The sequence below is a fragment of the Macrobrachium rosenbergii genome, chromosome 47 (assembly GCF_040412425.1).
Source record: "Macrobrachium rosenbergii isolate ZJJX-2024 chromosome 47, ASM4041242v1, whole genome shotgun sequence".
In the NCBI taxonomy this organism is placed as follows: domain Eukaryota; kingdom Metazoa; phylum Arthropoda; class Malacostraca; order Decapoda; family Palaemonidae; genus Macrobrachium; species Macrobrachium rosenbergii.
In genome coordinates this window covers 13,465,561-13,537,649 of record NC_089787.1, presented here as the reverse complement: position 1 = coordinate 13,537,649, position 72,089 = coordinate 13,465,561, and the positions used below count along the sequence as shown (strand labels likewise).

Here is a 72,089-nt window from a genome sequence, read left to right as displayed (position 1 = left end):
ATACTCATGATTGTTTATTGTGAATAAGAGGTTTTCCCAAGGAGTGGAGAAGAGCAATCATTAATTTCAGAAGCAATCAACTCATGCACTGTATGAGAGACTGTGGTCAGCCTTTAGAGCTTGGTGCTTTTCCAAGAGGATATCCGCAACAGATATCTCTATAATAACCGAATGAAGTTCTTTACTAATCTACGCTACACTAAAGGTTTGTCTGTTCTAGCTATTAAGGGGTGCTGCTTCACAGTAGCATCCTTATCAAGACATTCTGGTGTAGATCTCTCTGCTAACTGGACATTAAGGAAGCCTTCAGTTCCTTAAATCTAGATTCCTTAATCTCCAATTAAACCACTGGGGTAGGACTTAATGTAATGCTGGAGTATTTAAGTATGCCTCATTTAAAACCTCTTAAACTCAACTTTCTTAAAGACTCTTAATGATTAAGACTGTTTTTTACTGTCAGTGAACTCCAAGGTTACTCTTTCAGTGTAGGCTTTACTTCCCAAGGAACAGGCCTTCCTCTTTGCCCTACTTCAGGGCAAAGAATGAATATTAGGTCTCGGGCTGTTTCTCGTTTCCTAAGGGCAAAGGACTAGGGACCTCAGACAGCGTTCTAAATTGGATTGACCTGTGGCAAAAATTGCCATGGCCTCTCTGTTTGAGAACCTGGTCAAGGAAGCATACACTAATCTAGACCCCTCTTTCTTACCACTCCTGAAGGTAAGCTTTGCTAGGAGAGAGCAGTGGCAGATGTCTTCAGTTTCGAACCTTGAGTGTTGTCAGTGCAGCCCAGTGAAGATGTAACTCCATATTTGCCTTGCAGTATTAGAAAGATGTTGAGATTCAGTACAAATCATGCAGAGCACTTGCGCCTTGTACGATGGAAATTCAACTTCCTTTCCAGTTTACTTATTTTTAGGAGATTTTTTGGGTAGTAAGAAGGTGCTATTTTGAGATAGGTAAGACCCTTCATTTATTTACTGTCTTTGCTCTGCTGGCCTAGGCACAAGGCCTTTTGTTCCACTTTCATCAGATTGAGCGTGGTATCCCTTGCAAGGGGTCTCCAACTATTTCAAAGGTCCTTGCAGCCTAATGAGTTAGTCCTCTCCTGACAGCAGTACCAGCCGATGGATTCTGATCATTCCTTCTTGGGCAAACACATTAGCAGATGGATTATAATCATTAGTTAAGAAGCAATTTTATTCCTGGTGGGAATTTTGCATCTTTGGGTGTTTTAATTATTAGCCAATGATAGTGGTAAGTTACAGTAAAAATACTGAGCCAATAGGTTGACTTGTAAATGACAGTTGGATGTATGTAATTACTCCTATTGGTTGTACTGTACTATCTTCTGGAACGGGTAAACAGTTCATGAACCTACATAACTTGCGTCCATGGAATTGAATCCTTGTATGCAAAGTAAAGAACACGGAAAGTAGTATAGTTGCTCAAACAACTGCTGTACACACTAAATTTTTAAATACAATTTTCAAGAAAAGATATTAAAAAAGCTAGTAATTGAATCAAATGTATAAAAAGTAACAGACATTTTATTTAAATATACAGTACTATTTACAGCCGGGTTTTTTAATGACTAGATAGGGAAGCCATGATTCTAAGGCTTGACAACCTTTATTCATTCAAAGTGTTGGCTATGTGGTCACCAAGTGGCAAAATTATAGCCATCTTGAGATAACCCACTATATATAGCCATTTAGTTAACCTTTGTGCAGTACATTTTTAATTGAATTTGCTGTTAAACATCAAGCTCCACTGATGCATATAAAAAGCAATTGGCTCATTGCATAATTAAACATTTCTATGCCTCTAATTAACCGCAGGTGCAGATTGCTGCTATTTTCAGTTTCCTATTCTGTTTGTTGCTTTTTTTTACAGAATTATGGCCAATAAGAAATTACTCTATCTTCCCATGAGAAATTCTTCTTGGTATTTTGAGAAGAACACCCTCAAATGCATGGCCCATTTGCTTCATCTTTCAGCAGATGAACTCTTAGGAACACTGGAAGGAGTGAATTGTTTTGGAATAGTGTAATAACTGTATTTCTGCTCCTGCCTTTCAATTTGTGTATTTACTTGCTTTGGAGGTGTTGATATGATGCACAGGCCAATACTGTGTTTCTCCTATTCAGGTTTCTGAAAAGGGCTGAATGGTCTTGTTGCTGTTTATGTTAAAAGTTGTGGGCACAGTACCCATTATTTTTTTTTATTTATTTATCATTGCCCTTTGTATATAATAGTCATCTGTTCTTTGATTTGGCTTTAATCAAAATTGTTCTCTTGCTTTATGTCTAGATATGGACATATTCTTTGCAAATTTATGATAAGTTAAATGGTCTTGTCTTGTTTTTCATGTGAATGGTTTCCTATTAATAATGATATCAAAAAGTTCAATTGAGTGCACAAGTTCTGTGACAGTTTTGAAATCAATTTTTTTTATTACAGTTTGTTTGAGCAAGGCTGTCACCATCTGTGAAGATCCACGAGGACAAACATGTTCAAGACGAAGGTTTTTTAAAAAGATATCCAGTCAGAAATTAATGGAAACTTAGTTCATTTTCGCACTCTTGAAAGAGTTTCAAATCAGCAAGTTGTGTTTGTCTCATGATTCAGCTTTTCTGGAATCTGACGTGTCTGCACAGATTCTTCAACTCGCAACCAACATTTGTGAAAGAAATTGGGCCAAATCTTCATTTTATATAAGTAACTTCCCAAATAATTACATAGCTAAAGTTTCTACTTCATGCAGCAGCTCAAAATTCGAAATTTGTGGTAGCACTCTTTCTTTTGGGAGTAGGTATACTGCCCCACCCACTATCAGGGAAGAATAGGTACAACGTAGCTAAAAGAGCCCAATTCGTTTCTGCCATCTAATGACTGAACACCAGTTATTAGCAGCTCTCGATGCGTTTTCGCTGGATGGTCGGAGATCGTCTTTGGTGAAGTACTCTTTGCTTTTGGTAGTGCAGCTATTTAGCTTAGCTAGAATTCTGGATTATATCTTCAATTGTGACTTGTCTAATTGGACTTTTGACCTATTATGTGTGACTCTAGTTTGTCTAGCATTAGGTATTGCAGCAAAGGCTGCAAAACTAGACTCACTTCTGCAAAATATGACTCACTCACAGTATGTAGTTCTTGTAGGGAGCAAATTTGCTCTCCTGAGCTTAATTGCGAAGAATGTAAGGACTGGGATAAGGGGAAATGGAAGACTTTACAGACGTACCCAGACAAATTACAGCGTGATCGTTTGAGAAAAGCTACAGCTAGGGCTGAAGTAAAGGCTTCCGCTAGGGCAGGTCATTCCCCAGGAGTTGATATTGATGTGATGCCTATCCCTTCAACACCTGTGACAGCTTTATCTCACATTTCCAGTCCTCCAGCTTTTCCTGTCACTCCATTACCTAGCTCTGATTCTGCTGAGCCCAATGCCATTGCCAGCTTAGAAGCATGGATAGATCAAAAATTTAATTTACTTGTTAATACTGTGTCCCAGATTGGGAATTCTGTTTAGGTCCTAGTAGACCAATTTAATAGTGTAGTGTCGAGTGCAATGTTAGTGGAGGGGGCGGATGTTCGTCCCACTGATGCTCCCAGACCAAGGTCCATGCTAAACTCCCCTTGCTCACCTGGGAGGAAGCAAACTGGCAGTCCAAGGGAGGTTGGTGGGGTTTGCCCATGAGCAGTCGTCGCCTCATCCGAGCCTGTTGTCCGCTAGTCCCAGGCTGCAGATGAACGCCATTGGAAAGGCATTCGTAAGGACGTACATGCCCTATCATCAAGTGATTCGGACTCTCCCGCATCCAAGAAGTGCAGTGGCCGTTTTACAAAAGTTTCTAGGCCATTGAAAAGGCTGGGCGCTTCCTTGGAAACTGATTCACTGTCTTGTAAGCCAGATGAGCGAGAGAGAGAACGTAATCCTCTCCCTTCTTGTAGTTTTTGGGAGTTGCCAGCGAGCTATTCTTGTGCCCATTCAGTTGCGAAAGTGCGTTCCGACCCCAAAAGAGTGTGTGCCAGGCCACCTTATAGTCGCAGCGTCCGAGCGCCCAGTGGCGATGTGGCTGTGTGTGCAAGCGCCAACATGAAGATCGTCGAATGCCTTTTTGTCCGAGTGCCCATCATATATGAGCACACTTTGCCCGGCACGCATATGAGAGTGCAGTTTCTACCTTCCAGTTCGTGGGCTTATTGATTCCGGAATTGGAAGAGCCTGTGTAGACCGCTCAGAGTTTGAAAGTCAAACCACCAAGCTCCCCAGGTGCCGAGCTGCCATCCCTGGGGCACCAAGTGTCCGTGTGAAGAATGCAGCTGTTTCTATGAGTCGGTGTCTGTTCCCGACAGCTAGTGGGCGCTCAACAACCGCGGAGTTCATTCTTCAGGGCGTCAAGTCCACCCTTTCTAACATCTTCGCGACCCCGCAAGCAGAGATTCCAGTACCTGATTCTTCAGGTGAATTTCCATCGTTAAGATCCTTCGTTGGCACCGCTTCAACTCTGGCTTAATAAAGTTCTGAGCCTTCTTCAAGATCACCCATTTCTCCATCGAGGAACCTGCAGTGCGCGATTGTTCATGCCTAATTACTCGGCACTGCTCAGGTATTTCCTGATCTATTACCCATCGTTCTTCTCTCCAGCCGTCCCTTCGTCACTGGTTTGGCCTTCTTGATGAGACAACCACCAGGTACCGCCAGACTTCCACGTATGGTTTTATCTTCGTCTTCGAAGAAAGCTTTCGCCTGCATGGACACCTGGTTAGCAGAAAGGAGAAATGTCGGGAAAGTGGTGTTCTGTTTGCCTCCCTCTCGAATGATAAGGCAGAAGTATCTGTCTTATGCAACTGGAGAAGCTCTATCCTTGGGAGTTTCTGCCTCCTCTCATGGGGACTTCTGCAGTATCATTGATGCTTCTTATCAGCCAGAATTCTCTTCACCACCTCGGAATTGGACTTTGCTTACTGGATTGGATGGTGGGGGCTCTAGCCAAGAAAATAAAACACTGTACAGTAAACCCCTGTATTCGCGAGGGATGCGTACTGCACCCCCCACGAATAGCTAAAATCTGCGAATACCTAAAACCACTTAGAACTGCCTAATTTGATAGTTTAAACACAAGAAAAATCCTCTAAAAATCCTTACACCTGAGTATTTTAATAGTTTTGTCACAAAAAGTGCATTAGTCATGAAAATATGAAAATACAGTACTGTCAATGCTATGATTGGTTTTGGCGGAACTGCTGGTTCTCGCTCGCTCCCTTTGTGGATTGCTGCCTCCTTACCTTCAAGTTTTTTTTTTTTTTGATGTTTCGTAGAGCTGCCGTTTTTCTCTGCCGTCAGTCGCGACAGCCCCGTCCTGAGTATGTTAAAGAACCCGCATAATTGCCCACTGGCCGCTACAATGGCTTAACGTGACAGGATGGCTCTCTGTTTTGGCTGGCAGGGTTGTTAATGCATTGAGGGGAGCATATGTAAAAAAAAAAATAATCTTTTTTTTTTTTTTTTCTTTAGGTGGGAGGTGTCAGCCATGGATGGTTTTATGGAACTGCTGTTCCCCGCTGCTCCCTTTGTGGACGTTGCCTCCTTACCTTCAAGTTTTTTTTTTTTTTTTTTTTTTTTTTTTTTTTTAACCTTAAAATTAATTTATTTACAATTTAGTTATATACATATTTACAGTCGAGTCAGGTTCAAATTAGCTCATATACCAAAAAGTCAATTACCCAAAAAAATACATTACCAAAAACTGTTCTATAGGAAAATTTAACATTATCCAAAATACATCAGGATCAAAATTGAATAGTTACATGCGAAATAAAAGACCGCAGCAAAACACTTATTAAATAAAATGAATCATCATACTTAGTAAAAAATGAGTTTCAAAATACAGTTATTTATAACAATTTAGCAGCAAAATTAAATAAATTAATAAACAGGCTTCACCCATAAAAACAAGCAGCACAAAACAATGCCAAACTGTATATAACTCTGGGTAGCATAACCAGACAAACTCAAGACAGTCAGTCGAAACAGCCCCAAGCTGCTTAACAGGAACGCTGCAGGACAACTCCGCAGAGCCGACACGTAGACAACCATCTCGCCTCAAGCACAGTGCTGACGCCCTCTCCAGTACCGGACGATCGCGACAGAGCCATGGCAAACCATCTCGCCCTCCAATAAACGTGCATTCGGACGCCCTCCATCTACGACTAAGACAGAGCCGACACGGCAACCATCTCGTCCTCCAATAAACGTACCGACGTCCTCCTCCATCTACGATCAAGACAGAGCCACGACGCACCATCTCGTCTCAAGAAACTCTCTGCTGTTTGGCTCTGCTCTGCTGCCAGGACCTGACTCGCAGGCACGGACATCCGCAGCTGCTAAATCCAACTGGCTTGCTGCTACCCCAGCTCCAACTCATTGCTGCTATGAACCTGACTTGTTGCTGCTAGGAACCTGACTGGCTGCTGTTACGAGCCTGACTAGTGTACTTGAGGTATTAAAAGATTACTGCTCAGATTTCAGCAGGTTATAGAACCTGCGTTACAGCCTCAATAACAAGGTTTGTAACAGTACTTGTAATATTTCGTGAAAATACCACGGATGGATTGTAAATTTTCCATGAATACGGGTAGATACGTTCCACAGAAAATCCCGCTAATCATGAGAATGCGAATATGGGGGTTTACTGTACATCTCTTCAAGAGAACATCACATCAGATTGTTAGTTGGAAAAAGTAGCGCAGCTGATAGGCTGTGAGAGATGGAGCACTAGGCTGGTGACCATCTTCAACAGGAGTCCTTAAAAAAAAAGTCGCCAAGATTTGTGGTGCCTGCTCACGCAGAAGGAGTCAAATTTGTCGCAACATTCTCCTCCTCCTCCTCCTCCCCTCCTCCTCCTCCTCCTCCTCCTCCTCTCCTCCTCCTCTCCCTCTCCTCCTCCTCCTCCTCCTCCTCCTCCTCCTCCTCCTCCTCCTCCTCCTCCTCCTCCGACACAAGTAGTCTGTTCCCACAGGACACCCTGGAATGGGTTTCAGTAGAGCTACAGAAGAAATCGACTCGGGACCTCCTCACTTAATCTACCAAAAGGACAAAGTTCCCTGCACAAGTCACTGCTTCTACCACAGCTATGAGAACGTTGCCTTTGTTGCAACAGCCCTTTCGAAGTTCTAGAGGTCGTTTCCAGCCCCAACCTAGAGCCAACTTCTGACCTTCTAGACCAAGAAACCCGTTAACAGGCCAGCACCTTGTAAGTGAGTCATCCGTCCTCCGTGTTCCAGTGGGAGCAAGACTTTCCCATTTCTGGACAGAATGGAAAAAGGAGAATGTAGAGCTGTGGGTGTTGAAGGTATTGAAAGAGGGCTATGCAATCCCTTTTAGCTATAATAGGCTACTGGCTTGTCTAGAGAGGTTTTCGGCCCTATCTCGGGAAGTGTCAGCCCTACTAGCAAAGAAAGCTGTGGAAGTAGTCGAGGATGTAAACATGGAGGGGTTTTACAACCGCCTCTTCGTGGTTCCCAAGTCATCGGGAGGATGGAGACCTGTCCTGGACGTCAGTGCCCTGAACCTCTTCGTTCAAACAACGAAGTTCAAAATGGAGATGAGTCAGCTGGTTTTGTCGGCTGACTCATCAGGAGACTGGATGGTTACGATTGACATGCAAGATGCTTACTTCCACGTTCCGGTTCACCCGGATTCCAGGAAGTATCTGAGATTCGTGTTCCAGGACAGTCTTCCCAGTTTCAGGCACTTTGCTTCAGACTCTCCACGGCCCCTCAAGTTTTTACCCGGGTACTCGCTCCCCTAGCAAAATGGCTACATCTCATGGGGATAAACATCTTGTACCTGGATGATTGGCTCCCGGAGGACCTGCAGAAAACTCTTCGTCTCGCTCAAGATTTAGGCCTTTTAATAAACTTCAAGAAGTTGCAGCTAGTCCCGACTCAGTCTATTCTATATTTGGGGATAGTGATAGACTCTGAGTTTTTGGGCTTTTCCATCCCAACAAAGGATCCTAAATTGTCGCAGAAAAGTCCAAGACTTTGTAACTCGCCCCTCCTGCTCAGCCAATGCATGGATGAGTCTTCTGGGAACCCTCTCTTCCATAGAGAAGTTTGTTCCGTTAGGCAGGCTACACAGATTTGCAGCAGGAAAGTCTCTAGCTCCAACGAACCGCGACCTGACGTTATACTCAGACGCTTTGGATCTGGGTTGGGGAGCCCTTTCAACGATATGGAGTTTTCGTGGAACTTGGTTCCTAATTTCAAAGAAACCTCAACATCAATGTAAAGGAATTTAAAGTGATTCATCTGTACCTCATTTTTCAATGTAAACTTTCAACAAGACAGTGCTTATATCAAGAATCAAGAGGACTCATTCTTTATTCTCTATGAAGTGTCAAAGGATTTTCTTCAGGCAAGATAACCATAACCAATTAGTGACCCGCCTATTCAGAGGTGATGAACGTCCTTGCGGACGAATTGAGTCGTGGCAAACAGGTTCTACCGACGGAATGGACACTCAATCCACAGGTGTGCACAGACCTGTAGCTGTGGGGAAAACCATCGATAGACATGCTCGGCAACGTCAAGAAATCATCATCTTCTCCGCATGTTCTCGGTTCTGAATCCGCAAACATGGGCGATGGTTACAATGCAGACTGGTCGAAATTAACCTTTACGCTCTTCCCTCCCCTTCAACATGGTGAGGGGAAGTATGAAAAAGTACAGCACACACAACAATGCATCAGTGACCTTAGTTGCTCCCTTTGGCCATGGCGGAATGTTTCCTCAGCTGTTAGGCCTTTTGACGGACTTCCCAAACAGCCGCACTTTCTCCGATTCCATCAAGGGCTATGCACTCTGCTCACAGCCCCAGACTGTCAGGAGCTTGTCAAAGAGTGGAAGGATTTTCAAGGAAGGGCAGAGGCTGCTAAGTGTAGGCGATAGTCTTAGACCTTTTGACGGACTTCCCAAGGCTACTGCAGAGGAGAAATCTTCAAACAGCCACTTTCTCCGATCCATCAAGGGTTATCCACTCTCACCTTGACAGGCTTCAGACTGTCAGGGAGCTTGTCAAAGTGAAAGGATTTTCAAGGAAGGCTGCAGAGGTTATTGCAAAGTGTAGGCGACAATCTTCTTGTGTTGTCTACCAAGCCAAGTGGGCAGTTTTTCGGAAGTGGTGCCGGGAGCGAAATATCTCTTCTCAAATGTCTGTAGCCCAAATTGCAGATTTTCTATTACATGTTAGAAATCCATAAAAGGACTTCCAATATCTACCATCATAGCTACAGAGCAGAAAGGAGTTCAGTATTTAAACATAGAGGAATAGACCTGTCTTCAAACCAAACATCAGCAATTTAATAAAACATTTTAATACTAGTATAAGCAAAACCTTGGGAATCACTTGGAACTGGGACGTGCTCCTTAAGTTTGAATCTTTGGATTTATCGTCACTTTGGAATCTGACGAAGAAGACCTTATTTTTGGTGGTACTGGCTACAGCCAAGAGAGCCAATGAGCTTCTTGCCATCGATAAAAGTGTAGGTTTTCACAAGGCAATGCCACATCATCGAATTGGATTTAGGCCAAGAACGAGGACCCAACTAACCCTTGGCCTTGCTCCTTTTCAATCAAGAGCCTGTCCGAAGTACTTGGTCCATCCAATCAGGAGAAAGTCCTCTGTCCTGTAAGAGCCTTGAGAGTATACCTTGAAAGAACCGAAAACCTTAGAGGTTTGGCCTAGAATCTGTGGTGTTCTGTGAAAAGACCCCAGTCAGTCCTTTTTGTCCAAGAATGCATCATTCTTTAAGATCCGTGATTTCAGAAGCTCATCAGGAAGTTCAAGATGATTTACTGCCCTTATGTAAAGTAAAGGCTCATGAAATAAGAGCCGTGGCGACGTCTTTGGGTTTCAAACATAGTCTCTCCGTTCAATTTTGCAAACAACATTTTGGAGGTGGCAATGTATGCGATGATTTACTTACGGATACAAACATTATGAAAAACACAGTACTGTAGGTCCGTTCCCTGCAGGTATGGTATTGGGGATGAAGGATAAGAGGAACGCCTTCTTTTCTCTATTTACTCCTTGAATAAGGATAGTTGCACTTCTTGGGAAGTCTGGTGAACCAGTCATGAGTGTCACCAATCTGTATTTGGTTTTTGCTAAAAATTTGGTGGTGGTGTAGGTTGGATTTTATTCGAACTTTGTCACATATTATTTATGTGGACTCCTTGGATTGTGTTTTGGCAACTCATGATTAACCTCCTACCTTGAAAAGCACCCATTCAGGTAGATGACTCTGCTCTACCGCCACACCGCTACAGGTCGAGAGGAGCTACGACCGACGCAGTACCTGTCTGCCGTTGCTCCTCACCAGGTTACACCAAGCATTTCAAGATGCTAGCCAATCCGTTCCAAATCTTCTCCATATCAGTTTTTGTGGATTCAGCTATGTAATTGTTTGGCAAGTTACTTATAAAATGAAATTTAGAGTAAAATAAAGCTTTGAGAGTATACTACCAAATAATTACATGATCAGAGCCCTCCTCCTCCTCTCATGACATAGAGAATAAACCACTGAGCTCTTTAGCTGTCAGAGTACCTATTCTTCCCCGAGCAAGTGGCTAGGGCAGTATACCTACACCCAAAACAAAAGATGCCACCGCAATTTCGAATTTTGAGCTGCCGTGCAAAGGAGACTATAGCTATGTGTAATTATTTGTTGAGTATACATAAACTTTATTTTCATTATAAAAATGCCATGTTTTCAATAATCCTATAATAAAATTTTGAATGAATTGTAGCATGTTAAGTGAGATCTTATATGACAATGAAAACCAACATGTGCAAACTGTATGAGTTAATGTCACCTCAGTGGATTGGTTAAACTATTTATTAATAATTACTAAACATTGAAGCCATTGCTTTAGTTCTGTTAGTCTAGAAGTTGAAGATGTTGTGTCTCCATGTTTTATTATACTGAATATGGTGAATTTAGTTTAATTATAATAAGTCAGTTTTTTTATTGATTTAGAAACTAATAATATTGAATGAATCTATATGCTGTATATGCTAAGCATTGCCATATATCCTGAACTTTATTCAGTAATTGTGGGTATTTTATCAGGTGCAAGTTTCATTATGTTGATATTTTGATCATTTCTTTTCTTAATATATTACATTTGTGGTTTCTTCAACCTCACTGTTTGTAAAAAGGTAGTGTGGATCTTGGCTAACATTTAATTTTTTACATTTTGAAGTTTGCTCACTCATCATATTTATTTTACTAATTTTGGCCTCCCTTCATTTCTGGTGATCAGAAGTAGCCATTTGCTTAGTATACTATAAACTTTGTATTTACCCAGTATTTACTCGTCTTTTCTACTGGCAGTGTTGTCTTGAGTAATAACTCAACGGTTGTGTGTTTTCTGGTTCCACAGAATTGCGTTAAAATAGAGTAATAATTGTTGTCTATGCAGCTGCTTGAGTAAGGAAGTTTGTTCTTGTGGAAGATAAATCAAGAGCCTTCAACTTTACCATGCTTTGTGTGTGTTGGGGTTGTAAGCCTTTTTCCACTAATTTCACTCTGGGTTACCAGTAGATAGCTAATCATTGCAATTGCGTGATCTGCTTTTTCTTGTTTTCTCTCCATGGTGGAGATCTCGTCAGAGTTATCAGGGTTTAGTTTCTTGGAGGCTCAGTCTGCCATCCATCAGGTCTTATTTGGTGGTTAAGGTTTTTTTATCAAGTAGCTCTGTTATGTCATAACTTCTATGATGCCTTTAGTTTCTTGGAGTGTTGTTGCTGATCTTTAATCTGAAACAACTTGATAGCTTGAATGCTGTTTTCAAAAGTTTTAGCCTCCTAGTCTGATACAATTTTCCCTCTTGCTTGCAGAGATGCTGCATATGTAGGTTAGGTCTAGCCTAGTTTACTGGTTCCTGCAGGTTGCCTGTGGAAATCAGTGTTTGAGAGAAAGCCTGGACTAACGTATAAACTTAGATGGCCAATTCCACACTATAAATTCCAAGGTGGCTTAGGATGCGTTTGAGGTGATACCTGCATGCAAGTTAATCATCTGGATTCCATCGAGATATATGATGACTAAAACTAGTCCTGAACATCCAAAACAAAGCCCAAGACAGACTTTTTATGGATATTATCCTTCATCAAGTTAACAAACATTTAGTTAATCACATCGCAAGTGACTGCTGTACCTGGCTGTGGAAGTAAGGAACCTACTTATACACAGTCCCATTTTGGAAAAAATGTATCCTGTAGCAATAGATGAAGACCCTTTTTACCATTTTTTACTACTTGTTGTTATGCAAGTCAACTACCACAAGACAGTTGCCCTCTTGTGCAGTTTCATATGGAGTGTAAGCCCCTTTTTGCTCACGATCTTATTCGTGTGAACAGCCCTTGTATGTGCCTTTAATGTTTTGTAATTTAATATATTCTTAAACTTGCTTCTTTCAGTACTTTGTCAAAGATTTTTGCCTTTAGGCTATATATGTGATTTCGGCTCTGGCTAGTTTTAATTCTGCTCGTTTTTCTCATTTGCTTCAATGGTCTGGTTAAACTCTGTTTATATTGAAAATAACAATTCACAAAGTTCCTTTAGTTGTGGTTTTCAAATCCCTTTTGAGGGTTGTTCATTCTGTAGTTACTTTGTTTTCTGCAATGGTAACTTTTTTTTAGCATTCATTTTCATTTAGACCCACATCCAATGAATGCTTTATAGCATTCATTTGTCCGTGTTTGTCTGTCCACAGATGACTAGTGTTTCCTGGGGATTTTACTCATGCTATTGTGTTTGATGTTTGTTGCTTTGCTTTTAAGATGGATGCATTTTGACGTTGGAAACAGTCATTATGCCAGTTTAGGTATCGTGTTTTAGCTTTTTGTTCTTCATACATATATATATTTTTTGCTTAGATGCTACATATACAAGGTAATATAAAACTTATTTTACTCCTTGACATTTCATCACAATTGAAACTTAAAAAGCTGCAGTAAGAATACAGTGCTTGCCAAGTCACCAATTTTTCTTGGAGAAATTTTGGTTTGTTGAAATTTACTTTCCCCTGTTGTCAGGTTTCTTATTCTTTCCTGTTGCATAGTTTTACTTTGGCGTTGAATGGCCTTCAAAAATGATATTGTTAAGTGGATGCCTTATGCAGTCTATAAAGGTTAGGCTAGTTGCTCTATGGCAGTTTCTTTGGTCCTAGCTGTTGCTTTGGTTTTTGCCTACATCCAAGTCATTTGGTCTCTTCCTAACTAGCCATCTTAGTTTCTTTAACTATTTTACCTCGTTTAAGAACAAAATTTACTCCATTGAAGAGGTAAACTCTACGGATATATGCTACATTAAAGAAGAAAATGTGGGAGTTTTTGCTGAGAAGCAAAAATTCGTAAGTTTTGTTATTTAATGAGATCCAGTAACACTTCAACACAATGTTCCCCAACTTAGCGGTCTCCTGGACGTATCAGCTTCGTTTTTATGATTATTTTTTGCTGTGCTCCCATTTTAGGTACTACATTTTTAGATAAATCTCTTGAATTGAATGTTCAGTGTGAAGTACAGATTAGTTTAGGTTAGGAAAGATATGGGATTGCTGTTAACTGTAAGATACCTAGAAAGTGTTGAAGTGCGGGCTATATAATATATGGTCTTTTAGCAGACGTTATTACTTATTAGAAAGCCCAACCCCCAAAGCAATGTTTGTAGATTTTACTCCTGCAATTAAACAGAATTCAAGTTTTGTTCTTCAGTAATGTAAAAACAGGGGGGGAGGGGATTTTTATGCTACAGTGAAGTAAATATCATGTTTTGTTTTCAATGAGGTAAAATGGTTGAAGAAACTAAGACGTTTTCTTCTAAAAATATTCGGTTGGTATGAGTGTCCAGAAGTGTAACTCAAACAATTAACAACGGGCAACACGTGTGGTTCTCATTTGATGTCCTGTTCCACCTTTTGTTTCCGAGTCCCCTTTTGGTTTGGCTAGGTCAGGCCATGGGTGTCATATCCCAGTACCCTTTTAAAATCCACAAACCATAAAGACTTCACACTGAACTTGTGGTAGAAAATTGCAAAAATCATAGCATGCGTATGCAATCCTTCTACTACTGATGCTTGTTACTCATGATTTATGTGGTTTCAGAAGTTTGATAACTTTAAACTCTGACAGTTTCCTTGTTCTGAGAATAATCCATGAGAAGCCATAACATGCACAAATACCCTTATTTCTTCTGTAAATGTTGAGAAGAAATTGCTCAAAAGACAGTATTATGAAGAATCTCACTTTTAACTGCAGTGTCGCCCCCCCCCCCTCTCTCTCTCTCTCATTAAAATCAGCTTCATTAGCACAAATATTAACATCCTTGAGCTTAATGTACTATGAAATTATAGTACTGAATTTGTTGTTAGCTCATTTGTGCAAAATTTAAATTGCTGTCTTCAATTAAATTGTCATTTAGCTGATGATGTTATTAAGTAGTACTTAAATTTTCTCAAGATCAAAGTTAACTGCGAAAAAATAAGTGCATTTTGTTTAAGAAAACTTATAACCACCCACTTGAAGGTTCTTTATTAGAATCTCAGTACAGTACTTCAATTGCCATAACTACTTTCAGTGCATTGCTGTCAGTTAATTTCATGTGAAAAACCAACATTATCTTCGCAGTAATTTGCTTCCTTTGTAGATAAACTTCAAGTTTTACTTTGCACAACAAATTGTACTTGTTTCAAATCTCATGATTTTTCTGATCTGAAAACCTTTTAAACAAGACTCCAAAGGCATTGTGGTTCACAAAGTGTTCAGGTTTTTATCTTAAGTTTGTGGCAAGCTGAATCTGAAAGACATTGCCTTAGTCTGTCAGAAATTTACAAAGAATAGCTTTTGAAAAATTATCAGACCAACATTGTTGCACACTTGGAAAGATTTTTAGTTCTCTCAACTGCATAGCATTTTGGCACAAATATTAACAGATGCTTAAGTGGGAAGTTGTGTATTATATGTAGAAGTAGACTAGAGAATTGAGGCATTGAAGTACCACAGAGAACAATTTCCCGGTCAGATCTCATGGAGAAGCTGGTGGAGACAATGCTTGCTTAAAACTAACTACTTTAAATTAGCACCATATTGTAAAAACGAAATAGCATTTTCCTCTCGAAACATTAGTAATTTCAGTAAAGCCTCAGCCAGTGAGGAATACACATACTGTTACTGTAGAGGCGGACAAAAAAGTTCTCGTTTTAACCAACACTTTGACTAGAATGGTATATTATCTAGACAAGAGTAATTTTGCTGGAATTTTTATTTTATTTAGACAAACAGTTTTGCTAAGATACTTGAGAGTTTGAAAAAGTTTTAGAGTTGGTTGGTTGTTCTCTAGAGAGAGAGCAGTTGTGACAAGTTTTCTGAACAAAATTTTCTTGTATGCCTTGTTGGATTAAAGTTATGTAAAATTTGTTCAATTTCAGGTAATTTTGAAATTTTTACATATGGATAAAAGAACTGGTTGTTGCTATTTGAGTTATTATATAGATATTTTAAATAATTTAGTGCCCAGGTTCAGAAGATGCTAGTATTCTGTCATTCAACTTTTGTTGTTGTCACAAGATTGTCCTTTGTAACTGAAAAAAGTCAATTTGGGGATTATAGCTTAAATCACACTTTCAGAGACATGAAGTCTTTCCCTCTGTGTATACAAGAAATTATTTACACTGAAGGGAAAAATGTTTTGGAACTGTCATTAATGTTACAATCCCCAAATTTGGTTTTAATGTCCAAATTATACAGTTTTATACATTACAGCATCATATTTTACAATGTACACATGCAGGATGTGCATATTATGTAGACTATATACCAGAGAGAACCATAGAGAGGTCCGACTTCCTATGTGCAGCGTAATTTGGCCGCCATTTTGATTGTGTGTATCTGGAGCTGCAGTGACAGCAACGTTTTGTAAATAAACATGCACTGAGTGCACTGCAACCCACTGTAGGGCCAGCAGTTTGTCTTTGACAGCTTTTATGATTGTTCATTTTATGGACGTATATCAGAAAATAAGGGGGTACAAATAGGCCTATATAAGTATGTAACAGTAAGTCACAGCTAAATGTGACTAGATCAGCAGAACAGACTTTGCTCCAAATAATACCTATTTAGTTAATTCCTTAGTGGGATAAAAATTTTATTCTTCTCAGATATTCTTACAGACATGTATGCGGTATATATTTAGTGTATAAACAAAAATAACCATAAATGTTTAAACAGTTTTATTCAAATGTAAAAAATTTAAACAATTTTATTCAAAGTTATGTAAAATAAAATACATTTTCAAACATTTAGGCTATGTAAAATTACCTGTGAAAGGACTGCATCTGGAAAAGTAATGATTGTACTTCAGTGTCATTAAATGATGGCAGATATAATAGGCCCCAGGAGAAGAACATGCTAGCAAAATGTCAAGCCTTCACAAATACCAGGCCTTAGCAAGATATGTACAAAATGCTATTATGCCTGTGCACACAACCTATTGGAAATAAGTATAGTATTTAATTATATTAATCACGTACCGCTACCAAAGGCATCAACACATACACAAAGCACACACACTGTTTAGCATTAAAATCACCACCAGTCCACCACCAAAAAGCATTAACACACACCAAGCTTAATCGAGTTAAACAGGGCTATATTTATCTGTCAGTGTGAAGACCTGTTAACAAAATACTTCATTTATGGGAAATTTTCAACAGTTTTCTGTTTTTACGTAATTTCTTTTCTTTGGATGCTTTATTCTTGATTTTCAATTGATATTTTAGTCTCATTGTAACATACAATTGCTTCATAAACTGTACACTTTGAGAACATGAAGGTGTACACAAAGATCACAGTTGACATTGGAAGCTGCTGCCGTTAGCTTTTGCAAAACATTGGCACCAGAGACAACATTGGGATACATTTCTCTGAATACACACTCCAACTCTGTGGAGATAAGCAGTTTGCTGCTTGGTGGAAACAGTAATGGTGTAATTCTTGCACCTGAAGAATGTGTACTTCTCTGCCAGTTGAATTCTCTCTTCGTCGGTGGCTGACCACATAGCACGGCAAGTATCACGGGTATTTCTTGACAGCCCTGCAACAGAGGTAGCCTGCTAGGTATACTGCTATTTGCCTCTATAACATCCAACTGTGGCTCATTCAGCATCGCTGCACGTTTCTTTTGGGGAAATAAGCACTGGCTTGATGGGCCTAGGCTTTCATCTGCCTGAAAGTCCAGAAATATACAAAATCAGACTACTATAATATTGAAAAGTTTGTCACTTTATACTGGCTTAGGTATTAAAGTACATAATATCTGACTTGTGCATACCTGAACTGCAGAGAGTCCATGGGAGTTTCCGATTCTCCTGGGCTCTGATCACCACTACTAAATGAGCTAGCTGTTGAAGACTTCCGCAAAATAGAGTAAAGCATACAGGTCTATATGGTACCATTTAACTAAACCTTCGCAAAATTTAGTCTGTGGTTAATGTCCTCTAGATTTTTAAGGCAGTCTGTTTATAAAAGAAAAAAACATAACAGTACTTATACTGCTAGAAATTTTACCTTCTTCCATCGTTTGAATGATTTGAATGCTGGCTAACAGGCTGGGCAGTGTATTCGCAGCTAACAGGCTGGGCTGGCTCCCATAATGATGATCACACAAACCAGCAATGACTGGCACCTGGCTGACTTGCAGAGTTGACACCTGGCTGGCTCCACCTAGGACACCTGGCTGACTTGCAGAGCTGACACCTGGCTGGCTCCACTTATTAGAGGCACCTGGCTGACTTGTAGAGCTGACATCTGGCTGGCTCCACTTATGACAGGTACCTGGCTGACTTGCGGAGTTGACACCTGGCTGGCTCCACCTATGACAGGCACCTGGTTGGCTCACACCTGGCTGGCTCCACCTATGACAGGCACCCTGGCTGGCTGTGGCTCCACTAGGCTCCACTGGCACCTGGTTGACTTGCAGAGCTGACACCTGGCTGGCTCCACCTAGGACTGGCACCTGGCTGACTTGCAGAGCTGACACCTGGCTAGCTCCACCTGGGAACCTGGACAGGCACCTGACACCTGACTTGCTCCACCTAGGACTGGCACCTGGTTGACTTGCAGAGCTGACACCTGGCTGGCTCCACCTACCTGGTTGACTTCAGGCACCCTTGACAGGCACCCTGACTTGCAGAGCTGACACCTGGCTGGCTCCACCTATGACAGGCACCTGGATGACTTGCAGAGCTGACACCTGGCTGGCTCCACCTGACAGGCACCTGGCTGAGCTTGCTGGACACCTGACTGACCTGTGGATCTGCTGGCTTCATCTATGACAGAAGACAGCATGGGGTTTCTGGCACCTGGCAGTCTGCTCCTGTTGAAGCAGGATGTGGGTTTCTGTTGGTTTGGTGTTAGTGTTGGCCCCTACTGCCATAACACAATCGAGACACTCCCTGCCTGTAATCACCACGAAAGTTACAGGCATTTGGGTTGTCACGATGCCCCCTTTACTATGGATCACAGTGAAGAAATGCTCTAAGGTGACGTGTGTAGACAGGCTTTCTGCTCCCATGCCTAAAATTTTACAATTATAAGTTCTTAATACAACAGATTTGCAAAGGTAACACTGGGTCACTATTAATTATTTACCTGTTAATATTCAGGGATGTACAGATTAATTATGATATACAATATTGTGCAACTAAAGGGTAACCTACTCTTCAGATCTTCCCAAAGCAGCTGGATGGCTGTCAGATTGTGTTTCCAACCACTAAGACTATGGAGACTTCCACTTTTGTTGGCACAAACTATGGTGTCAAGCCATTCCCGACACTCCTGTAGCAACGACATTTGGGAATGTTGTAGATGTCTGTATGAACCACTGTTAAAGCAGTCAAACATCATGTTGAAAGTTTCAACAAGCTGTGCAGTGACTCGGGCTCCCTCACCGAATCTGCTGAGGTCCACCAGGGTCATCAAAGCAGCAGCCACAGAATGGCTCAAAACCTGCAAAGATCAAACAATATACATTCATGGTAAAGTGTGAGGATATGTAATGTTATAAAGTGATTTTGTAATTATAACCTTATGTAATTTTTAATAATTACCTGTGTTGCAAGCGATACTTTCATGGTGGAGAAAGGCGTGAGAAATATGTGGTCTCTAGTGAGCCGTGGGCACATCCTTATTGGCCTACTGAGTCGTGCTTGTACAGCTCAGCTATATGTGACCAGTCAGCCAATTTGTCTCCAATAAGAAACCCATGGTTCCGTAAATTGTTTCGCACACTTTTGATCAGGTGAGGTGTGTCATACAGATAGTACACTTTGTTGTTGTTTACTTCAAAGTATGGGTGTGTGGAAGTAACACCAAGTTGTTTCACTGCTGCAGAATTGTTTGTGCCTTGGTCTGTGACACAGCGAACTGGGATCAGTGCTGTGTTCATGACATGTTTCACACACAGCTTCAAGAACTCTTGTCTTCAGTACTTAAGATTTCACAGATCCTGCACTAAGGAAATATTCAATGGGTTGCTTCCATTTGCCAGTTATGCTCCTCAGCATGAAGACCCCTGCATGATTGGCTGTCAAACCATCACAGCCTAGGCTTCTACTGACTGAATCTGATGACGCATTGTAACACACTTCTTTTCTTGAAGAGCCATTTTCATCAAAGGATATGGCCACCAGTTTGTCAGTAAGATTTTTCAATCCTCCAGCTTTGTGCTGCAACATGTACAGAACAGAATCATGCCAGCCTTCTTCAATGCTGATCTTATTAAGTAAATCAACCAGCGTGCTTTTGGATGGTAGCGTGAACACTTTACTAAGGATTCTGTAAGCCTTTGGGCTGGCATTCTTCAATTGCAGGGCAACACTCTTCGCGCAGTCACTCCATCGGATGCCATTCTTGTGTCTTCCACTGACCTGCAGTTGTTCAATGACAAATTTGGCAGCCAGTGGTGGCAGACATTGTCTAATTATGGCATACACTTGTGTCATGGCTGTCTTTGGGACCTTCTTCTTTTGCAGTCTTGACAAACTTGTTCTCAGTGCCTGCACTTTCCTCTTTAAACCACACTGCTGTGTCGACACCTCTGCTTCAGCTTGAGCAGTTTCTGTAATTAAATTAGAAAAATTTGAGTTTATGCTTCATAGCACACATCTCAACACACACCATGAGTACTATCTTTGATCCTTAATCATCACACTGAGGCTATACTGATTTTAGGTGCAAGGATTCCATATGCTAGATAACTATCACAGTTAAAATTTATTACCATTCATGGAACTGCTGTCATGGTCTTCTACTGCAGCAGACCATCCCCGATCATGTGGCTGCTTTCTCCTCACATCACCACTCTTTGGGGTTTAGGGCAGTCAATCAACCATAGTATGCTATTTGGCAGCAACCCAGATTTCCTGTAATTTAAAATATATAATCTATACATTCTTCCAGGTTCTTACTTTTGCAGAAAAGACTAGATCAACACAGTGTGACCAAAGTGATCATTTACAATCCATGGTTTGTTATTGATAAGTTGGTGAGCCATGGTGGCAAAATACAGTATTGGCCTGTAGTCAACAACAACAAAATGTGGGTATTCCCCTGTAATTACCTGTCATTGGGGTTTTTGAATTGGGATGTGGCAAAATGATCACTGCAAACTCTGTGCCACTTCATCTGATCTGGACTTTTGCCTAGCAGGTCCTCTCTCCGAAGGTTTCTAATCCATTCTGCACACCTGAAATAAATTCAGTAGTTCCAGGTTATGGTAGATCTAAGCTGGCTGTCTGCAGTGAGCTAGGCTATGGCAGTTGACATTTTTCTTTAGAACTTCGTCTGCTGAACAAGAATTTAAAGTAATATTTTGTCGCTCGGCTGTAATTAAGCTGTAAATTATCTTAGAACTGGTGTGGTAAAACCCTGAGAATAGCTAACAGTAAGGGGGACCCACTGGGAATTCAGAGTTTTTGGTGGGGTAAATAACTTGGGAAAAGGTTTGGGTACCTTATTGTTGTATTTCCTGTTATATATGTCATTTGGATTTGGAACATGAAAAACAAGCATAAAAGAAGGGCGAATAAATGGATAGTGGGAGCTGTTCCAAGGCACTTTTCATTCATTACTAGTACTACTGATTCTAAGCCTTAACACGCATGCGCTAGCTTCCAGTTCACCAATCAGCAGCTGCCGGTTTTCTGCGCTTAATGAGAGCTGCGAGAGACTGGCAATTGACGTTTTCTGTGTTATTTTACTTGAACAAGAATTTAAAGTAATTACCTCTTGCCAGAACATACGAGCTTGCAGGAATCTTTAAAAATGCAGATAAGGCGCGCAGCGCCGTTCTTCCACGGCGACCTATAGAGGCCACCAAAGTTGAAAGTGGAAATGGTAATGTTTTGTTTCCTGTTTACGAAAACTTCGAATAGTGTGCAGTGGAGCTACACTATGGCAATTGACGTTTTTCGATGTTATTTTACTTGCTTTTCAAGAGTTTAAGGTAATATTTTGCCGGTCGGCTGCTGCTAAACTGGAATTTACCCTCGAGCTGTGTGCGACCCACTGGTACAGACGTGCAGTTTTCAAGGGTCAGTTACATTTTAGTTACAGCCTACCGCCAAAATATTATTTTAAATTATTGTTCAGCAGGTAAAATAACATAGGAAAACGTCAACTGCCATAGGCTAGCTGACCGCGGACAGCAGGCTTAGAATTACCCAGGTTATTTTTCATACGTGATGATATAAAGAGACTGATCTATGATATTACATTGTATATACTGTAGGTACAGCAGCAAGCTTACAAACAACTACAGTGTATAGGAGCTTGCATAATGGGACTGACTGTGACTTTAGAATTTTGCATCAGCTTTTATAGTTGCTTTGGGGTAGTTTTATGGATAAACATTCTATCCCACACATCCTACATGGCCTATCTGTCTGTTTACAAGAGTAATCATTATGAAAGTGAGGTGTAATGAACAATAATGAATAGTATATAGCAGTAAACAAGCTGCTTACAAGCAGATGGGCTGACAAACTAATTGCTCACCTCGTGTTGTCCTTTGGAAAAGAGTAGAAGGCCACTTCTTTGTTTTTGTATTCTTTGTAATTATGGCAGAACACACTCTTCCTTTTGATCCAGAGGTTTTCTTGGTGTGGCTTGTGTAGTAGTGTAAATGATCAAGGAGAGATAATTTGGTGTAGAGTCGGCTGCAGTGACAGAATGATTTGTCTTTCAACCTCCAGTTACACACAATCAAAATGGCCGCCGGTGCTCAGCCAATTACAATCATAGGAAGTCGGCCCTCTCTATGGTTCCCTCTGCTATATACTATGCTATCAGCTTGTATTATGCTAAAGATAAAAAGGCCCATAAAAACACACTATAGTCACCTTGCAAGTATTTCGGACACCAGTACTTCTGTAATCCTGATCACGGGTGAAATTCACCAGTTATCAGGAATACAAAAGTATTGGTATTTGAAATGTAGGTGTTTTTATGAGTTTTTAGCTTCATAGTGCATGTTAGATTACAGTGAGACATTCATGTATCATGATATATATACTGTATGCATTTTGACATGTGATGTAATCATGAATTGTGACGTGTTGTATAGTCAATTCAGTGAATTAGTATGTGCTGTAATCATGAATTTGACATATGCTGCTATCATGTATTTCGACAGATGAAATTTACAAAATAGTACTCTGCAAGGAAATAAATTCTAATTACAGTACTTAAACAACATGCTTTCATTTTCCTGAAAACCAAAGTATATGAAAATATTATTACAAAGTAATTCTTTTCTACCAATACTTGAGTGTCCCCCCGAAATAGGTACAAAAAAGCCTTTAAACAAGGGCCCCTACAAACCAGAGGACTTGTATAGAAGTCAAACAGTCCCAGTGTAAGTCATGATGAGTGTGTTTTGTGTCGTTTCTCTAAATGGGAACTGAATAAAGTATTTGGCAACACAGTAACCCAGTCACCAAAACTTCTTCCAGCTGGTTAGCATTCACTTAATCTGAAAAGGTTCCTAACAATCTAGACAAACGAAACTTGAGACAGGAACATTGACATTTTTCCTAAATGAAATTCAGAGAGGTTTTAAATTACAGAACCAGAAATAGTCTTGGATATGGGATACAGGAGGACTTGAGAAAATTCTGCTGTCACTCTTGTTACTTGTCTTTTTTTTTCAAGTTCCACTTAACTAACTTGACAGCATATTTGCCTCGTAAAAGACTACCTGAAGTAACTAATGGAATAAAGACTTGAAATTCATTCAGTGAGCTAAGCCCATTTTTGGTAATGCAGTTTCATAATGTCTTCGAAGAACAGACACTCGAAATGCCTCCCACTTATCATTATGACGTAGAGAATGCTATGCATGATAAGTATATTAAACACAAGACCAGTTCTTGGGTATCAATAACACGAAGCTGACTGGTGTCTTCTTCATAAAATGATTTACAGAAGGCCAATTAGTTTTGCTACATATCCTGACTTCCATAATGCAATGCATAGCCTCAAATCTAAGCCAAGTTCATGAAGATGGAATATTCAGATACCGGGAACAGTAGCCATAGCTCCTTCACGCTTCTTTGAGAGTGACGACACTTGGATAAGCAGAAGAACGTTCGAACTCCACAAATGCCAAATCCACCAAAGTAAGAATGGATCTCAAAAACGACTTCAATTGTCGGCTAAACGTTTCCCTGAGGTTATGATCAAACATTTGATTATAAGGAAAGTAATTCATTATTTTTGAAGAAGATATATGTCTAATTTGCCCTTAATACGAACTGGTTTTACGTGTTCACTCAATAAAACACAGAATTAGGTTAAACTGTATTAATTTGTGTGGTTCACGCAGTAATGAACTGATAGTCTACTTATATCACTGCATCAGTAGAAACACTGGAAGCCGACACAGTGAGTACAATACCACATCCAGGTAACGATATTTTTGTGAACGTTGCAACTTGTTTAATGTGAAGTATTAAAATGAATATTTCTTACGTTACCTTAGCTGTTATATATCTTACGTAACCTTAGTTTAAATAATGACATCAAAAGCAGTAACTTATGAATGTAATTTATTCAGTACAAATTAAATAACACTTAAATGAATGTGAATGAAATATCATTAATGTTCAGTCATTTTTAGTATTTTTTAGCACATTTTATTATATCAGGCCAGCAGAAGCTCCCCAGAAAGCAGTAAGACCAAACAGACGTCCAAGAGTTTCAATTCACGCGATGCTTCTCGTATGAGCAAGAGAGTTCGGAAAAGGGGATGCCATCGATGAAGGATACTACCCTGACACCCCTGCAGCCTCACCCCAGCCAATAAGGTGTCAGATCGGACTGCTGTCACATTCCCCTTACATTGATGAGTTAGCACAGGCAGTGCCCGCACCAAGGGAAGGCTCTGAAGGACGTACCGTTGGTATGAATGTAACCCTAGACATCAAGAAGTAGCATTCAGATACCCTCCTTGAAGGACAACTACCTGACCTTTACATTAAATTAAAATGGCTGTGTGTAGCAAAGCTGTTTCCTACATGTTCTGTAAATCAAAAGGCATAAAAATATTGGTCCGGTAATGTGCTCTTTATGCAAACAATACAGTGTCCAGCCTAAAATATCTCTCGAATGGAATTGCTTGAAAGCAACACCTGCATGAAGTATGAAAGAGTTCCAACCATTAAACGAAAAGTTAAAAACTAAAAGAAAAGCAAAGTAGATCAAAAGCTTTTCTTCAAGGCTTCACTTCATTCAACAAGGAAGACTACTGCTGTGTATAATGGACCTATTTTGTACAAGAAGGCCCCAAGCAACAAGCATTTTAGCAGCCTTATAGGCTGTGATGGTAACCGTAAGTAAATCACTGGAAAAGGGCAAGAGAGAGCTTACCAACCACGAACTGTATCGACTAATTCAAAACATGGAAACCTCCAACAAAACAGACAGATATCCTTCTTGACTGTAGAGCATCACAGTTATTCTTCTAAAATCCTCATCCACACACAAAGACCTCCATGACTGTTAAAACACCTGCTTCCCGAAGTAATCAATTATTCTGTCTTCCCAGAAACACAACGAGACGTTTATTCTAGAAGTATAGAGCAGCACAAGTAGTAGTTATCAACAGCACATTAATAACCAATACCTAATAAAAAGATGGATCAGAACATTGCTGAAGGAGTCTCAATTCAAGATTTATTTTTATTTTGCAAGAAACTGGGTGATTTTGGGCAGTTCTCTCAACCTAAAATGGTCCTAATATAGATCACCAGAGCAATATAGGAACCAGGGAGGTACAACTGTCTCAGAAACCATATGAAAAGACGGGTTGAAATGAACAGCATTTTCGGGGCACAGACAATGAACACCAAAACACTGAGTGCCAACATGAACTATATTCGAAGGCAGGCCTATCTAGGAATTCAGGGGAGGGAAGGACCTGACCTCAATTAGCATAAAAATCAATCCTCTACTTCGTCACTTCCAAGGAAGCAGAGAGCACAATGTGGTAGTGGCTACTACAATTTTTAAGGCTTCCCGATCAGTATATAAGCCTGAAATCTTTAGCTACACCCCACTGATAACAACATTCCCTGTGAGCTTGTAGACTTATCAATGGGCTCCACAAAATCTGGAACTACAAAGCCATCAAGGAGCCTCCATTTGCAAGGCAAAAATCGTAGAAGCATACCATCCTATTTCAGTTACTAAATGGTGACCCAAATATACTATACTACCAAAATCAAGAGCAATAACAACAACAACAAAAGACATCCATTCACCAATGGCATCTTTTGCAAACAAGTTTTAATAACGTAGGTATCGAGCTTGATTAGGCAATGGACAAGCAACAAGGAAAATTAACAGCGCTGTTGTGCTCTGATTTAAGGGAAGATGCAAAACCTCGTGATATGTACAGAAAGCAACATATAAGTCAAACCGGATAAGATGGAAACTACGGAAATTATAGAAAATAAGGAGGGGCATCGACTATAAAGGGAGGATTACAGAGTATCTGTTGCTTAAATTACAATTTAATGAGAGCATATTAAAAGCAAGATCTTCCCTCTAGTAAAAATGCGATTTTGTGCTTTGGGAAATATGCCAAGAAGCAAAGATATGCCAAACTGAAACAAAATGAGAGAGAGAGAGAGAGAGAGAGAGAGAGAGAGAGAGAGAGAGAGAGAGAGAGAGAGAGAGAGAGAGAGAGAGAGAGAGAGAGAGAATTGAGGTCTTTAGCAAAGCACACGAAGATTTCTAAGAGATTAAAGATAAAAAAAATATAAAAGAAAAACTGAAAAACTGAACCAGTATATATTTGTTTAAAGTAGAATGAAACCAATACTGGGCAACTGTCTTTACTTGTAAACAAGATTGACACCTCCTTATCAGCATTACAAGTAAGTATACTCTTATTTATAAAGAGATTGTGACAAAATAACCCTCTCGAACATGGAAAAGCTACATCTGTAAAAAACGAGCAGGAAAGCAAATTTCTGCATAAAAAGGCTACAATGACAGACTGACCATATCAGCTGATGCCTGAATCACAACTTATGTTCAGCCTCTTGACCTACCAGCAACGTCCAAAGAAACACTTCAGAAAGGGCAGACTTTGGCGACTTTTAAACTGGATTTAACTACGCTGGGACTTTCAGGTTGTTTACAAAACACAGGATGAAATCCATAGTGGATTTAGATAAGAGCAAGTACTTAATGAATCCTTTAGAACGGAGAAAGCAATATAAATTGTTCATGCCAGGGAAGGTAAATCTAGACAGGATTTAGAATCATAAACACAAAATAAATCCTTTAGACGAGAGAAAGAAACCTAAAACAGCCCTGTTAAATCCCTCAGAGCGAAGTAAATCTAGGAAATATATATGTGCACAATACTGAATAAATCCACCATTATGGAGGGGGAGAAATTCAAAATGGATTTAAAACACAAAACATCTCCTTCTGACCACAATGATATAGAGTGTGAAGTTCATAATAAATCCTACATAATGGAAACCAGTTTTAAAACAGACTGAGAAGATCACCTCAAAGGGAATTAAATCCCGCGTGAATTCAGTACTGGAGGACGCACTAAACACTTTTTTATAATAGTGAGCGGATTTAGGAATGCATCATAAGAAAGCAAGAAATCTTTACACCCACAGTTGGAGGAAGTGTGAACTCTGCTACGATAGTGTTGTAAATTATGAAACTGATGTTCCTGTGGATATGAAGGGGGTATATTACTTCATAATCTTTGGATTCCAGGAGGCAACAGAGCTACTGACAGAAGTAGTGAACAGCATAATTGCTGAACAAGAAATTCAAGAAAAATTTAGTGTCAGGAGATGAAGAGTAAATATTGTGTCACTATAATCTTTAATAAATTTATTGCGACCTCTTTTCTCATCATTAAGACCAACCAAAATCACCAGCACAACACAAAAAAGGCTCCATATAAGAAAAACAAACTGAGCATGACCATTCAAAACTTTCCAACTAATATAACATGCAGGAAATTACATAATTATTGCTTTAGTGATTCAATAGTCCTGTGTGCTCTCAATATGTCCCGGATTTCAACCAAAACAATGACTATACAGTGTTTTTGGTTCCTTTAGCACTAGGTTAGAGGCAATAAATCATAAGACTTCAATCATGGATGAAAGTGTGGTAATTCCTTTCATTCCATATTGCAAAATCTCTTAAGACCTGACAGGTTCTTAGAGGGTACAGCTGAATGAATGAGTTCAGCAACATACCACCTCAAAGATATCCACTCAACTGTGAAGAGCGTTAATACTAATGCCTTCTTTAAAATGGTTGGTCTACTTATCCACATGAAATTCACTGACAAAGACTTGAGGTCAGCTCTTTAAATCCTAATAAATTCCAAACATGATAAAAACCATCATTATCCATTTTTATGTCAGTTTTATCCTCTTTGGGACCAGATTTAGAATGAATTCTTTCAATCTCTTCTGTGCTTTATACTTTTAGGCTAAAGTCTAATTTTACTCCATGCCTTTCTAGACCTACTAAGAAATCTAAGATTTTTCTGGCTCTGGTCCCATGTCACCTAGTAGTTCAAGGTCTCTAGCTTTACCAGTTTTATTCTCAAAATTTGTATACAAACAAATCCTTTGGTTTAGTCCATGCATCAATACTGTATGACTACGTGGTCATTTTGAATGACTTTAGAATTATAATAATAAAAAAATGAACATCTGTGATAACATGTATAATTTGGTAGTCTTCCCTGGTTGACATTCAACTTACTTCATAAAATCTGGAGCTCTAAGAACCTGAAGATCATGTCTGATATAATATTCATGAAAATCTTTTCATTATCAACGTCTTATGATTTAAAACTAGATGAAATTCATTAAGAACTACAAAGGCCCCCACTATAACAGTAATAGTGCCTACAGGATTCCACAGCACACTTTATCTTTTGACAGAACCAAGCAACAACTCAGTTTTAACTCAGTTTATAAGAGCATCAGGCTTTCACCTACACATCTGTCCGTCTGCCAGTCTCAAACTGGGAGTAGCAAACTGCATGAAAGGCAAGCCTTACAAGTCCAAGCTCCAAAGAGAGTTTCGCTTAACACAAATGCTGTAGTTCACCAAAGTTAACTGTCAATATGATGAGGAAATGGAATACTGAAGACAAACGATGAAGACAAGAGAAATCTGAGACCACAACACTTGGCTACAATTAGAACTTCCAAGAGACAGACATTCCCCCTGACACATTTTCATAAAGAAGAACGACTCAGCTTTTGAAAAGTTCACCAGTACACATCACTGCAGGACAAAATCTATTCCCTGTCTTTGGAAATAGCTCAATACACACTTGAGACAACAGTAGATAAAACCTTGGTAACATTTATGAATTCACGACTGTAATTTCTATTCAGAGCAAACTTACTCCAGCCAAAGCAGTGAATGGTACCTGCTTGAGTAGTGTAACCACACAAATCTACTCTCAGAATTATTGTAGCCATTTTACTCAACCCTTTTGATACAGATTAGCAGGAAGCAACAATACATGCACAGACAAGTTTAACAAAATGAAAGGTTGCTGCACCAGTTCTGAGTGAAATGATGCAACCATTTGCATGTTGCACTTTTCTTTAGTCAATTGCACAATAAGACTCGCAGCATGCAAAAAGCTTGAATGTGTATAAGATGATTCTGATCCCCTTTCTAGAAAGTTTTTGATAGCCTAAATATAAGAAATTATTCCTGAAACTCATCCGTGAATGGTAGCCTAAATATAAGAAATTATTCCTGAAACTCATCCTGACCCTTCACGGGACAATGGTACAGTCATAAATTAAAAAGGCCCTAGAATTAATGACACTTACATTCACGTTGTTTGTGCTTTTATGTTTACACATATGCAGTACTATAAATAGATATCAATTCGTTTAGTTATGATACAGAGGAAGATTTTAGAGAAGGTCGTATTTGAAATACATTCACATTTTGGCAAGTTCAGCATCTTAACAGCAGAACGTATTCAGTTTATCCAAATATTTTTCCTCAAAGCTGTGTGGAAGACCCACGCCTGATTCTTTTGCTCTCTGAAAATTCCATCTTCATAAGAACTATAATCACCATCTTGTTTATGCATTCATCATAGAAATCAGGCTACTCAACAAAAACTAATTATACATCTGAAAAACAGCTTATAAAAAGGAAACCTTCCACTTGCATGGTAAAGTTCCTTAACAATTAACAGTACTCATGCTTTAAAACAATACTTTTCAGGTACAGAATCTTATATATGTCATAATTTAAGTATGGAACCAACATGAGCGGCAGAAGTTCTTCAAAGGGAATACGGACAGCATTGCCAAAGATGGTCTTAGATTACTGAGTCTTAAAAATCTTAATCTACATGTTTTCTAATCCGCCATCATTTGGAAAGGTAACTTTGCTCCAAGTTACCTAAACAAAACTTGAAAATTACAAGTGGGTAAGTTACAAGTTAGACTCAAATTTTTCTTAAGTCTTCCTGTGACCAAGAATATCTTTGGTTCTTTGACAAAACACCTCTAAAAATTCCAAGTTTAAGTAAAAAAATAAATTCTATCAGTAAGTAAAAATGTCAACATCACAGTCTTAGGCTACAGCTATTCCTTTTATGAAGCTGATTTCAGACACCTATTCCAATAAATAATGAACACCTGGAGGATGTCCAAGTGACAAAATGATTCCAGTTACCACACAGCTGTCAAACAAAACATTTCCATTTAGAGAAGAATGACACAAACCAAAATTGTCATGAGAGTTGTTCTGTGCTGTTTGACTTCTAAAAGGCCTCTGGTAGCAGGACACCTGCCAGGAAGACTAATTTGCACAAGCATAGTCCTACAAGGTCGGCCCCTTGGGTTGTGGGCACAAGCCTTTATTTATTTAACATTTCCAGTTCATCTAAAATACATCGGGAAGAGAACTGCAACTTTACATTACAATTAAAACTTCCTTTTGATACTCGTATAAGCATGGGGCCACATTTAACCTTGGAGCAAGTTTCTGTTGAATAATATTCACTAAGAGCCTGGTAAACAAATTACAATATACAGTACTCTGAAATGATTTTATGCTTTCATCTTTCTAACCCTGTGATGTATGTCATCAAATGATATATAAACTTCCTTTACCTTAAAATTGCCTAAAAGCAACCTATATCTCAATGCTCTTGATAAACTGCTTCAAGCTCCAGTACATTAATTATTCAAGTAAATGATGTCATTTTTCCAGAATCCAAGATTTGACATTACGTATCAAACAGCTTTCTACCTATCTTGTCCTATATTTTTCTTACAATTCCTCTCTACTCCCACTAATAAACGTTAATCATTATTATTATCATTACTGGCCATCATTATCATCTTCACAAACCTTCCTATGCCAGAAATTTCAGCCTCACAATGTAGTAAAAGCCTAATCTATCATTGTTTTCCAAGATACCCTGGCCTTTCCTACAGGTCTTTTAGGTCATACTGTTTTTATATCCCGTTCTCATCACGTCCAAACTATCTCAGTCTTCGATATCTCAGTCTGTTCAAAGCCGCTGGACACAAAGTATTTCCAACATTTCCTCGTCTGTCTCCAACACACACTGGCTATAAATCTTAATATCCAATAGTCCATTTTCTTTGATATAAAATTTCTTTCAATTTCTTTGTTATTACGAGTTGACAAAACTAAAATTACATTGATGAACTCATAATACACAGTCTCAGGGCTTGTTACTCAGTTATAATATTGTAAAGCACACCACATGGCACCTACAATGACTATAATTCAAAACCTTACGGCCAACTTGTCCCATTAATTTAAAGTTCAGTTATCTCTAGTTACTGTACCTATAGCACCCATAAAAATTGTGTATTTAAAATATTTTTGCAAATACTTTGAAATTGAAATATGGATACTGTGCTGTAACACTACCTTCATAATCTGTACCTCATACAGCACTACTGGCTCATTTTGTGTCCACAAATTCTAGCGAAACTAAATAAAATACCTGCATATTACAATCCATAACTAACAGTACTACTGCAAAGCTTTACGGTAAGCCTTCCTTGCTAATTTGTAAACTGCTGAACCATAAGTCTTGCTCTAGAGTTAAATACGGAAGTTCATTCTTATATCAAAAGAAATTTCTGATGACAGAGCACAGCTAACATACGACTCTTAAGACTTATGAAAAGTTCTCTCTGACAATGACCACATCACAGCCAGGAAACCTTTTATAATGTACAATACAAGAGGAAGTGTGATAGAAAGAGAAGGAGAGGAAGAAAGAGAAAGGGACCCAGCATCGGACACAGAAGGCAGATTACCTGATCAACATATAATCACGGATAACAGCCACTCCCAGATTCAAGTAACGATTAGGCCCAGAAGGTCCCAACGCCTCCAGGCCAGATTTCGTCACCAACCTATTAGGACCACCCAAAACACTGCTGAATAACTGACTTGACAACTGTATACCCCTGCTTGCTATATATACCCTTGTAACCTGCATGGCATTCATTCACTCTTTGAAGATAAATGCCACAGAGCGTTTGAAACGTCAGAGGAAATAAAACAAAGAGAACAGAAATCTTTGTATGTCCCTGGGAAACTTGATATACCAGCTACAGGCTGAGGAAAAAAAGATAAGAAGAAGAACAGAGAAGACTATGTATAAATTGAATGCCGTGGAAACAGCAATAATAATAATAATAATAATAATAATAATAGTCAGGGGTCAGCAGGGGGGAGGCCTCTTGCTGAATTTTGATTGGCCGGGGTGGGGTCTGGTCTCCCATTGATAGGTAAAAGTTTTCTTCAAGCCAACTACTACAAAGCGAGAATGCACCCGCGATATCGAGAAGATGAGGATATCGTGAGGAAAATCATCACAGAAAACATATTCCCCACTGGAGCTGACACCAAGCTGGACCTCATCGTCTACTATCTAAATCGGTGCACAAGAGATTTAATCATGAAAAATAACCCAACCCCACTGACAAGAGATCCTCTGAAACAAACTAATGTGGTCTACCAGTTTAAATGTCCTGTCCATGGATGTCCTGGCTCATACATTGGTATGACCACTATGAAACTGTCGAAGAGGATTTCATGTTACTCACAAGAAGGAGTGATAAAATCCATACAAAAAACTCACACCAGGATGTCATCTCCCATAACAAAATTATCAAAAACACCATGATAATTGGGAGAGCCCCAGACTCGCAACGTCTATGTCTACTAGAGGCACTCCTCTCCAGCAAGAGAAGCCCTCTCTGAATACGACACAGGATGTGCTCTTCCTTCCCACAAATTTAAGAAGGACAATAATACCAAGGCCTGCGACAGACACCAGAACAAGCGACACCCCCTGCCTAGAAACACCAGATCAGATGAACAATCATGCCACCAATGGGAAAAGACGTAGGAGAACACCAGGCCGTGATGTCGCGCAATGTCAAGCACCACCCAGTGATGCCACGCCCCTACCCTGCTGGTCAGCGAGACTACAGCAGCGTGACTTTCATGCCTGAAAAGTTAGCTTGAAGAAAACTTTCACCAGCCAATGGGAGACCAGCACCCCACCCCAGCCAATCAAAATTCAGCAAGAGGCCTACCCCTTGCTGATTCCCGACTATGTATTGAGTAGATCTGTCCATCAATAACACAGTCTCGGCTGAGCGTTCTCACCAACGACATGTCCTCCAAGCCAGAGAGAGCATTCCTGAGAAGGTTCTTTTGGGCGCCAGTAGAAGACTCCAATGACAGAGCCACCACCTTCGTCCTTAGAAGCCCTTACTCGCCATCCCCTCTCACTGTGAGAGACCCAGTACCGTCAAGCCCTCCTGTTGCCGAGTCCGAGACCAACACTGAAGAACTGACAACAGTGACAGAGACATCCTCTATCCCGGGATCACCAGTAGAAAACCCTGTGCTATCGTGCCCTCCTGCTGCCGAGTTGGGGACCAATGAAGAAGAATGGAAGACAGTGCACGAACAGGAAAGAAAGCCAAGAGGAGGATGCAGAACCGTAAGGAAGAGGGTCCCCTCCCAAGTCCTTTTCATGCAGTCAATTTCTTGCTACCCCTCCTGAAATACCGAGCGACCGCTCAAGGAGAAATGACTGCTTATGCAGTAGTAGCAGAACTGGAAAAAAGCACCCACAGCTGAATATCTCATTGAAACTTAACCAAAACAAAAGAAACTGCAGATTTTCTATGAGCCAACACTGACTTCCAGCTGCTGGATCCGTCTGAGAGTTAGGTCCCATTCTACAGCCATAGAGGTACATCAGGAAATCAGGGAATCCCATGAGAAAAGTCGTCGCCACCTTCAAAGGAGATATTCCAACACAAGTTTCCCTTGGAGCATGGGGATCCTTCCCCACAGAGACCTTTACACATGAGCCACTTTGATGCTTCAAGTGCCAGAAATTTTGACACCCTAGCAGCTGCTGTACAGTAGAGGAAAGGTGTGGAATATGCAGCAACCCACACCCTACGAAGCAGTGCCTCGATGCCTACAAGAGGGAAGAAGCAGTAGCAAGCGTCCTAATGTGGCGGAATTCAAAACACAAAAACAACACACAACACAGATACATAGAACACTCACCCTGATCCTCGGTTGCTGGGAGATGGATTAAGGGTCCATGGTCGCCAACACAGCACACAAAACCACACAAACAAAACTAAAACGGACTCTCAACCAAAAAACGGTATTAAACAGGGAAACACACGACTCACGAACATACAATAACAAAAGGAAGATGAGACACATGCACCGATAACAACAGCATCAGAAACTCAGACGAACTGAACTGATTACTTTCAAAGTTGAACCTCAACTCAAGACTGAACTACCGACAGACAGACAGACAGCGCTGTAAACAAACTCCAACTAACGACCCTTATCCCTCCTCCAACAACCGAAACACTCACTAACGACAATTACACTTGCTCTCTCTCTCTCTCTCTCTCTCTCTCTCTCTCTCTCTCTCTCTCTCTCTCTCTCTCACACACACAAAACGTTGGGAAATGCTAAATAAAAATTCATTCATCCCTCTATAATTCTCCCCCCTTTTAGCATTTCCCAACCAACACTTTTCACACTGCATTCAAATTGCCTTACGCAACACCCACGGATGCTCACTAGTAGGTCCTTTAGAACGCGTTCGCGGGCACGCAATCATTCTCTCAGACTCGCTCTCTCTTCCAGCAACATTCAGATTTACATTTTCTCCTCCATTCTCTCTCAGATTCACGCTATCTTCTTCACTATTACCACTCTCAATTTCATCCACAATCTCATCTATACCCTTAACTCGTTCTCAAATACCTCCCCCAACTCTTCAACTAACCCATCCCATTCGCTCATTGACCTTTCCAATTCTTGCAACGATTCATTCATGCTTTCAATCACTCGTATATTACTGTTATGCTCTCTTACTCTTACACTTTCGCTCACCTCCAACCGTTCACTCACCCCCACACATTCAGTCAACTCAGTTATATCAAACCCACATATGCTATACGTTCTATTCATACCATCCCATTCATCCGTATTACACGCTTTATCACTCATTTTCACTTTGGCACTCACACCCCTATCACACAACTTATGATCATTCCGTTCACTCACGTTCTTCCCTTTCTTACGTTTCCTACCATACTGTATCAAAACAAATTGCTGATCCTCCATACACAAGCTCTCATGCATACTTGGTTCACCCACATTCGATTTCAACCATTTATACACCCCATTCTCTCTCACATATTCCGGTACATCCTTCCATCTACGCAATTGGTTATGATGCCCTCGTATTTCTCTCACACTACCATCTACACATACTTCCCCTACAACATAACTAAGCCCACTGGGACCAACTTCCAACACTTCATACGGACCCTCAAATTTTTCATGCACTTTATTCACATTCAACCGCCCTTTCTCGATTACTTCTTTCAACACTTTCTCGCCCACCTTGTAACTTTCAAACCTCTCATGCGCCTTCTTCCACACCTCCCTATCATTCTCAGATATACCCAATATCGGTCTTACTATCTTTTCAAAATTTAACACATTTACACGGAGACATACCAATACCCTTATGCACGGTGGCGTTGTATACCCACAACGCTCGCCCAACATTTACATCCCAATCATTATCACATTCACTCATCATACGTAATATCTCCGTCAACGTTCTCACCGTTCGTTCCGCCAATCCATTCGCACTGGACATATACGGCGTAGAGTACACATGCTCTATGCCCCAATCATGCAACATTTGCTCAAACTCCCATCCAACAAATTCAGGCCCATTGTCACTCAACATTCGCGTCGGCTTGCACACACATTGGCAATATCACTTGACCCACCATTCTCGCTACAGTCTCACTCTTTTTGTTCCGAATCGCTACTGCATATGCAAACTTACTCAAATGATCTACCATTAAAACCATTCCCACATGTCCTCTAGCAGTCACAGGCAACGACACACAATCAATCACAACCATCTCAAATAACTCTTTCATCTGCAATTGTAACACAGGTGGATTCGCATGCACACTTTGATACTTCGCTTATACACTTCTAACTCAGACGGCCAACTTCCTACTCTTACACCCCCTAACACACACTCTCTTAACATACTTATTCTCATGCACTGATTTTGCATCTGCTTAATTTCCTCTTCACTCAACAAATCATTTTCACTCCTTGCAATATCTACCATATCTACCATACCTACAAAACTAGTTTTAGACACATCCCCTCCTTTAACCTTCGTTATTTCCCTGCCCCCCTTTCCTAAAATTCCCCTCCCGACATCCACACTTATATCATGCATTCTCATAAAATCAATTCCTAATAAAAAACATGTTGGCATATCATTCTCATCCATGACTACAAAATTATGTATTATTTCAAATCCCCCCTAACTGAATTTTTAATTGTACCTCCTCCCATACTAACACACTCCCTTGTCCCAAACCATGTATCCTTACACTCGTTGATTTTCTTTTTACATCCCAATCGCACCTTTCCAATTCACTCACTACTGTACTACTCACTAACGAAACTTGTGCTCCCGTATCTACCAAACTACAATATTCACTCTGATTCACCACTACACTCGTTACTAATTTACCTTTCGCTTCATGCATACACGCTCTCACGGCTACATTCACCTGCTTAGCTTCCTCACAACCATCTTCATCGCATTCATCTTCAACGATATCCTCAACCGTACCCCTTATTCCCTCATTTTCCTCACAATCACCTTTCTTAACCAGCCAGCTACAATTATCCTTTCCACATTGAACATTTAAAATTACATTCGTACCATTTTCATTCAGCCCTCCTTTATACTCCACCGGCCTATTCCATCCAAAGAACAATCGTACTGTAATTTTAAATATTTCAGCCACTACCAACAACACTTTCACTAACTTTTCCTCCTCATCTAATTCCCTTCCTTCCTCGCGCACTCCTCCTTCCTGCATTTCATTCATCACCTTTTCACGTAACTCATTCATGCTTGCAGGTACTCCGTCAATCAACCCATTTGTTTCCAAATTACTCAACCCCCCAAACAGACATTCCCACACTCGATTCTCCCCTACATACTGTTGTTTTACCACAAATCCTACAGGTACTCGGTCCGGGTCCCAGTCGCTCCTAACCCTATCATCTCGTTCAGTCCACATACGCGACATAGCATCTGCAACAACATTCTGTCTACCTTGTACATACTCTACCTTAAAACTAAACTCATTCAAATCCTCTATCGTTCTCGCAATTCTAGCATTCACACTCTCCTTTTTAACCACATATACTAGCAGTCGATGGTCCGTCCGTATTACAAAATCTACCCCATACAAAAATACTTTCAACGCTTTCACACAAAACCTTATAGCAGCCAATTCCTTTTCAATCACCGAATATTTCAACTCTGCCCTTCCAAACGCCTTGCTCACATACGCAATTACTCTCAATTGTTCTTCCCCATTCGCCTTCTGCATTTGTACCAGGCATCCTCCCATACTATATTTACTTGCATCCGTATACAGTTCTAGTTTACTCGCATTCTCACTATAGTCCGGGAAAGCCAACGTCACGTCTCTTGCAGCCTCCTCTTTCAATCTCTTGAACGCTTCGATCATTCGCTCATCCCATTTCAATCTTGCACAATTTCTCTTCCCCGTCCATTCAGTCAGTGGTTTCCCGATCCCCAAACAATCTCTTATAAATTCCTTCCAGACTCAATTAAACCTAAAAATCCTTTCAACTCACGCACGGTCCGGGGACATGGAAATTCCCTTACCTTGTTCACGAACTTATCACTCTTCCTTACACCTCTTCCACTCACCATATGCCCTAGGAATTCCACCTCCCCACCCAACCAAGCACACTTTCCAAGTTTTACTTTTATTCCTACTTCTTCCAACCTTTCTAACACTCGTTCAAGCAGTTCCATATTCTCTTCTACAGTCTCACTCGCAATCAAAATGTCATCTATAAAAACAGTTACCTTCTTTGATCAAACCCAGCCAGAACCACATTCATTGCCCTTTGAAGGCAGCAGGTGCATTAGCCAGTCCGAAACTTAATCTTCGGAACTGGTAGTGGCAGGAACCACTAGAAAAGGCCATAATATGCCTGCTCTCTTCCTCCAGAGGCATCTGGTAATAGCCCCTTACCAGATCTAGTTTTGTAAACACTTTCATTCCATTCATCTTGTGCACACAATCAGACACCACATTCATCGGGAATCGCTCTTTCACAGTTACTTCATTCACCTTCCGATAATCCACACACATTCGCAAACTTCCATCTGGCTTACGTACCGGTACAATGGGGCTATTCCAGGCGCTCGTACTCTTTTCAATCACTCCCACCCTCTCAAGCTCCTCACACTGCTCCTCTATCTCACGATTGATAGACGGAGAAAAATGTCGGGGACGCTGATATATGGGGGTGTCGTCTTCCAGAACTATTTTAAATTCTGGAAGCTTCGATCCCCCAAAATCCTCGTCTCCACGACTCAACGCCCCCTGCCTATCCCACAACATTCTCCTCAGTCGTTCTCTTACGTTATCACTTACATTTTCATCTACCTTTACTCTTTCTTTCAACTCCTCATACGTCCAATCATTAACTCCTTTCAAATCACCTGTCATCACCTGCCGTGCCTTCATGTACCTCTCATCATCCACATTCACCAATGTACGTAATATACCCACGCAATCTCCCTCACATATTCCTCGTACTCGCTTCTTCCTGACACTCGGCAATGACATTATATATACCCACGGATCTCCCATGTTCAAAACCCCATCATATATACACACATTTGCCCTGACTAATTTATTTACGTCTATTCCCTCAACTACATACTCACAACTATCACTGTTGGCTATCCCGAGGCTATCCGGCCATACCACTTTCACACTCACAACTTCTCCAATCTCATGTGGCACTTTTACCCTCTCTGTCGCAATTACAGGCACTCTCTTCCACAATTTTTGCTCAACCCTACCATTCTTCCCCAAATACAAATCCCCAAGCACATCCCCTTTCATACGTAATTCAATTACATTCATACTAGGACGGACCACCATCCCGCATTTTTTCAAAAACTTACATCCCAACAAAATATCATATTTATCATTCGTACTCTCAATCACACAAAAATCACTTTCATCCATCATTACACCCCCAATTTCTAACTGTTCACACACTCTTCCAACCACTGCTACCCCTAAATTTCCAATCCCTCTTACTTCCCCCTGACAATTCCTAATTTCACACGTATTCCTCAATTTCTCACATCCATTCTTAAATATGACATTCATACTACACCCGGTATCTACTAATGCAATCAATCTTACTCCCTTACAACACACTTGCACACTCATGCACTCGTCAGTCTTTCCAGCAAAGCCCCCCTCATGCAACAACCCCTCACGTACATGCATCACACGCACCGCTTGCATCCTAGAGGATCCACCCATTTGAACCCCCTTCACACTCAGTTTCCCGAATTCGCTGTCACAGTCACCCTCTTTCGTCTACATACACTTGATACATGCCCTTCCATTCCACATTCGACACACTTAGCTCTCGGTTCTGAACACATTCTCGCATAATGCCCATTCTTACCACAGTTGCCACATATTACATTCACTCGGGTACCCCTACAACCATTAGCAATATGACCCACCTGTCCGCACCTGTAGCATTTAACCCCCCTATCTTTCGTACACTCACTTACCAAATGTCCCGATTGCCCACACCCGAAACACGCTCCTAAAGCCCACCTACACTCATTCTTTGTATGTCCTTCCTTTCCACATCTAAAACACTTCGCTCGACTTCCACTCACTGACCTTCCCCTTTGTACACTACTATCCCTAACCCGTCCAACCCGTTGTTCCCTTACAAACCCACCATTCATCCTCACTGGCACCTCCACATTACTTACTCTTACACTCCTATCTATTACACTATCTGCCATTCTCATTGGGCCCCTCAACACTGCATCCCTAAAGCTTCCAAACTCTGGCACTCTCTCATCTACCCCAGCCCTTACACTCACACTTCTGCTCTCCTTTATAACCCTGTCAAGCTCATAATCTTCTACAATTTCCAAAATTTCTCCCCAAGTCAACCTTTCACTCGTCCATCTTTTCTTCTCCTTCCGCTTCAAGTTCACAAATTCTCTCACTCCATCTGGCACTGTCTCTAACAACTTTCGTACTAACTCCTTACATTCATCTATCCCATCATCCCCAAACTTCTTCCTCGCCAATGTCTCCAGCCTACAAGCATACAGTGACAAGGATTCCCCAGCTTTCATTCTTGCCTCATCAAATCCATTCTTCCTCTTATACTTAACACTCACTTTCATACGCCTCGCTTGCTCAACTGGTCTAGCTTTCACCTTGTCATACTCAACATCTCCCACACTCATAATAACCCTATACATATCAAGCAAAAACCCAGTCAAATATTCTCCTAATTTTCGTGCCCACACTCTCTTACTCTCCCCATACTTATCCTGACAAAACCTTTCATACTCCCTAAAGAAATCATGCACATCCCTACTTCCATACTCATTATACCTTTCACACCGGGGTGCCTCCCTCACATACATAGCCTTTCTCACTTCTTTCTCGCTTTCACTCTCACTTTCGCTACTTTCACTCTGTCCTTTCAAACCCTCTTCCGAATACAAAGAGTCCACTTCCGCACTTACATTCATCTTACTCATTACACTCTTCTTCCCCTTCTTTTTATCCACTTTTATCCTTTCACCTCCATCCACCTCACTATCACTACTATCTTTACCGTCTCCCTTCTTTCCTGCCTTTCCCACTTCCTTACCCTTCTTACCAGTTTCCTTTCCTTTTCCCTTCTTCCATTTTTCTTCCCCTGACTTATCCTTACTTTCCCTCTGTTCCTTCCCTTGCTTTTCATTCCCCTTTTCCTTACCCTGCCTTTCATTCTCTCGTTTCTCACTTCCTATTCCTACATCACTTTCATCACCCACGCTTCCACTCACTTCTTCCTCCTTTTCTTTCTCTCTTGCCCCTTCACACGTTCCAGAGGACCTGCCTCCAACAGCCCCTTCTCCAAAAACACCCTTGAACATATCTTTCACCATTTCTTCCACACCTTTCATCATTCCCTCCAACTTTTTATCCATCCTCTCTTCCATTCTCTCTTCTGACTCTTTCATCTCCCCTTTCATTTCCTCTTTCGCTCCTTTTACCAATGATCCCATCTCTTCCAACTGAAGCCTTAATTTCTCATTCTCACTCTTTAACCATGCATTCTCCTCTCTCAACCTTACCAGTTCCTCTTCCATCCTTTCCTCCAGTCACACTACCTGCCACCAATCTTAATTGCAACTGCAACACCAGTTGCCCCACGTTGGCGCCAAATATAAAGTGGCAGAATTCAAAACACAAAAACAACACACAACACAGATACATAGAACACTCACCCTGATCCTCGGTTGCTGGGAGATGGATTAAGGGTCCACGGTCGCCAACACAGCACACAAAACCACACAAACAAAACTAAAACGGACTCTCAACCAACAAACGGTATTAAACAGGGAAACACACGACTCACGAACATACAATAACAAAAGGAAGACGAGACACATGCACCGATAACAACAGCATCAGAAACTCAGACGAACTGAACTGACTACTTTCAAAGTTGAACCTCAACTCAAGACTGAACTACCAACAGACAGACAGACAGCGCCGTAAACAAACTCCAACTAACGACCCTTATCCCTCCTCCAACAACCGAAACACTCACTAACGACAATTACACTCTCTCTCTCTCTCTCTCTCTCTCTCTCTCTCTCTCTCTCTCTCTCTCTCTCTCTCTCTCTCACACACAAAACGTTGGGAAATGCTAAATAAAAATTCATTCATCCCTCTATACTAACTGTTCCCTTCAACACTGTGGTAGGCTAAGTTTGGGTTTGTATGATGAAAGATTTGTGTGAATTGATTGTTTTGTTTTTTTGTTGTGATGTTCTTTATTGTTTATTTTTTTTTATGAATGTCTGATGTATGTTTTCATGTTTTTTTTTTCTTTTTATTTGCAGTTTGCTTGTGTGTGATAGGGTAGAGTAATTGGCTTCCCTTCGCCTGAACTGGAAGAGGCTTTACCTGGAATAGGAAACTGACACTGAAAACTACCAAAGCATTTTCAAGTTCCACAGAGTGGAAGTTATTATATGTCAGTTACTTAAGACAGTGTGATCAGGGTCAAAAAGTGCTTAAAATCTGTAGGCTGATTTTGTTGTGAATGAGATCTCAGATTTTCGTTTGGAAGGAGAGAAGGGTTTTTGTGTAAAAAACAAAGACTACATGGAGAAATTCCAAAGTAATTTCTGCCCTCAGCTTGGATGTCATAGCTGAAATAAACTCCGTAGTGATCCCCCAAATTGTGTGTTGACTTTCATGGTTATCTTGGATTATTCTGAGATGAAGTTCTGAGAAAGATAAGGAACTTGAATGGGGTATATGCCACAGTTGGACTATTTGTTGATGATATTTTGACTATTGATAGTATTAAGTATAGGAAGATTGTTTTGATAAGCTTTAGTGGTAAGTAGGAAATAAGTTAGGTTAAGTATTGAAAGATGATAATTGATAAACTGTGGCAAATAGTAAATAAAACTAGGGTAAGGTTCTGTATGAAGGTCTTCAGGCCACTGTAATATTAAGGTAACAAATTAGGTTAAGGAAAATCAGAGTTTCATCTAATAACCTTCAGATTTGTTCCCACCATCCTGCACCAATTGTGTCAAGTAGAAAGTGCCCACATAACAATTTGGCGCCCAACGTGGGGCTCTTTGATATTAAAGTAAGGGTGAGGTGCATAATTGGAGATGGCAGAGGGAGCAGGTTTAAGAAGGTGTTGGGTCAGGTGAAGGGGAGCAGGGTTGGACGCAGAGGTTGGATAGACTGATGTGCAGGATGGTCAGCCTGCAGGATAAGTTGGAGGAAGCGCAGGTAAGGGAAAGTAATTTGGTTGCTAGAATAGAGGCAACAGATAAGGTGTGTGAGATGGCGAAGAAAGTGGCTGGAGTGGCTACGACTGAGCCTGGTGTTGGGATGGGAAGTGAAGATGCTGAGGCAAAAGGTGCAAAGGAGAAAATCCCTAAAAAATGGAAGGAGTTGTTAAGTAAGAGTACGGGAGAACTTGCCTTTGATGAGGGCAGTGTGAGTGAGATGGATGAAAGTGATAGGGAAGACAGCAGTAAGAAAAAAGAGGGAAGGAAGAAGAAAACACGAAAGTGGCGGGATATGAGGAAAGAGGAATTGAGTTCCTGGATGCTTTGGTGAGTGAGGAGCTAATTGTGATGCGAGCCTTGTAGGAAAGACCGGATAGAAAGAGGAAGAAAGTAAGTTTAAGTGAATGTGGGGAGTAACAGGAAAAGGAGCTTGAGCAGAAGCCAAGAGAGGTTTAGGACTGGAAGTGTGGGTAGAGAAAATGGGAATATGAGGGAGAGGCAGATGGGAGTGAGTAGTAGTGGTAAGGGGTGTTTCAGGTGTGGAAGGACTGGTCATGTGAAAGCAGATTGCAGATGGGCCAATGGTGAGTGTTTTGGCTGTGGAAAGGGAGGGCATATGTTGAGGGATTGCCCGCAACGAAAGAGTTGAAGTGTTTTGGCTGTGGAAAGATAGGGCATTGAGTGAGAGACTGCCAGAGTGGAAGGAGAGTAGGAGTAAATGGAACGCGTTGTGGAAACTGTGGAATGAATGGGCGTTTTGCCAGATCATGTAAGAACCCTCAGAGTAAGTGTGAAGGATGTAGAATGGAGGGTCATGTGAAGGAAGTCTGCCATACCAAATCCCAACCTCGGGGAAACTATGTGTGAAGGGGGTTTACCGTGGTGAGCCCTCTGGTATGAAAGGGATAGATTTCTTGAGGAAGGATGGATTGGTAGTGGATGTTGGGACAGGAGTTCTGTTGAAAGACGAGGTCATAATAGGGAAGATTCAAAGTGAGGCAGTGAATATGGCCAGGCTTGTGGGAATGATTAATAGGAGTCTGACAGCAGAGGACATTGAGGAGATGCAGCGGAAGTGTTTCATGGTGAGTGAGTTGAGGAGATGTATTACAGAGGGAGTACCTGGAAGAAGATGGCCTTTGTTTTTAAGTAAATGGATGCGGTTTGCCGAGAGATTTGTGCTGTGTGAAGGAGTGGTGTTTTTCGAGAGAGAGGAGATGGGAGAGTTGATGGCATGTTCCAGTGATGTGCTGTGTGAAGGAGTGGTGTATCTTTCGAGGGAGGAGATGGGAGAGTTGATGACATGTTCCAGTGTTCTCAATGAGTGGAGCAGTAAGGATGTGCATGTTAGTCCATGGGAAATATGGACATATGGGGAAGTTTAAGTTGATCGAGTGTATGAAAGAACAGATGTTTTTCCCATATTTGAGGAAGATTTGTATGGATGTGGCAGTCACATGCGAAGAATATCAGAAGGGAAAGTATCAGAGAGTGTATATGCTAGCCTGCTTGTTTTGAACTGAGCATGAAAGAACCGTTTGAGTTAATGGCGGCTGATTGTGTGGCTTTGCCAGTAACTGCGAGAGGAAATGTAGCTTTGCCAGTAACTGCGAGAGGAAATGTAGGAGTGATTGTTATGGTAGATCAAAAGAGTAAGTTTGTAAGTTGTGCAGCTGTGAAGAATAAAACTAGTGAGAATGTTGCAAGAGTGGTCAGTGTGGCCTTGCTGCCTGCGTGTGTGAGAAAGCCAGCAAGAATGTTGAGTGATAATGGGCCAGAGTTTGTTGGTAGACTGTTTGAGCACATGTTGAAAAGAATGGGGTATCGAGCATGTAGTAACAACAGCGAACCGTAAGGACTCTGAGTGAGATGTTACGAATGTTGACAGAGAGAATGAATGGGATTTGTTGTTAGGATGAGTGGTAGCAATGTATAATGGGTCAGTACATAAAAGCACTGGCATACCTCTGAGTGAGTATGTAATGGATTACGAGAGGTATGCGAGAGCGAGGTTGGATTCGAATGAAAACGAGCAGGATGTGTGGAGGCAGGCAAATGAAAGGTTTGAGAGTTTCAGAGTGGGTGATAGGGTGCTGAAGGAAGTTGTTGAGAAGGGAAGATTGACAGCAAGTAAGATGCGTGAGAAGTATGAACGTCCGTATGTCGTGAAAACAGTTTGGTCTGATGGACAGCGTTATGTGCTAGAAGACAGGAATGAAGAAGGAAATGTAAGGGTAATACAAGTGCATTATAATCAGCTGAGAAGATGGAGAGAACCACCTAAATACATAACAGAGCATCCCATTAGGAAGTTATATATTAGGGGAGGAAAGGGAAAAGGAAAGTGAAGAAATAGAAGAAGATATAAACTGGGGAGATAAAGAGCTAGTGTTGGTGGAACATAAGAGAAAGTCTAAAAAGAGGTGTAGAAAGAGTAAGGGTACAGTTACAGAGTTGTTTGCAGAGAGTACCCAAGATGGGTTGTTTGATTTTGAGGGGTCTGAGAAGCCAGTAGGTATGAGAAGTGAGAATATCCTTGCGGTGTTGTTGGTGGTAGTGAGAATGAGGGTGTAATTGATTTTGAAGGATTTGAGTGGGATGTGGAAGGAGTGAACTTGATGAGCACAAGGAATGTGGATGGGGATATGCAAGAGCTGGATGAACTGGAAACAGCGCCAAGTCATGAGCAGGACAGTACATATAGTTGTGTGAGTTTCCTTTGAGTAAAAGTGTTGAAAGAGTGAGTGTGGGAGTGAGTGTGAGTGAGAGTGTTAGCAGTGCTGGAGAGTGTAAGTGGAGGAGTTTTGGATAGCTTGAGGCAGTGTGGAAGAAATAAATGAGAGTATGGAAGAGATGATAGAAGCCGTGTCACGTGTGAGTGAGGTTGGAGCTGACGTAAGTCTACAGAGTTTGAATGAGCTTGGTGTAAGTAGACCAAAACCAAGGCTGGGTGAGTCTAGTGTGGTTGGAGTGGAAGTGAGTGAAGAAGAGGTGGTGCATGAGAGGCCATGGACCCGAAGTCAAGGTCCAGTTCCGAAGTATGAATGGGTAGTAAGAAAGGGATTTTGAGAAAAGGAAACAAGATTTCATTTATTTTAGTAAGGGGGAGTGTGGTAGGCTAAGTTTGGGATTGTATGATGAAGGATGATTTGTGTGAATTGAATGTTTCGTTTCTGTTGTTGTGATGTTTTTTATGATGTTTATTTTGTGTTTTTGTTATAAATGCCTGATGTATGTTTTATTGTGTTTTTTTTCTTTTTTATTTGCAGTTTGCACGAGTGTGATAGGGTAGAGTAATTGGCTTCCCTTCACCTGAACTGGAAGAGGCTTTACCTGGAATAGGAAATTGACATTGAAAACTACCAAAGCAGTCGAACAGTTGGTGTGATTGAACCATTTTCAAGTTCCACAAAGTGGAAGTTATTATACGTCAGTTACTTAAGACAGTGACAGTCGTAAGTGGGATCAGGGTTCAGAAAGTGCTTAAATATCTGTAGGCTGATTTTGTTGTGAATGAGATCTCAGATTCTCGTTTGGAAGGAGAGAAGGGCTTTTGTGTAAAAAAAAAAAAAAAAACTGCAGGGAGAAATTCCAAAGTAATTTCTGCCCTCAGCTTGGATGTCATAGCTGAAATAAACTCCGTAGTGATCCCCAAATTGTGTTGACTTTCGTGGTTATCTTGGAGTATTCTGAGATGAAGTGCTGAGAAAGATATGGAACTTGAATGGGGTATATGCCAGAGTTGGATTATTTGTTGATAATATTTTGACTACTGATAATATTAAGTATAGGAAGATTGTTTTGATAAACTTTAGTGGTAAGTAGGAGATAAGTTAGGTTAAGTATTTAAAGATGATAACTGATAAACTGTGGCAAATAGTAAATAAAACTAGGATAAGATTCTGTTTGAAGGTCTTCAGTCCACTGTAATATTAAGGTAATAAATTAGGTTAAGGAAAGTCAGAGTTTCATTTAATAACCTTCAGATCTGTTCCCATCATCCTGCACCAATTGTGTCAAATAGAAAGCCCCTACAACACCATGCATGGAACAAGCACTGTAGTGCCAGGCTTGAAAGAGTTACAAGAATGAGGGGCACTCCTCCACCTTCCAAACTGTCAGAGCTAATTCCTACAGCGAAGCAGCGAGAGGAAACTCGGCAGTCACCTCCAGAATCATCACAGCACATTCCACCTAGACCACTGAAGCAGCGTCGAACTCCAAGAAGAAAAGTCGACTACACTCCAAAGCCACGTCAAACAGTGTCTGCACCTTCCCTTCCCTCTGATCCAAACCCCTTTCCACCTTCCAAACCTGAAACTCTCCCTTCCCTCACCTTTTCCTCACGCCCATCTCCCTCCATCTCCGATGTTCCAGCCAGGCCAGCCGAGAGAGTGCCATAACAGGCAATGACAGTTGCATAACTGTCACAATTGAAGGAATCCTCATTCTCTTTGAGAAACTGACAGGAAAGCCTGTCGACAGAGGAACACTGCTGGAATGTATACAACCTCACCTCATCCAAAACCCTCGGCCCAAAGCAGCTGCTGTTTGCTTTGAATAGCAGCTGCTCTTTTGAATCTCACATAAAAAATTTTCGTTTTTCCTGAGTAAGTGAAATATTCGGAGTATCCTCCTCAGATTTTCATACTTTCTCTCAATCTGCAATTTTTCCATTTTCCTTCCTGGTCTTCTACAACTCAGTCAGGACTTTTCTGCTGTCGAACTTTTTCTCCTACTGATGGGTACCACAAGGTTTAAGAGGGTTTGTAACCCTGCCTGTCCCTTTCTTCCTTCCTTTTATAACCACCATCTTTAATCTCTTTACAGAACACATCTACTGTTACGGGCTGCTCTGACAGCAAGAGCCCGTGCTGGCATTGTGCTGGCTTAGTCTTTAACAACAAACAACCATCAATAATAATAATAATAATAATAATAATAATAATAATAATAATAATAATAATAATGACTGATGACTAATGTAGCTTATCCAACCAAGCTCTAACTTATGGTGATAAAATCTTACAAGAGTAACTGATTGATTTACGTAAAACTGCTCTCCCAACTGATCTACACAGGCAAAAACTCTTATAGAATCACAATTATATTTTGCTAATGACGTCCTAAAAAATATAAATCAGTGTTACATGGTTTTCGAGCAATTGCTTAATAAACTCTGACCAACGTTGATACAATGCCAATATCGGGATGTGATTTAACGTCATTTGATTTATAAAATTTTAGCTATAAAGCCAAGCACTGAAGGGGCACTTTCAGCCATTCGGTGTTTAAGACAGTGAAAAGAAGGAATGGAGTGGTTGGACAGCAAGATGGAAGAAAGGAAATGGGAATGAAGGTAAATGAAAAGGCTAAAATGTGGGTACAGCAGCCAGGGACTGAAAGGACGCTGCAAACACCGTTTAGCAGTGCCTATAGTGCACCATGTGAGTAATTTAAAGGCGAACCACATACATATCCCCATGGAAAATACTTGTAGTTGCAGGCACATTAAATTATGCAAAAATGAATATGCCCCTTGCAATCCATTAAGTGATTAAGCTCGCTGGCATCTGTACAAATTACAGTTATTACAATTGCTTAAAAAGTCAATTGTCATGAACTCCTAATGTAATTATATTGCTTCTTCTATTCAAATATTCCAGATATTTTACAAGTATACAATATCTCGAGCACCATCTATATTGCACGAACATCATAGTACAGTACTGTATTACTTTTTGACACTTTCTAGTTAGTTTTATTAAGTTACCTAATAATACCAACTTCAGTTTCTGACTGTTTCTATTCCCTCCAAATAGTGTGCACTTTCATTCAAAGTGACCAGTTCATTCTCTTTCTTCAGCCAAAGCCCCTAAACATTCACTGCTATGAAAGGTGGTGTTCTAGGGTCATTTATCTAATCTGAATATAAACTGATGACTTTTACAAGATGAGACCACACAGAAGGAAAAGGATGCTCTGCACAAAGCATCGTTTTAAGGGTTCTGTCTCAAAAATGACATTATCAAAACAATTATTGTACAAAACTCAGAAACTTTGAAACTATTAAAGAAACAGACTAACAAACCCTTCCTAGTCCAGGGGACTAAGCCTTGGATGCAAGACTGCTTAAAAATTGCCAGAAATGGTGAGGTTTCAAGACTCTGATATTGATAAAAGAAGAATAAATTAATAATGAATAAATGAATGAACCTATCAGTCAATAGGCAGCACGGCTAAAGGTCAGGCAATCAGGCAGTATCAAGAAATTTTTTTCCATATCCCCAGGCACCTTACAAGTCATCATCATTACGTAGGTACACAGGTACCTTTGAAAAATCATAAAAAACTAACAAACATCAGGCCTCCAAACATATCACCCACACACATAACTATATCCCACCGTTTGATGTAAAGATATTAAAGTCATTATAAAATGCTGAAAAGCAGCAACAAGAAATTATAGTTCGTTAAAATATTCTCATTTGAGAAAAAACTTTTCCATGAATGTAAGGTCGGTAACAGATCGGAAAAAACTTGACTGACTGCTTGTTAAACGACGCAAAAAATTATGCGAAATTCTCTGTCCGACAATTCTTCATTGTTATGAGGAAAGCTTTAACTGTAAAATAACCTTAAAAGAAAAAAACCAAAATTTTAGTAAAACCATTAAGAACACTGACTGATAATTCAGACACGGAAAGACTGATGCTTTTACTATCCATGTCCTCTAATTCTATACAAAAATTGCTCAAATTTCAAAATGCTCATGCATTATATTTTAGGAATATATTTTCAATAAGATCTGAATCACATTTAATATGTACAGTAACTGTATAATCAACTTTATGTCTCAACTTTCATACAGTAATCTTCACAAACGTCTCCCACTTGGCCATCTGATTTCTTTAACTTGGCTTCAAATTTCACCTCTTGTTGAAGAAGGAACTCTTCAGGGAGCGTCCTAATATCTGATGTCAGCTTATTTATCGCCACAAGTCTTACAGAACCTCCATTATAAAATTGTGGGTCAGCCTCTCTGGGTGTTTGATGGATGCTAATTCTTTTAAAAGTTTAAGAGACACTTTAATGTTACTTTGAAATGGACTGCACCATTATCTTCATATTTTTTGTTCACTTTACCACATTTTTATGTGCGTAGGTTATCTCATGTTCATCTCCTAATCTTAATCTCTTGAGGTTTTATCTGCATTACTCTTTAGTGGGTTTATCATTCACTGATGTCTGTTTAGTCCTTGTAAGTTTGGTTGGAAAGTTAAATGCCATTTTGTTAGGTACTGTCACATATTAAAGATAACAACAACAAAACCTACATTAGAGCTGTCAGGGCAAAGAGGAAATAAAATGAAGGACATATACACTGGTGCCTCTACAACTAAAGCCTACTTAATAAATCAAATTAATATATAGGAATTAAAAATGAAATCATGGACAGAAAAATCTGTGCTTAAAGCTAGAGAAAAACAGTCCACGGACAAGAAACACTAGACTGAACATGCTTGAGAAATGATAAGCAGCACTGTACAACACAAACAAAATTATTATGAAAAGAAATGAGGATAGGTTTTGGAAGCAGTTAACAGAAGAAAGAGAAGAGACAGCCATTGCTTGTGTTTATAGCAAAACTAAGTCAGGAGTACAATACTCACCATAAGATATCGTCTTTCAGAGGATTGTAGACTGCTTGAAAAATGTCTGGTAGTGCATCTAAGGGGTATATAAACTTGGCTGCTCCTGGGAGTGAGCTACAGACCTACAAATGGAAATGAACACACGAATGTTTTTAAATACATGATCTGGCATACCCCAAAAAACAGAAATATTAAAGTAATAAAAATATCATTACACAAGCTAAGAAATTTTACTGAGCGTCCGCTAGCTTAAGGTGATTATGAAAACAAATAAAAATAAAATAGTTATATGAAACAAATTATCACAAGAGGTTTCTATAGACACAAAAATGGATGTAGCTCTACTTATAAGATGGTCTAGTGAACTGCACACTCCTCACTTTCAGAATGTCACCAGTGCCTCAGAATAATCACCTCCCACCATGGATTACTCAAAAGTGACTGCTTCCTTTTTCAAAAAGATACCATGTTTGCCATCTTCTTTGAGCTTCATTTCAAATGGGAGCTTCCACTATTTCTCTCAGAGCCTGTTCTGAACCTCCATACTATCTGCAGCTTTATTCTGTTGAGGTATCATCTTATCAGTGTTGTTGTAGATTCAGATGCTTGTCATATCCAGCTGCTTCAGTTGCACTGAGCCTTTCTTCCCAGATGTTTCTTCACATATAGATTTGTTTCTTTATTTTGAATTGTATTTCAACTGTATTTTATATATGTATTCCTCTTCTGGTTGCTGTTTTTCTCTCCTTCACTTTGCAGTTCTAGTCTGTGGTAACATTCTCAACTAGAACAATAATGTCCTTTTTATCTTGTTCCAAACAAATGTATCTTCATTGGTGTTTTATCTTAGAAACATCTTATTTGTTATATTTTCTCTATATTAGCACAAGTTGAAACCATAAGATGTCTTAGCAGTATGTACTAATATATATAGAGCAATATTGTATAAATCCCCTACACGACTGACCAGAAACAGACTGAATGCAAAGTACTTGTGTGGCGAACAGAAGACCACACTAAGAGCCCTTGGCTGTGAACCTTTGACTCAAACTACAATGCTTTCAGTTTTTCAAGTTTCTTACTTTACTCTTTTGTCTCGTAAAACCAAGTTCTCAAATTTTTTAAACTTTACTTTTCACCCATGTTTGTCTCCTTTTCAAGGGAAAACACTTCAGGCCAGCCTTATGAGTTAGTTATGTGACCTAACTGTCTTGGCAAACTACTCAAATGACAAGAACACCAACAGAGACAGACCAGTACAGTACACTGGGATCATGTCAAGATTAGCGAACCCAACATCTCCATGTCAAGAACAGCAAACCCTATGATCCCCATGTAAAGAATTGTCAACCCTTTCCAGTCCGAACTCCAATTCCACAGGAGGGTTAGTACTTAACATGGCAAAACAGTGATTCATCTACACTGTTTCGCCATGTTTAGTACTAGCCCCTAGGGGGTCAAATGAATTTTGCGTTGTTTAGTACCTGCCCCTGGGGAATCAAATGTCTGGTACCAAAGTGTTCATGTCCAGAGCAGCGAACCCGATTATTCCCATGTAAAGAATAACGAACCCAATAATCTTCTTGTAAAGAATAGCAAACCCTGATGTGAGTGGGTTTGCTAATCCTGACATGACCCGTACTAAGTATAAACCGGATTTAGTACACTCAGAACACATACGTGGTTTGGGCTAAGAACTTACACTGCTAAGCATTCAACCGAGCCAGGCAGCTCATGTTTGGATTACTTCACAAGGCGCAATACAAAGGAGTAGCATGTACCATGATACCGTTAAATTCACTCCATTATTCCTCATGTTTTAAATGATGATTTGATCTCAATGTAATGGGAATAGAAAATAGCTGGAGATCATGTTATTCAAAACTTGCTGTATTACTGCTGACATGCTGATAAATATGATATTTTAATGATAAAATAAAGTTTGTTCATACTTACCTGGCAGATATATATATAGCTGTATTCTCTGATAGTCCGACAGAATTTCAAAACTTACGACACACGCAGTGGGAGATCAGGTGGTTAGTACCCATTCCCGCCACTGGGAGGCGGGTATCAGAACCATTCCCATTTTCTATTCAGATTTTCTAGTGCCACTGTCTTCTGAGGGGAGGTGGGGCGGGCACTATGAATATATATATCTGCCAGGTAAGTATGAATAAACTTTATTTTATCATTAAAATATCATTTTGTTCATGAGACTTACCTGTCAGATATATATATAGCTGAATACCACCATTGGAGGTGGGTACAGACAGAATAGGATTTAGGAAACACAATACATGTAGGTGATTGACACCTTGGTTCCTTACCTGTTAGCACAGCTGACTTCATGATTACTGTCACCCAAGTCCGCTTCTGCTTTACTAGAGTCTCCAGCAAGGTAGTGACCTGTATAGCTGGAGAGTTCTAGATGATCTGTCAACGGGGGCGTGACCACTATGTGACTAGACCATATTGACCATACAATGAGGGTAAATGAAGTAAAAACAACCACCTGACCAAGCCTAACTAAGTTAGGATAGCAAAACTAAAGCTAAAGAGTGGGAAGTCCGCCTCTGGCGGTCGACCCAACAACCATAAAAAACACTTCCTAACCATTTTCTATAGGATAGGATGTCACTCCCTGCCCCCAAGATTGTATCTGCGGAAACGTATGGTCCTAGCGAGCAGCAGTTCTCGTATGTCGTCTTCACATCTCTCAGGTAGTGTGAAGCGAACACAGAGTTGCTACGCCAAAATGTGGCACCCAGAATGTTACTGAGTGTCATATTCTTCTGAAAAGCCACTGAAGTTGCAACCGCCCTCACCTCGTGAGCATTGACTTTCAGAAGTTTAAAATCAGTGTCTTGACAGCATAAATGGGCTTCTCTAATCGTGTTCCTCAGGAAGAACGCCAGTGCATTCTTTGACATAGGTAAGTCCGGTCTCTTCACTGAACACCATAGATTGTCCGAGGGGCCTCGACTTTCCTTCGTTTTGTCCAAGTAGACCTTGAGAGCCCTGACAGGGCACAGGACTCTCTCTGGCTCTTGACCCAGAATCTCAGCCATACCCTTAATTTCAAAGCTCCTGGGACAAGGGTTAGAAGGGTTCTCGATTTTTGCTAAAAATGTAGGACTTAAAGTACAAACGGTGTTATGCCCTTTAAAGCCTATATGCTTACTGAAGGCTTGAAGTTCGCTAACCCTCTTCGCTGTCGCTAGAGCGGTTAGGAAAATAGCCTTTCTGGTAATGTTCCTCAATGTCGCAGAATGGAGAGGCTCGAAAGGACTGGACATCAGGAACTGTAACACCACATCTAAGTTCCAAGAAGGAGTCCTTTGCTGAGGCACCTTCGTGGTTTCGAATGACTTCAATAGATCGTGAAGGTCTTTGTTGTTAATCAGGTCCAGGTTTCTATGCCTAAAAACGGCTGATAGCATACTCCTATATCCCTTGATAGTCAGGACCGCTAGTTTGACTTCCCTCCTCAGAAACAAGAGGAAGTCGGCTATCTGACTCACAGAGGTCGTGGTAGAGGAAATGCCCTTCTTCCTACACCATCTCCTGAACACGGTCCACTTCGATTGGTACAAATTACTGGAAGAGAATCTTCTGGCTCTGGCAATAGCTCGCGCCAATGATCTTGAAAAACCTCTCGCTCTGGCCAGCTTCTCGATAGTCTGAATGCAGTCAGGCTCAGAGCGGGGAGGTTTTTGTGGTACCTCTAGAAGTGGGGCTGTCTGAGTAGATCGACTCTCATGGGCAGTGTTCTCGGGAAGTCCACTAAGAAGGTCATGACCTCTGTGAACCACTCTCTCGAAGGCCAAAACGGGGCGATCAAAGTCATCCTTGCCCCTTCCGACGACGCAAACTTCCTGATGACTTCTCCGAGGATTTTGAACGGGGGAAAGGCATAACATCCATCCCTGTCCAATCCCAGAGAAGAGCATCTACTGAAATAGCTCCTGGATCGAGTACAGGGGAGCAGTAAAGAGGAAGCCTCTTCGTCTTGGAAGTCGCGAAGAGATCCACCAAGGGACGTCCCCATAGCCTCCACAGTCCCTGACAAACCTCTTGGTGCAGGGTCCACTCGGTCGGCAGCAGTTGTAGTTGCCGACTTAGAAGATCCGCACGGACGTTCTCCACACCTGCAACGAACCTCGTGAGGATCGTAATATTCCGTGCCTGGGCCCACAGCAGGATGTCCTTTGCTAAAGCGAACAGGGACTGAGAGTGAGTTCCTCCCTGTTTCTTTAGGTATGCCAGGGCCGTGGTGTTGTCCGAGTTGATCTGGACTACTCGGTTTGTGACTCGTTCCTCGAAGAAAAGTAAGGCCAACTGAATCGCCCCCAATTCTTTGAGATTTATGTGCCAGGACACCTGTTCCCCTCTCCATGTGCCCGACACTTCTTCCCCCCCTAGTGTTGCTCCCCATCCCGATGTGGATGCGTCGGAAAACAACACTAGGTCAGGGTTCTGAAGGTTGAGAGAAACGCCTTCTGCCAACTTTGAGGGATCGAACCACCACCTTAGGTGATCCTTCACCTTTGGCGAGATCTTCAGAGAAACTTCCAGATCCTCCTTGTCCTGCCAGTTCTCTGTAAGGAAGAATTGAAGCGGTCTGAGATGCAGTCTCCCCAGGGAAACAAACTTCTCCAGCGATGAAATGGTCCCCAGCAGACTCATCCATTCCCTCACCGAGCATGTTTCTTTCCGCAGGAAGGCTGAAACTTTGTCTAAGCACTGCTGCTGTCTTTCCTGTGACGGAAAAGCTCGAAAAGCCACTGAATCCATCTGAATCCCCAGATAAACAATGGACTGAGTCGGGGTAAGATGGGACTTTTCGAAATTCACAAGAAGTCCTAGGGACTTCGTCAAATCCAACGTCGTGTGAAGGTCCTCCAGACACCTCGACTTTGACGAGGCTCGAATGAGCCAATCGTCCAAATAAAGCGAGACTCTTATCCTTGCAAGGTGAAGCCATCTCACCACATTCCTCATTAACACCGTGAAGACCATAGGGGCTGTGCTTAGCCCGAAGCAGAGAGCCCTGAATTGATTACCTGTCCCCGCAGGACAAACCTCAGGTACTTCCTTGATAGAGGATGTATAGGGACGTGAAAGTAGGCGTCCGGGAGATCCAGAGAAACCATCCAGTCGTCTGGTCTTAAGGCTCCTATAACCAATTGGGACGTCTCCATTTTGAACTTCTCTTTCAGAATGAAATGGTTCAACCTGCTGACGTCCAGAACTGGTCTCCATCCTCCTGACTGCTTCGGGACCAGGAACAACCTGTTGTAGAAGCCCGGGGATTGTAAATCTGAGACCTGTTCCACAGCTCTCTTCTCGAGCATTTGCTCGAGCAGGTCGAAAAGAATCTGCTGCTTCTCCTGCTGATAGGAGGGCGACAGATCCTTGGGCTTCGTGCACAACGGAGGTAAGTCGAGGAATGGGATCTTGTATCCCTTTTCGATGACTTCGAGGGACCAGCTGTCCGTCCCTCTCTCTCTCCAGGCTCTTGCAAAGGAAAGAAGCCTGGCTCCAACAGGTGTCTGGAGGTCCACAGAGTCACTTCTTGCCCCTAGGTTTGGAAGGGGCTCTACCTCTGGAGAGACCTCTTCCTCGAGAGGACGATCTCGAAGAAGCTCCTCCACGAAAGGGCTTCTGTATCTTGGAAGCCTGCCCAAGGGAAGAAGTCGAAGGGACTGCTGGACGTCTAGAAGACTGGGCCAGGAGGTCTTGAGTAGCCTTCTCTTGCAAAGTGGCGGCAGTATCCTTGACTAAGGACTGGGGAAAAAGATGGCTAGACATCGGGGCGAACAGCAACTCTGCCCTCTGTGAAGGAGAGACCGACTTCGCAGTGAAGTTGCAGTATAAGGCCCTCTTCTTTAAAAGCCCCGTACAGAAGTGGGCAGCCAGCTCTTCGGAACCATCCCTGACAGCCTTGTCCATGCAAGCTAGGACGCTGAATAAGTCTCCCAGACTAATGGAGTCAGGGCTTCGAGCCTGCAAGTCCAGGACTCCCAGGCACCAGTCCAGAAAGTTGAAAACCTCCATTGTTCTGAAGAGACCTTTCAGATGGTGATCAGTTTCAGACAACGTCCAGGACACCTTTGCTGACGAAAGGAGAGACCTCCTAGGAACGTCCACAAGGCTGGCGAAGTCTCCCTGGGAAGAGGAAGGAACTCTCCAACCAACATCCTCTCCCATCTCATACCAAATCCCCGCTTTCCCACTCAATCTTGACGGAGGCAGGGCGAAAGAAGTCTTGTACTGGGCCTTCCTGGAGTCCATCCGCTCCTGAACTCTCTTAAAGGCCCTCTTCGTAGAGAGAGACGTGGCCATCTTCACAAAACCTGAAGTCTTCTGTGACTTTGATGAGGTTAACTGCGAAGGGGGGCGAGGAGCAGAGGGTTGAAACTTGTCCCCAAGCAAGTCCTTCAGCAGACGTGTCAAGACCTGGTAATCGGAAGAAGCTGATGAAGTCGAGGACTGTTCCTCAACTGCAGGTTCGATGCACTTGACAGGTCTCCTTCTTCAAAGGAGCAACCGAAGAGATTGGAGAAACTCGGGAGGTCTAAGCCCTTGCAGTCCAACTCGCAAAAGGGACTTCTGCTTGGAAGAAGTCCGAGAGGGGTCGGGAAAATCTCGGCAAGAAGCGTCTTGACGAGCGTCCTGACGAGGTCAAGCAGCAAGGGGAGTGTCTTGCCGAGCAGCATGAGGAGTGTCATGCTTAGCAGCATGAGAAGCGTCATGGCGAGAAAAATGCAGAGCGCCAGAATGAGGGGCGTCAAGCCTAGCAGCACGGAGAGCGTCAGAAAGAGGGAATTGGCGATCCCTGCTGAGACCAGTAAAGCGCTGAGCCAAAGGACTTCTAGAGGGCGGCGAAGCATGAGAAGAAGACGAACGAGGAGAAGGAGAAGTAGACGGCTTGGACCTCTTGATCGGCAGTCGGGAATCCTTCCGACGTCGACACGGATCTGTCTCTTTCTGGGCAATAAACGAAGCCAACTGCCGCTGAATGTCTAGCAGAAGCTTCCGAGTAGGAGAAGTCTCCTTCTCAGGAGAAGGGCTGATCCTGTGAGAAGACGAGGGGCAAGGGGACGCCTTCTTCCTTCTCACAGGGGAAGCAACAGCTCTCTTCCTGGAGCGACCGGGCGCTCAAAAGCGTCATCGTCCGATGACGTCCTGGTCCTCTTCTGCGGCGGAGGGCGTCAAAACTCTCCGGAGAAGAGCGAAGAGCGTCACGAGAAAAGGGACGTGAAGCGTCCCCTTCTCTGAAGCTTCTCTTCAAAGGGCGAGAGTCCTTCTGAGAGCTCCACCCCTGACGTGGGGAGGAAGCTTCGGGGGACGAGAAGCAATCCTTAAGGATTCGTGCACGAGCACGATCTTTGGCAGCCTGGGAAGTGTCAACAGGTCCTGCCGAAGGGACGCCAGATCGGTGGGGGGTCCGCGTAACCCTCTTGCGGCTTTCGACTTGCCCACTCTCTGAGTCCTGGGAGTCCGGCAGAGGTCCAGGCCTCGAGGCATTATACGGCCGATCTGATGCCCCCTCCACAACACTAGGGGCACAAACACTATCACTGCACTTCACAGCACTTTGAAGAGCGAGCATTTTAGCTTCCAGGTTACGAATGGAAGACATAATTACAGACAGGGCATCCCCTTCCGCAGACACAACCTCGGGGCTCGAGGGCAACACCACAGGGTTAGGAATAGCAACGACTACGGGAGGGTTAGCAGGTGAAAAAACACTACCCTGACTCCTACTCACTGATACACTCCTGGAGGAAGACCTCCTGATCCTATCACGCTCTAACTTCCGCACATAGGAATCATAAGTCTTCCAACTAGCATCAGGCAAGTCTCACACTCCTTGCATCGATCATTAAACAAACAAACACGCCCCCTACACCTCGAGCATACAGTGTGAGGATCTACCGAAACTTTCGGTAGCCTCACCTTACAGTCTTGCACACAACAAACTCTATAACTAGCAGAACTAGATTCAGACATCTTAATCCAAGTAAAAACAAAGCAAAATCCAAAACAGTCCACAATAGCGTATGCCTAGCCACAAGTCCAAGTCAAAAAACCAAAAGTCAAACAAATACTTAAGCGACAACCAAGTTTACGAAATCCAAAGACGGAGGTACTGAAAACAGATGTTTACAGTACCGGCGACAGAGAAAATCTGAATAGAAAATGGGAATGGTTCATGATACCCGCCTCCCAGTTATTGGGAATGGGTACTAACCACTTGATCTCCCACTGCGTGTGTCGTAAGTTTTGAAATTCTGTCGGACTACCAGAGAATACAGCTATATATATATCTGACAGGTAAGTCTCATGAACAAAATTGTATTTGTTTGTTCAAGTCCAAATACCTCTAGTTACTCAAACCTACTCAGTCCTCCTAAAGTTTTACATAGCTAGCTCAGAAGGCATGTCAGTCAGGTACTTGTTGTATTTCTATTGCATCATAGCAAATTCTTTTTTCCATTTGCTCCCATCATAAATAGAGATTTGCCGAGAAATAAGTCAAAGGGCAGCACCAGGATTGGTAAATACAAAGGTATTCTTTTATCAAGAGTCTAACTCCTCACAGTTCTTTCCCTCACTCATTTCGGAACATCACTAATCTCTCTAATCAGTCTTTGTCGTTCTACTGGAGTGTTTGGAGCTGTTCCATCAGAAGTAACAATTTCTAATTAATTTTAGGCTCATGGGCACCATGACCACTAGACATTCCCTCTTCTGGGAACACGAAAATTTGAGATGAGCTACATAGGGTAGGTGACAGATGGTCAAACCTCCATTTGAGTATCTTTTTAGACAAGTAACCACCAAATAAATCATTCATTGTTACCTTTAAATAAGAGCCAATCCCCAGTTTCTTGTAGATGCTCACTTTTTTCAAAATTGGCAATACCTGTCAGTCATATATGAACTACATAAAGCTCCAGTAACAACATAGCTAAAGATGCTTCAGTTAGTACCTCCAGCAATATACATCTTTGAAGAAACCAACAACAGCGTAATGTCCCTCATACTTAGTCTTATTCCTAAAGGTCTGAAACAAAACAGAAATAAAATACTGACGTGCAGAGTTCCAAGAAATGTTCGATGAATAACAGTGCTCCTAATATTGAAGTGAGACATAGCTGAAATAAACATGAGGTCATGTTAAATAAAATAGTTAGGGGCGGCTAACTCTTGGCTTTCTCGATAACCAAAAGCTTGTACCCATTATAAGAGCAGAGGACTGTAATGATTTTCTTCTCTAGAAACCAGGTATCACTCCTAGTATTAGGTAGCAAACCTTGTCTTTTACCCAATTATCAGCCATTACTAATGAATCCAAGAAAATCCAATAAACTTGAACATAAAATTTTGAACACAAAATAAAGATATTATCTAAATGAAAGACTGGAAATATTCCACTGATAAAACAAGTGTAAATTTTAAATTCCTAAAACTACACCTGAATTCTCAATTTCTCAGTAATTAGAAATGCTACCCTCAGTAAGAACAAAACAATGAATTTCTTAAATACAAGCCAATATTACTCATGTAGGTTAAAGTGGTGACCTTGTATCTCAAATATACACATTAGCATTCATATCTCAGGCAATAGAACATAATAAACAAAGAAGTTTTAGAATCAGAAAATAATTTTGATTTATAGCACACTGAGAAATTACAAATAAACTATTCACATTACAAAATTGCACAATAGAACTCCCAGTATGCTGTTTAAGATGGTTCGACGTACAACAAAGGGACTAAAAATGGCACTTACTTTGTGTAGGGGCTTTTCCTTGGAATGAGACCAGGACGCAATGGACCTCTTTGTTGCCTCCACTCTTGATTATTGCAGTCTGTGTAATTGTTGAGCCAGACTGATCTGAAATATAAATAAAGTTTTATGAAGGCAAAATGCAGTTACATATATTTCCACAGACACATTTTACCAAGAATATAAGGTACTTCATCATGAACAAGTAAAAACTATTTTCTCATAGCAGTCTCCCTGATGTAGGTCTGATGGAAATCTATAGCAAATAGAACTAACAACCTGCTTAAGGTATTTTTTGATTTCATGGTTGCACACCATTGTTTTCTAAAAATCGTTAGTGAAGGTCACTTGTAAACCTTAAACTTTCTATGTTGTTACCTTATCTTCTACAAAGGATCCGAATGAAACCTGCTTGCTGTAATACCAATTTTTTTTTTATACATCATTAAGCAAAATTTAGGGGAGTTCTGGACAGAGGCTGTCCAACCTTCATATGAAAACATGAACTTTCATAAATGAAGCAATATCATCTGACCTGTCCAGTGTATCCACATTGTCCACAGTGTCCCTCAATAACCTCTTCTTTAAGCATAGAGCTCATGAGACCGTTGACAGTGTCCCCACATCTGCATCTGCATCAACTCAGGTTCTGATATTTTATTTTTGTCCCTCAAAGAGTGTTTGACCAGAAACTCCTAATTTAGTTAGAATGAGCATCACTTCCCTCCTTTCAACTTGCCCTCTTATTCAGCACTGTGATGTGGGATGAAAAATGCTTCCTGCCTTTAACAGTCAAGGTCTTTCAGAAGTGTGACAACCTAGGAACTTTAATGTGACCTAAATGCAAGTAGTCTTGGCCAACTTGGAAGTCCATACCATGCCTTATGCCATCTTTTCACTCAAGTATTTTGGAATGCCAACTCTTCTTGCTAGAACCTTGTAGACCAAGAACTCCCATCGTCAACTAAGTAAATTTCCATGCCAGTTGTTCTGCCAAACTTACTGGAATTAACAGGCAGTTTGGGTTTTACTATATGTTGTATTATGTACAACTAGACACCATCAACTAGGACTAAACTAGTTGGCCTAAAATGGGTCTCCTGATTATCTCCTTGGCTCTTATTGTGACTAAAACAGGCATCCTCGTGAGTTTATCATCTATTGGATGTGCTTGACTACCTGCTTGCCATTTGCTTGTAACTCTTGCCTCATTCTCTTATGCTCCCATAGAAACATGTTGTCACTATCTTTTTTTCCACTTTCCCAGATTTTGTAGGGTGGGTTTCAAGATTTTTGTAACCCAGTCAAATCACAGTGAAATATTACACAACACATTTAGCATACAAGGAAAAAATTGCAGGGCATTACTTCTAAACACTACATTGTATCTGTAGCAAACTGTGCTGAAAGTTCATTATCACTCTCTGGCAACTTAATGTAATGGATTCAGGTTTACTGGTGAACTATATGTTGCCAGGATATGATAATCAAACTTTTTTAGACTTCTTGGCTGTAAGTAGTCAACTATTCTCTATACTAATTTGAGAGACCAAATAAATAAACTTGTCTCAAATAACCTCAATACCAATAAGACAACTGTCCATATACTCATGAATGAACACTGATTTAATTATGGTAGTGATTACGTTTTGTAGGAACACAACACCTCTCCTATTCTTGCTCTCAAAATAGAATTATATGAGACTGAGAATTACCAAATCATTGTCTATTTACTCTGACTTACAGAACTGACTTTACAATGCATGCTGACTTTATTCAGAGTTGACATTACCATACCCTCAGTACAGTAATGAAGATATGAAAGACACGACTGCTAGTAAAATTATGAAATATAGTATAAAAGTGAACAGGATTAATCAGTTACATTTTGTGTTTTCCTAACAGAAAGAAATTTGACATTTTAATACAAATAAACTCAATATGTGGTCTACAGAATAGCTCACACTGATAGAGCCTCGATGGCTCAGTCGGTTACAGCAGCAGCTTCGGACTTCTCAGAGGTCTTATGGGTTCAATCCATAAGCCGGCTGATCAGAGAGGCAGACACTTTGCTATCCGTGTAGACATCCCGGGATTATATATGTAATCAACGGATAGGTTTGCTTAAAAAGCAAATGGATGTTACAGACTAAATACACACACAAAACAAAGCCACTACAACACCTTCTAAAAACATAACAAACATCTCACACGTCTCGAACGCTCGCCATACCCAGCGCAATAACTTCTCGCTGCTGGGAAGAAAGGGCGTTGGGTCTGGTATGATACATGAAACATACGCACCGGGTCTAAGCGATGTCAGGCAGGGCATTCGATCGAGACCAAAGGTCTACCCCAAAGCCAAATCAAAAAGTCCTTCAAAGAAGGCATCGTGCTTACCCCATACAAAAATGGGAATAAAAGCACGTTAAAAGAAAAAAAGAAAAGAAAGAATAGCTCACACTGATGGACTTGTACAACCCTCTTGTCAATGGCACCTGAGTCTTACTAATTTCATCCTAAATTTCGTTCCAAGACTTCCCATTATCAAACCGAAAAATTTCCATGTCTACTAATTTGTCAAGTTTACTAGGATCACAGGCAGCATGAGATTTTGCTATCAATGTTGTATTCTGGAGTCCACCAACTGGAACTAAGCTGGTCAGGAATTCACCAGCTTGAAATGGGTCTGCTGCTTATTATCTCTTTGGCTCCTATTATGACTAGAACTGGCATCCATGTTGCATTCATCATCTGTATTAACCTGCTTAGAATTCTTGCCTCTATTTTTTTGTGTGTTCCAGATTTTGTCAGATGGTTTTAAAGACTTTTGTGATCTAATCCCCTCCAAAATTAAATGTTCTAGCAAAACATCTAGAGTGTAAAGACAAAATTGCTGGGCATGACACCTAAACACTATACTATATTTGCAGCCAACTGGCCTGATGTTTTATTTTCATGCCCTGGCAACCAACTAACCTTCAAAATTCAGGTGCACTATTGACCGGTAATGAAACTATCGGTCTCCATAGTTATAATTATAGTTAGCTGCTGCCTACATTTGGGAGCCCCACTCACCAAAATAAACTTTTCTAAAATAACCTCAAACAAACAAAACAATTGTCGACATAGGCATAACCAAACATTTAAATACGGCAGTGATTATCTTGATAGGAACGCAATACCTTCCCCACTATTTATTCTCCAATTCAAAATGTATGAGACTGATGACTACCAAATCACATATCCTGACACTATAACAATGCATAAATTATAACATATGCTGACTTTATTCAGTCGATAGCAAAGATAGGAGGACTGAAAAATATTCAGTTAACATTCATGACCCCATCAGAACTTAAAAACTTTAGTATGCTGTTTGTGGTGTGGTACATAACGGTGTTCCATTTTGTGATGGGATGTATACCTAAGACATTGGCTTTCATTTCTTTGGTCAAATGAAGTAACCTAAATATGGTTAACACAGTCAACTTCAACACTACAGAATTAACAAAATATGAGATGTATATTGCATGGATGCAACTAAGTAGACAGTATGGGGACTGAAGCATTTAATTTAGTCTTGATTCTTAAGTTCCTCGCATCAAGCAATACTTTTTTACTGGTCACACCTTTCCAGGGTGGCTGAATTGTGGTCTACTGTAACAAGAAATTCTTGGACTGATGGATGTACAGTACAAGTCCTTGCATAAACATCAAGAAGGGAACTCAGTTTCATATATCGAGATAACAAAGAAAATAATCCAATACCACACTTTCGGTATGGTTCTCAAAGACTGATGGTTAAAGTGTATCATAAGAAAGGCTGTAAAACAGTTAGTCAGTAAAAGCAGCATAAATGGAAACAGCAAGACAAAAACCTGTAGGAAGGCCCAGCACATCGGAATTAAATATGACAAGGCAGACTAGATAGGAATTCAGACAAACTGCACAAGACACAACTCAAGAGGAAAACTAATTTCCTTCCTAACCCTATTGAAGATGGAACCTGATGCAAACAGATTTGTGAAGGAGCTCCCTGCACTCTTCCAACATGACCTGCATTCATATATATCCAGGTGGTGATAAGACGATCATCATTACCATCTCATAATTGTGAAAACACACAAAATAGCTTTCAGCTGTCAACTGATTGACTTTAACTGTCATGACACTAATAACTAGAACATAAAGTAACCCTAAAATAAGTAAGTGATGCGCCCATGTTTGGCAAGCAAACCTTCAGCAAACTAAAATGTCCATCCATTCCAAATGAAAACAAAACCATAAATAAAGCAACATCAAGTACAGTACAAAGCAAAACAAAAGATAAAATAAGAGAAATGTCACAATAATTCCAAAAAAGGAGCCTGGCACTTTAGAGCATTACAAAGTCTCTAACTTTGAAGACTCAAGCTCAGTGGCACTGGAAGAAGCCGAAACAGATATAATATCTACACAATATAGAGGAATAACTAATTGGTACATGGGCATTCAAGGTAAAATGAATCAGAATGCATTAATTTGGTTTCATGCACATTCCCAATATTCATTTCATTCTTGAGGAAGTTCATTGCCCCGTTACCATGTACAGTGATACCATGCCTAAGCTGGATGTGGAATGGTGAACAAACAAATACTGTACTGTGCATTACACAACATAGACAAACATCAGTGATACCCTGTATGCATTTCTTTGTTAACAAAAGACAACCATTGTTGGCTAAATTGCACACAGGAGCCAAATGATTTATTCGAACGTGATTGTATGCATTATCTGGTTGTCACTGAAGCATACTAAAACTGGACTATAATTTTAGAGACTGTCTGATGGAGAGACTGAGCTTATTACCTGGCCCTGAAAAAACTGATGTTCAGCTAATTGAGGAACCCATGAAAATTTCTGGTAATAGATTAGACCTCATATTCACAGATGCTCCAGCTACTGTGAAGTTCAAGGTCTGTGAATATACAGGCACTTCTGATCACTGTGCCATTGAGATGAACATATCTGTCAATCAGTACACTTCTAATTCCACCTTTTGAAAAACATTCTGGCTGAAATCTAGAGCCAATTGGGATTGCATTATTGGAGTATGTCAGGCACTTAATATTTCAGATTCTATTTCAGATCCAGATCCCAAGAAGAGGCTAAATGAAATGCTGAAGGCTATTTAATAAGGTATGTCCCTAGAAAAGTCATTAACTTCAGGACAAATGACCAGCCATGGTTTGATGATACATGTAGACGAGCTCACCGTGACAAACAGACCAAATTCAACACATGGAGACAAAATCATTCAAATAAAAATTATACCATTTTTTGTCGAGTCTCGCTGTGCTGCGATTAGAATTTATCATATCGCTGAGAGAAATTACAATAATTCCTTAAAGAGGAAACTTGAAGGAATTACTTAGTTTCATCTGTGGTGGACCAAATTGGCATCATCTACTACATCTTTGGGTTAGGCTCATCTTCATTCCTCCACTACTAATAGCTGATGGTGGATTGGTTACTGGCCCTAAGGAAAAAGCAGAACTGCTTCATCAAGTTTTTGAAACTAAGCAATCAGCTGAGGATGTCCCTCTCCCTGATACTTGTCATCCCAAACCTATTCTTACAAATTTTGTGTTTCACTCTAGGGATGTTCAGAAAATTCTGGATAATCTTGATAGGTGGGGAAGATCCTGATGGTTTCTTCCCTTTGTTTTAAAAGCTTAGCAATACAGTGCCTGTTCCAAAGAGGGGCATATCTGCAGACTGCAGCAACTACAGGCCAATTTCTATTCTCCTTGTGCCCTCCAAAGTTGCAGAAAAAACGTATTTTTAAGCCACTATATAAATATGTAGAATCTAAAGGATTGTTTGCTGATAGTCAATGTGCACATCGGAAGCAGTTCTGTACCTGCGGTGCTCTTTTAGATTTGACATGCCATTTGCAAGAGAACTTTGATAAGAGTTTTGAGTGTAGAGTAATCCAAATAGATTTTAGTGCTGCTTCCAGTTTAGTCAATCACAAATTTCAGAATGTTGGAGTGGGTGGATATGTTTTAGGTTTACTCCAAGATTTCCTTGCTGTTGATGGGATCTTTAGTACACCAAGACCTATTTTGTCTGGAGTTCCACATGACAGTGTTCTTAGCCCATTGTGATTTTTATTGTATAGGAGTGATATGATTGTTGGCCTGGAAAACAAGATCATTCAGTATGCCAATGAAGCTACACTTGTGGGTGTCATAAAATTTTCACTTATGAGAAATGAAGTTGCCCTTAGTCTCATACAGGACATGGACTGGATTAGTGAATGGTGTAGTCAGTGGGGTATGAGGCTGAACTCCTGTAAAACAAAAACTCTCTTGATTATCAGATCTCATAGACTTTCTGCCCAATCCTCCCTTCCAAGTCGATGTGACTCTGCTGAATAAGTCAGAAGTTTTAATTATTATAGGTGTAGCTTTTAACCCACATCTTACTTTTGAGAAACCTCTAATCAAAGTGTCAACAAATGCTGCACAAAGTTAGGTATTGTAGGAAAGGCCTCATATATTTATAAAAGTGATAAAATCAGTGCAACTTGTTTTAGGTCATTTGTCCTTCCTTCACTAGAATACTGTTCCATGGTATGGATGTCTGCTTCTGCCAGAGATTTATCTTTTTTAGATAGAGCAGTTCGTGGTGATTTGTTTCTGTTTCCTAATATTACCAGCTATGGCTTGAGCCATCAGCAGATTGTCTCTTATTTGTCAATTTTTCATCGTTGGACTGTGGAAGTCCCCTGAGGATGTCGTGCAATTGGACTTCAAAAGTTCAAGGAAGGATGCAATGCATTACTTCCCTAAAGCTATTTACCTTGCATTTTAATTCATCTTTATCTACTTATAAATTTATTTTTTTTTTTTTTATTAAGCAACATGTTTTCTTTCTGTATTTCCCCTTACCGTGTCTTACTGCTTTCTAATGAACTCCATATTCTTTGGAAGCTTGAATTTCAAGTCAATGGTCCCTGTGGGCTTGTTCCATATGAATAGGGTTCATCACCTGAATAATAATAATAATAATGGGAAACAGTGGATCCAGTTTTAAAGCCATGGCTGGCCAGTCCTGCAAGAGTTATGATTAGCTCAGTGATCTGATGAAACCATCTTATTTTTTTTTTTTTTCAGTAGCTACAGCAATCCAGTACTTATGACTCCAATAAACCATCATATCCTTGAAGCAATAATAACTACCCAAAACATCACATCTGACCCATGATGATGCCACTTCTCTGACCCGACCTGAGAATTAGGAGAGTTAAACCATCCTCCTCCCATTTTGTATTTTGTTGAGCCAATCATACCACCGACATGGAAATGCGAATAGTTTCTTGATCACTAATCCAAATATCAAGCTTTGAGGTTAGTATACAAAGATCATGGCTATGCACTAGATGTGTCACTCAACATGAGTAATAGACACTTGCATCTAATATCCCAGAATGACAGCGACGTTGAATACAAGAGCAAAATGCTATTTAGAAACAAACTGCTAGGCAGTGGGAATAGGCAGTTCCTGTGTAATCCTTTATATTTACTTACACTCAAAACTTGTATAGACTCTGTGAGCTACAGATTTTCACTATCACAGATTCTCTGTTTCTGAAGTTTCCTCAAACCTTTTTATCTCTTACTTGGCTGCAGAAAATTTAGTTCAAATCAAAGGAAAATGTAACCCAGTTCTTATGAAAGAGAACTGGAGTCATTTGAAGGTTCAGTGATAGTTAATATTGGGGAGTCTGGGTCATGGTTCTTCCTTAGACTAGGAAAGGTTAGGTAGGACAAGAAGCATAGGTTGGGTTAGGTTAGGATTTATAGGTCAGTGTGCAATTCAACTCATAGTACATCCTGACATATGTTGGAGAAGGACCGGGTGCCTTAATTCAAGTTCAGAAAAATACATTTTCATTTGTGGCTTGCCAATTAAGTTACATCTTCCTTTAGAAGAGGCCTAGCCAAATTACTAGGGTAGGTCTATGCTCAGCACACCCTGGACAAATTGCCTGTCCTAAAATGTCCTTAGTTTTCATATCTGCATACGACTGGCATAGTCAAATGTCTGGAATATTAATATAAATCATTAGTTGTCTAGTGCCTTCTTACGAACTGAACCTCCCAAAAAGAAGTCTCTTCTATCATATTTTACCTTGAACCAGAAATATTCCATTCTTGACCAAACAGGGACCGTCTTTGCTAGCCGGTCTTAACTGACCTTTGATAGACACAGGAAATACTGGCTGCCTACAGTACACTTTTAATGTCGTCAATACCAACTAGATTGCTTGGGTCTCACTCGTATCAGCAACTATTCCAGTATGAAGTCAATAATGGGGACCATTAACGATCCACCATTTCCCCATGTATTTAGTTTTCACAGAAACACAACAACGAGTCTAACGAGAACCGAAGCGGACGGCCAATGACAGGTTTACATGGAGCAGACGACGTGGAATGCAGTTGCCAATTCTCCAACATTTTTTTTTATTTTACTAAAAGGTGATTTGTGAAAGCAGGCACATGCATGTGTATGCACTGAAGAAAGGCTTTGGAAGACTGTTTCAGTTCGATGTAGTTTCGTGATTCTGCCTTTAGATACTTTCCAAATATAACCCACCATTCCTTTCTTGAAAGCCTATTGGCAACGCTGCGGTAAAACGCGTTTTAGTAATGATCCAAACATTATCAGCGAAATATGTACAATTATTTTTCATCGAAATACGGTATTAATACTTCTGTTTTATTTCAAAACAGCAAATATATATAAAAAGCATTTTGATAAAAATAAACGCATATTAAAGAGTTAATAATTCCGTGTTCTCAGGTATCCTAAGAAACAATACAGCTCCCCAATGAGGCGGTGGTTTCCCGTCGAACTGGGAGCAAATGAATATCAATTTGCACTTATGTGAAATTAATCGAAATATATTGCACATATTGATTTGAATCCTCCACTCGAAAAACTCATTGCCAAAAAGAAATCTTCGCAAAGATAATTCTCTCCATAATTTGAAACAATACAACTTTCAAAGCAATTAATGTTTATATAGTTTCATTTATTGCTCTGTCTAAATTACCTACTTAAAATACAGAATTATCCTTAAATGAGTGTTCAACATATTTTGCTCCTCAGTGCAGCACACGCTTCGAATTATTCCCAGTCAATTTATTCTGTATGACTGTTATCATTTTTATTACGAACTGAAATACTTTAATGGCTTCTGAACTTGTTTCGGAAATTGGCGTTCATTCCTGCGGAATGTATCGTATGCATGTATTGTATATACGATTCATTACTGAAACAAGTAAAGAGTAGAGTGTTCCAGAAATGCCTGTTCAGTTATCCGCTTGATTTTTTGCATTGAAATTATTCTCACTAGAGTCTTCATCTGTAAATTTGGTGACTAAACAAACTGAAAGTTTTTGCATAATATATACCACAACAAGTGAATAGGTTTATATTAAGCAAAAAGTTAGAGCTTTTGATGACTTTTTATCAATAGAGTTAATCAATAGATTTTGCTCTCAACGCTATTGGTGTCATAATAAATATATACAACAGGCCAATGACTGTTTATTTATTTATTTATTTATTTATTTAGTTTATTTGAGAGAGAGAGAGAGAGAGAGAGAGAGAGAGAGAGAGAGAGAGAGAGAGAGAGAGAGAGAGAGAGAGCCTTCCACTTGCAAAGAATTAAATACAATTATTTAATGACGTGATTAAACTCATAGCTCTGATCAGCTCTGAGCTTCCAGATCTGAATAGAAAGAAGTAACTACAAGTAGATCACAAAGCGTGTCACAGGATATTACCAGAGGCTGAAGTTCCTTTCATTTCCGATCAATTAATCACTTGCTGGACTTTTCATTTATTTTTCCTTTCTTTATCTTAAAAAAATTAAACTGAACTATTCACTTTTCTAAATTTATATTGTTCATGAAATGTAGATAATATGGTGTTGATATGAATGCTAAAATACAAATTAATCCAAAGGTTAAGATGGATCATACAAAGTTGAATTAATACACTTTTTACAAATAGAAGTACTATTTATACTTTTGGCATTTTTCAAGGACAATATATATTAGAGTGTTATTTTGTCAATTATATTTTCTTATTATGCAACATTATAAAAGATAATATCTCCTTACACTTATAATTCAGTCCCATGTTATGATATTTGACCAATTACTTTTTCATTTTCAGTACTTCAGTCTTTGATCATGAACATAGCTGCATCGATTCTACACCGATGGAAAAATTAGCTTCTTTTAAAATAGGATTATAACTGGAATGAACATTTAATTCTATATTCTGCAACATTCAATACTTGCAACTGCATTTACTTACTTTTTATCTTAAAATAATGGAATTAACATCACATTTACCAATGAACGTTTTTAAGCTGTTTTGTAAAGGCACCAGTATAAGAATAAAACAAAAGAGGGAATTTTCCTTAAAATTTACCGTGGTGAAATTATAGGAGAGAGAGAGAGAGAGAGAGAGAGAGAGAGAGAGAGAGAGAGAGAGAGAGAGAGAGAGAGGAGGGACGCAAAACCATAAATTCCGAGGAAGTCAACTACAATTTTTAATAGTTATTTTCCAACTGCAACAATTCCTCGAGTTCTCAAATTAAAATTGTCACTTTAGGAAATATTTACGAAATCTGAATTAATGTGACGGTTTCCGGAATCGAGTACAATAAACTACTGAAAAAATAAAAAAAAAAGCAATAGGACTATATTACTGTTTCGCGAAATAAGCATTGAAACTATTTATGAAATAGAGAATGAGAGAGAAACATTTCGCAGGACTTTATCCCTCTCTCTTTCTCCCTCCCTCTTTAAGTGCGAGCGATCTTCTGTTCTGCGTCAGAAGTCAAGTTTAAACCCAGAATACTTCAGTTTAAATAAATGAGCGAGTGCAGGGATACTTATTATCTATTTCAAGAACCGCAAGTCATCGTTTTTCTCAAATATCTTTCAAACTAATTAGTTGATCGAGATGGTACTTTGACGCAGTGTACAAGACACCTCCCCCTAATTTTTGGTAATATAATGTATTGCCCAAAGGTTCTAGTTAAGGCGTTTACTCTTGACTTATATGTTGTTGCCAAGCATCACCAAACTATGCAATCGAACATCCTTTATCCCCACGCCGTCCATCCCTCTCCCATCCCCCTCCTCATCCCTCCTTCAGCTCACTTTCCTGGCCTTCCCATCTCCGCCCACACTTTCCTGTCTACGGGGGATAGCGGACGTTCGGTTGCGTAGAATAGTCCTGCTGACTCGTGCGACTTTGCCTTTAAAAGTCAAGAGTAAACGCCTTAATTAGAACCGTTTGACAATGCACTATATTACCAAAAATTAGCGGAAGGTGTCTTGTACACTGCGTCAAAGTACCATTTCGATCAA

The 72,089-nt window shown here is 40.5% G+C and overlaps 2 long non-coding RNA genes across 2 annotated transcripts; both read right to left on the bottom strand.

Moving 5' to 3' along the window:
• Positions 1 to 19,739: 19,739 nt before the first annotated feature.
• On the bottom strand, positions 19,740 to 20,822 carry LOC136830935 (uncharacterized). The gene is made up of 3 exons (XR_010850766.1): positions 20,688 to 20,822; positions 20,349 to 20,490; positions 19,740 to 20,186 (listed from the first exon to the last, which is right to left on the bottom strand). It is a non-coding gene; the product is annotated as an uncharacterized lncRNA (long non-coding RNA).
• Positions 20,823 to 47,181: 26,359 nt separating this feature from the next.
• LOC136830550 (uncharacterized) lies at positions 47,182 to 69,023 on the bottom strand. Its single transcript, XR_010850655.1, has 4 exons — positions 68,824 to 69,023; positions 60,645 to 60,749; positions 50,858 to 50,961; positions 47,182 to 49,821 (listed from the first exon to the last, which is right to left on the bottom strand). It is a non-coding gene; the product is annotated as an uncharacterized lncRNA (long non-coding RNA).
• Between the last annotated feature and the right edge of the window lie 3,066 nt (positions 69,024 to 72,089).